Below are 72089 nucleotides of genomic sequence, written 5' to 3' on the forward strand. Positions count from 1 at the left end.
CAATTTGATTTGTAAATTTTACACCTACTTGGACTGCTTCAGTCATAGTGGTGGCTTTGAACATTGCATCAATCATTAGATTCAATTGTTCAGTTAGAAAATTAAAATCAGAGGCAGACATGTCATGTGATTTCCCATTGGAATTTCCGGTAGACGAAGAAGCGGAGTTACCTGTGGCGGTAGGGTTTTTTCCATTTGATTTGAAACAAGTAGAATGGGTACCCATGGATTGAACAGGGGAGGAGTTCGAATTTCCTGCTACGATATCGGCAAAGGATTTACCGTGGGTAGATACATTCGAAATAGAAAGATTCGAACGGCTACCCGACGGATTAAAATTAGTTTGTGAATGAGCATGATTATGATCTTCCTGATGGGTATGATTCATGATCAAGCGATCGTTAACTGAAAAATGAGCATTGTTCGATACTCTACCAGGCAAATTCCGGAAACGACCGTTATCGTAACGGATATTATCTTTCATCTGCCTGGCACGAGCCTCAATGACCTTTTTGCGTGAAGGACAATTCCAAAAATTGGACTTATGGTTAGCCCCGCAATTACAGCATATGAATTTGGTGGTATCTTCCTTCACTGGACAGACGTCTTTGGCGTGAGAAGAACCTCCGCAAATCATGCATTTAGCATCCATGCGACAATTTTTTGTACCATGACCCCACTTTTGGCACCGACGGCACTGAGTGGGGTTCTGGTAATTTCCTCCAGGTTTCTGGAAATGTTCCCATGTCACACGGACATCAAACAAAAGTTTTGCTTTTTCTTAAGCTTTAATATTATTTAATTATTTTTTGTTAAAGTGAACTAAATAAAATTCTTGAGAAATCCCTTTCCGAACAATGCCAGATTGGGTTCTCTTTTTCATAATGATTACTTGGACTGGGGAAAATCCAAGTAAATCATTTATTCCATTTTTGATCTCTTCAGGTGATTTATAGTCACTTGAGAGACCTTTCAAGACAACTTTGAACAAACGTTCAGTTTTGTCGTCATAAGTAAAAAATTTGTGCTTCTTCTCTTCAAGATGTTTGAGAAGAAGCTCACGATCTTTAAGAGTTTCCGGCAAAACGCGACAGTCTCCTTTCTTTGCGATTTGGAAGGAAACCTTGATTCCCCTAATGGAGTTCAAGATCTCCTGCCTAAATCCCCCAAATTCGGAACAACTGACCACGATAGGCGGCACTCTTTGCTTCCTCACTTGAATCAAAGAGCCTGGGCTAGAGGCTGCTTCGATTTGGTGTTCGGAAAATTTGTCTAGAGCATCGAACTGATTGCTCATTTCGATACAATTATTCATTTCACCCTTGGAAGAAAGTTCGCATTCCGGGGAAGCGTCCTTTCTTCCATTCTTGCCACGTGTAGTGACAGTTTTAAAACCCACTTTTTTGGAAGGAAGTAGTGAATTCAGAGATTCACCCTTCCTTTTGTTTGTTGTTGATACCATGTTTAGTTAATAAACGAAAGAAGACGTGACCTTCGAAAGGTTTTTTCCCAAGACGGTGTCCAAGAAGGATTACCACCGCTAGCTTTCGCCAGGATCGTAAAGGGATCAATAGTAGAAAAAATAGTACTGAAAAGTACTGTTTAAGTAGCACTGAAAAGTACTGTTTTATTGCTTTAGGTAGTTTTTAAGAAAACTTCCAAGAGCAGAGAGAATTCGTGTACGCACAGCACGAAGGTACGATGCGCACTGCTGTAATTCATTATAGTTAGTGTCAGTTATAGTCTTATATAGTCCATGTCTACTTACAATTATAAGTCCTTCCACTTGTTTATTTGTCCGGGACAAACTGGGCTTGTAATTGTTGTCCAATCTAAGTCAATGTTGATTTTCCATTATTTATTAAGTCTTGTCTTGTGTAATTGTCCAAAAAATAGATCAACCTAATATTTTCTAACTTCTGACTAACAGCATGGTACTAATTCGTTTTAATAATCAACTTATTCTTGTCTTGTGTGTAGATTACATATGTGTGTGTCTTGTCTATCATTGTGACGTTTCAAAATCAAGTCGAGTTCGGACTGTCAACTGATGTCAGTGTTGCCGGGTGATCAGTTTCTCCAACACTTAGAGTTAAGTCAAGAGGATTTTTTGTAGAATTTCATGGAATTTCTGTTAGATGAAATAATTCCGGGAGATATCCTTAAGGAACTCTCTTCATTGTAGGAATGGTAGAAGTGTTTCTAAGAATAATTTCATCAGTAATTATAAAATTTATTTTTGTGAGTATTATCTAAAAATTTGTATTACAAATTCTCAGATTATTAATGAAATCTATAGAGACACATTTACTGTATAAAGTATAATTCTGTTTTTCAGATGAAATGGAAAAACCTTCGTATGAATCATTTTAAGAAACACAGAATTTAATGAATCATTTTAAGAAACGACAGAACTTCAAAGAAAATGTCTTGCGTAATCTTTATGGGAATTTTTTGCTGCATATTTTGGAAGAATGCTCCGAGGACTTTTGACATGAATTCATTGACGCATCTGTCGAAGAAATCTATGATCAGTTTCTATTTTTGTTTCTATTTTGGATAGTTGGATTTTCATATTCATCATTCAAAACTGACTTAAAAATAAAATTTTCAATAATATTTGGATACCGGAAGCGTTTTTAAATATTATTTGAAAATTTTGTAATTTTCTAAAGCCGGAAAACATGGCATTGAGGAACTGCAAACAAAATTGAAAAGTTCATCCGTGTTCGCTTAGACAACCTGATTTTATTCCTCGCACCATGGCTTCCTTTACAATGGAACGATGCACGAGTTCACTAATTTGACGTTTGAGCGACTCCAAGTTCACTTGTTCCCATGGACACGTAAATAACACGAAACCGCTCAATCATCAACGGGTGAACTCGTGCACTGGGCCAAGGATTGATGCACGAGTTCATCAATTTAACGTTTGAGCGGTGCCAAGTTCACTCGTTACCATGACCGCATCAATAACGCTCAACCTCTTAAACGTCAAATAGTGAACTCGTGCTATCGTGAATTGCGCACGATAAACCAAAACCACGCGAATTTTCGGAAAAATTATCACGTATGGCCAAATAGGGAACCACTATGGCCATAACTGGTACACTTTCCCTGGTGGTAGGTCATTTGTCATAAAGCCGTTTAGCATAAAGTCGTTTGGCATAATAGTCGTTTGGCATAATTGTCATTTGGCATAATGAGTCTGAAACCAAGAATTCCTCAATTTTTCATTTTAACGTTTCTTTTGAATCTTTTTGATGACATCAGGCTTGTTTTGGAGTCAATAGATACAAAATAACACTTTATTCAACAATCATTCGCTCTAGAATAAATTTAAGCATATTAGGAAGGTTTTTGCCAATAGTAGTTTAATATTTATCCAGAAATAACCCTTCTTTCTAATATTAATTCTTCTTATGAGTTTCGCTATTGTAACAAATTTTTGAATTGAAGATTTTTATATATTTAGCACAAAATCACCCAATTTTTTTTCTAGATATGATGTCACCATAATTATAGGTATGAAAACTGTTGATTTAAAATTTCAATAATTACTTCTTCTTCTATGCATAGGCTGTTCTTTGAAGCTATATTTTTAAAATATTTTTTTGCTTCCAACTGACAAAAGGGCAGCAATCGATAACATTGATTTGCTCAAATTATCAGCGAAAAGAGAAATCGGTTACTGCATTTGCTTCGATGGGTTGTGCTACTTTTCCCCGAATGTCGGTTCCTTGAATGTCGTTTCCCCGAACGCCAGTTCCCCGAATGCCAGTTCCCCGAATATCTCTTTTCCCCGACTAGCCCACTTTCCCGAAAAGTTTCTAGCACTCATAATGGTCGTAACTTTATACATTTCAGGGTGGCGAATGAACTGACCATCTAACATGCACCCTTCTTTATTTTACTGACGGTTCTTTCGAGTTTCACCATCCTCAGCATTTTTGCCAACATGTGTATAGCCGAGAAAGACAGAATACTTCCTTCTTTTGACTGTTTCTTTTGACCAGTCATACGGGGAAAAGTAGCTCAATTACTTCGATGATTCTGAATGCACTTTTTTATGTCTCTTCGTTTAATTATGCTGCAATAATTTTTGGCGTCCATTCTTCTATTGGTTTAATTATAAATTTTGCCTTCTTTTAATAATAGGTTGTTCTTTATATTTATACTGTTTCAAATGTAATCATTTAGGTAAAGCTAAATATTAACCATTTTTATATTTTGCTGTTTTATCAATTCTTGCCAAATGTGTTGTTAGAATGATAATTACTTTATAACCTGCCAATATTCAACATATACTTTTTTTGGGGGCAAACGCGTGATCTCCTACTGAGATATGCTGAAAAAATATTATTTCAACCACAAATTTTCCCCTCTCTCGATAATAGACGGTGTTTTTGATGTTCACTTGCAAAATTAGAATTTAGATTGAACCGTTGAAAAGTTTTGCCACAATTTAATTCTTTTTAAGAATGTGTTGTTCATTTGAGCTATGCTGTGAAAAGATTTTTCGCGTTAGAGCCTTTAACATTTTAAACGAAAATTAATCTGCTCTCGTATAGAGGCTATTTTATGCATTAAGTCACATTGATAGATCTTTGGATTAGAGCTTTTGAAATTTTGCAAAAAATAGTACTTTTATCAAATAATTTTCATCGAGGGTTACGTCCAAACTGAGACAGAGCTTGATCTGCAGCGAAATATTCTATGAGCGTTTCCTTGATGAATAACTGCGAACTTTCTTTGCCAATTTACTGTTTTCAAATATGTACATCGCAACAAGCTCCAAGATACTCTATGTTCTGAGATGTAGAGACCCGTCTTCTTCTTCTTTCTGGCATTACGTCCCCACTGGGACAGAGCCTGCTACTCAGCTTGGTGTTCTTATGAACACTTCCACAGTTATTAACTGAGAGCTTACTGTGCCAATGACCATTTTTGCATGTGTATATCGTGTGGCAGGTACGAAGATACTCTATGCGCTGGGAAGTCGAGAAAATTTCCAACCCGAAAAGATCCTCGACCGGTGGGATTCGAACCCACGACCCTCAGCTTGGTCTTGCTGAATAGCTGCGCGTTTACCGCTACGGCTATTTGGGCCCTCGTAGAGACCCGTCACAAGTTTTATTTAGTAATGCTCTCTAACGTCACAACAATTTTTGAAATCCTCAGCTTGGAAAATCTCTGAACCAACACCACGCTTGTTTGGAACCTACCAAAATGTTTTGCTAAGGGCTTGGTGGTGTTGATCTCGGTAAAAGCTTAAAATATGCCGATATTTATTTTATGTCAATCATTATGCCAAACGACTTTATGCTAAACGGGGTGCAATCCTTTCCCTACACTTTCTTTTTTAACAGACTACGTGTATTAAAACAAGGAACTTTAGAGACCCCTTGCCTTAATAAAATTTGGTAGAATCTCTATGAGAACCAAAAAGAAATCAAAAAGGGTCAATAGAAAACCCAAATAACAACAAAAAACCTTAACAGGAATCAAGAAATAAAATTGTTATTCCTCAGAGAATCTTGGAAGACATTTTCCAGGATTTTCTTTGGGAATTACTTAAGAAATTACAACAAATATTGCTGCTCGTTACTTTCCTGTAGGAATAGATTCAGCAATGTTTTCAAAACATACGTTTTAGGAAATCTACTAATGATAGCTACAGAAGTTACCTCAGAGGATTCATCAGGAATTCATCCAAACATTCTATCCGATTTTCCAAGCAAGTCTTAAGCCATCCAAGAATTTATCAAATGGTTTGACCAACCTTTTCTCTAGAACTTCCTGCAATATTCTCGTTTAGAATATTTGCTAGAATTCATCCAGAATTTTCTCCAGGCATATTCAAGGATTTCCACAAAATTTTCATTTAAAATTTCAAATTTCATAGGGATTTTCAAGAAATTTTCTTAATCTTTTTTTCCGGTATTTTTTTTTTTCAGAGAAATCTGCAGGGATATTACATGATTTTTTTTCAGAAATTTTTAAAGATTGTTTTATATATTTCTAAAAGATGTATTCAACATAAATTTCTTGTTTAAGTTCTAGAGTAACCCACAAAGTTCTGTGTTAGAACTTCTAGACTCTCGAGGAAGTATTGATGGATTTCCTAAACAAATTGCTTATTTGTTTAGAAATTTGATTTTTATCTTACAGAAGGCTTACCAGGGGCTCGATAATCTCTTCTCTACCGGCTGCACCATTGTAGTATTTTTAAATTGCCTCTGTGCGAGCCAAGGTTAGATCAATAACTGACATTTGCTTCTTGGTTTCCATCACGGCATAAAAATTAACAAGGCAGGCTCTTTACTGATGTAAATAACAAGTATGATTATAAACATATGACGTCACTCCTATCGTACCATATACCTTCCGGATCACTAGATCATTTTTTTCTGCAAATTTGTTCGAGGTGGATAGGAATGACGTCGCCAAGTAGCCAATTTATTCTCATGAATAAATTTATTGCTTAAACTCTTTGCTGCGTTCTTCCAATAAAAATTTTTATATTCCCAAATATTTTACTATAATTAAATTTCTCATGGAATATCGAAGAGTGGATTCATAGCTTTTGCTACAAATCTGTTGGAAATAAGTCAAATAATAATGTGCGATTAGTTCATACTTTCAACATGAATTCCTCCTGGAGGATAACCATACCTCCTATGTCTACTTTTTATCCACAAATTGATTCCAGAATTTGTTCCCGGATATGACTAAAAAAATTGTGGTCTTAATAGATCAAACTTTTCCTTAGAAATTCCTCCAAAAATTAATTGATTCTGTCGGTTTAATCCATATGGTTTCACAAAACCACATATTGAAAATTATATCGCGAAGTTTATCAAAAGTCCTTCATAAATTTTTAAAATACACCACAAATTGCGTCACAAATTGTACTATGTTTCTTTCCTGTAAATTCTACTTCAAGTAACCGGATTATAAAGGAATTATAAACGAAAAGTATTTTTGGAATGTCTTTTGCCTTCGAATCTTCAGAGGAAATTTGTTGGAAAACCCCAGGCATACTTTTGCTTCCAAAATTAGCATAGCGGTAAAGGAATCTGCTGACCAACATTTAGCAAAATATATGGAACCGTTCAAGCTAAACACTTGATCGATTGGTCATATGTTGGTGATGACCAATCGATCAAGTTTGCATCTCAAAGCATCGTCTAGTTCTCTAGATTTCTGCTCTTGAAAACTTGAGCTATGGTTTCGTTATACCTTCACCTCAAGAAATTTATAAAGAAATTTGTAAAGATCTTCCCTAAAACATGTCTTTACAAAAAGTTTTATCAATTGTGCCAATCATAAATTTTCTGGAATTGAATTCATGTGCATTTTTTATACGGAATTCCAAGAGGCTGGGGAATCTAGAAATCGAAGAAAAAATCCTGCTAGATTTCAAGGACAATTTTTCAAAAAGATTCTGATGAAGCTTTTTTTTTAACTCATTAGATAGGTTTTATCTATCTTGTATGTATCCATTTCTAGAAGGAAGAATATAAATAATCACTTATCTTTAATTGTGCCGTTATCCATCTGCTGTTTCTATCTGCTTCGAAATTTTGTCGTCACTCTTCCCTCCACATGACGCTTTTTTGAAATACTTCGACCAACAATTTTTTTATACTCTAAAAACTTTTTAAAGAATCTAAAGAAAAAATCAAGAAATTGTAAAAAATTGCAGAATTTTTATACGTATGGTTACCGATTTCTGAAAGTCCATCAGGAATTCCTCAACAAATTTTCAAAGTACATAATACAAAAAATTCCTCCAAAATATATATTTGGTAATATCTTACATTACGAATTTTACCATAAGACATCTTTGACAGTATACTGACGTTAAACTTCTGCAAATGTACCAGAATAGTTAGTTCCTCCAAAAAAGTTTGTTCGGAATTTCTGCAAGTAGGAAGAAACGGTTTGTACATCAATGTGTTAGCCATAATATCATGAAATAGGTACAAATACTTTCAGTAAAAATTCCATCCTTTTTAACGTTAAGTGGTTTGGACTGGTAAATATAAACAAAAAATGTAGAAAATCTCATAAAAATCAATTAAGCTTTTCTGTGAAGTACACCGTTAATGATTTCGTTAGAAAGATTCAGAAATTCTACGTTGAACCATGAATTTTCCGACAGTAATTTAGTGTTTTTTCCAGATTAAATTTAAGCTGAAATTATCAATCAAAAAAATGGCTTTCCAAATCGAATATTGAAAGTGGTTCATAGAGTAATTTGTGAAGAAATCCCTATAGAAATTATGTATTGTTGGAGTAGTTTTTGAACTTAATATGGGGAATCGATAGATTCCTTGATATTATTCCTGGAAGAATCCCTGGAAGAAAATATGGAGTGATTTGTTAAACCTGAAAAAATACTTGGTGGAATAACTAAAAATATTTTTCGAGAAGTTCGAGAATAAATTTGCAAAATTTTTTAGTAAATGTGTTGAAAACTGTCTTCTAAAAATCCCCAGAGGATTCGTTAATGCAGTTTAAAGTAGCAAAATCTCTAGAAAATACTTGGATGGATCTCTGGTGATTTTTTGGGAGAATCGTAGGACGACATTCCACAGAAACAATAATATAATTTTCCTACATAATCTCTATACAAATCACACGTTTTTTTTATTAATTTTTCGCGGAAGAATTTATGATAGAATACGTACATTTCACTAGAAACTTTATATGGATGTTTTAATATTGAAAATTTTTCTTAGTTATTTTTGAAGAAATTTTCGAAAGAAAATTTTGAAGGAATGCGAGAAGTTTGAATTGATTTTTCAATTAATTTAATGAAACTCTTTGAAAATTATCCGTGTAAAAAAGCAGATAGTTTTGTGGATAACTTCTCTAAGGTATCTCAAAAAATATTTTCCCAGTTGAATATTATTTTATTGTTTTAGAAATTCTTGTAAAATATTAGGAGGAATTCTTAGAGTAACCTAGATAAATCAATCCTGGATATTTTTGCTATGATTTTTTCAAGCAATCCTTGAAGCTTTTTTAGCAATCCAAGAGATTTGCTGGAAGATTTGTTTAAGGAATATGAAGAGAGACTTAAGGAAGAATCTCAAAGGCATAGTTGGAAAAACTGTTGGTGGAGAATTCGTGGGAAGAATCCTTACTTGATGATCTTGAATACGGTTTTGATGATTATTTAATCATTAATGAACAACTGAATGATGTTTCAAACTAACAATTAGAATTTATGTGCAATAAGTACGTAGAGGACCTTCATGAAAAAAAGATTTATATTCTGAATTCTACAAGAGAATCTTTTAAGCAATTTGATACAGATGCTTTGAGAAATTTTGTGGTAATGTCAGAGAGCATAAATAAACTTCAGGAAAAAAATCTGTCCAATAATAACTATTAATCCCAGAAATGATTTCCAGTGGGAATCCCAGGAATAACTCAGTGAAAACAGGTAATGGAATTCTTGGAAAATGAATTGGAAAAGTACGGAAACCATTCATGGAGAAATCTTCGATACCTGGAAAAATTATGGAAAAATAACAAATGGATATTCCCCATGTATTCTTTAGAAGAATTTTTGAAGGATTTTTTCTACTGGATTAAACAAGAAATGAATATTTTTCGTAGTGAAAATTGAATCATTGTGCAGCGAGATGAGACAAAATGACAAACAAATATAATCAATACAAATCTAAGCAAATCACGAAGTTTGTGAAAATCGTGATTATTGCGACCGACATTACTTCTGTAAACCAAGAGTTTGTTAGGCCCCCCTAGGCCCCCTCCAGAAAAAATCCTAGCTACGCCAATGTATATCACCTTCTTAATTTAGTACACCGTGGGTTTCCGTATTGAATTTCTCTAAGCCTGCTTATCGATTAAATTTCACGTCACTACTTCTTCGAACTGTCCTGCAGAAATTCCTTGAAAATTATCGGCCGGATTTCCTGAAGAAATTTGTGTACGGAGATTGAAGGTGTCGGGGATTCAACGTACCTTGTATAGATGTGGACTGTATGTGGGTTTTCGTCCCCAACATCGTTGATGTGCAATCGATAGGTATAATGGCGGCCTAGTGATACTCGCACACATTTTTTAAATGACAATCAAACACATATCCAATATGGATATAATGTCAAACATATGGAGATAAACCAGCCACGGGCTGAAACTCTCCCTAATAAATATACTAATATTTACAATTCGTCCACCATTATCCTTGTGGAAATTACTGGAGCGTCGGAGGGTTCCAATATTTCCTGTAGCAAATTCTAAAGTTATTCTTCTGAGCATTCCTTGAAATACCGCTGGTACATTTCCTTGGAGAATTGGTAAAGGCATCTGAAGAGGAATTTCTGGAGGGATCTCTGAAGGAGCCCCTGAAAGTATGCAAGAGGGAATCTTTAAAGAATTCTACCAGCAGAATTCCTGACGCTCTTTCTCGGGGAATCTGAGAAGAAATTTATGAAGAACCTGTGAAATATATGCGTAACAGTCTTTGAAGTTTTCTCTAGATTTTTTTAATGTGGCAGCAAGGTTCACTGCATGCAAAATAAGGAATGAAGTGACTTTAGAAACCTTTCGTCAAAATAGAGAATTTTTTAGAGACTTGGATTATAAAATCTACCAAGTTTCTTAAAACAGCCCTGCTGTGGGCTCTGTTAAGAAACTTCGCGAATCTTTATTTCAAAATTCTGTGAAGAATCCAAAGAAAAAAATAGATTCGCAGAATTTCAATGAAGAATCTATAGAACAATATTACTGGCTGATGAGTTTCGCAGTTTGTTCTATTTTTTTTTGTCAAATCTATAAATGTTGATGAAATAATAAATAACTAATGAAGTTGATCCAACCAATAATTTTGAAGCTTTCTAAGTGTTGTGTTGATGATCAACATAAAAATAGTCATTTTTGATTTGTGTCAAGGATTTCTTAAATTTGAAAAATTCTGGACTCCCTTAGACATATTTTTTTCCAAAGTTTGTCCTACCCATGGTTTTGAATTTAGACGCGCCTCTGGTTATCACACAACGTCCGCACTCGAAACTATGAAATCGAATTGAAACAGAGCCAGATTTACCTCAATGATTTGGGTAAAAGTTGATTGAAAAGAAAGTTGAGGACATTTTTATCTGACTTGACCCAGTAACTTACTAAAATAACTCTAAACCGATGGACGTTTCTAAAAATTACAATGATGATCCAAAAGCAGACATTCGGGTGATTACATTTGAACTACAGTCGCCTCTCCACATCTCGATTTCGAAGGGACCATCGAGATAGGGAGAGATCGAGACAGAGAACAAATCTTTAATGAATACTAGATTGAAAAACACTCCGTTGCCAAGAAAGTAATACACAAACAAACGTCATTTTGCGCTCCGAATTTGTTCTGAATCCCAAAACTTTGGTCTAGTAACCTTTGATATTGATCATATCGACATACGGAGAGAAAATTGAGAACAAATGGTCGGGGTTCTGCTAAACCGCACCAAGTGCCATTTTTTCCCAAATTGAGTTTTTCACACCAAAGGACTTAAATAATCATAACCTCTCTACCATAAAAATATCGAGTGGTTTGAACAATCCCTTGTAATCTTAGATCATAAATTTTGTTTGGAAGGACACGTAAAACTGTAATTTTGTTCAGCCAGAGTGAACCATAAACCAACGCACGTCATCAGAGGGAATTCATTTTCCAGATATAAAGCTATGTTTTTCCAATTTCCTTCTATATTCTTACAATTTATCCATTCCAAGCAACTCATAGAAACAGAGGTCAGTGAAATTGGGCAGCAATTGATTTATTAAAATTGAATATTGTTTCAGTGGCGTTGATCTATTTTCTTTGAAATTTTATCCAGCCACACCGCACTAAGTACTGTTTATTTGAAAATCACATTAAGACATGAAGTAAAGGCATTTACATACCATAAATACTTGCATTTGCTTGTTATGTAACACGTTTATCAATCCACACAGAAGCCGTAATTAAATAATAACGAAATAATTTTATCAGTTACTGTGTGAACAACTCAGATGGACGTGGTGCGCTTTAGTTGTTAGGAAAATGGCATTTTCGCCATAAAACCCCGTCAGACAAAGTGCACATTACTTGATTCAAGTTTATCATCATTCCTTCAAGAAGTGAAGATGACCTAGTGGTAGCACACTAGATTACCACTCAGAAGGCACGAGTTCGAATCCCGATGCAAATTTTTTTCTGATGTTCTATCTGGTGGTGATGGAAATCAAACAACTTTTAGATTCTGTGGTTATTTTTATATTGCACCAGCAGGTCAATGTACATCTGAAATGATGGTCATTCCTGGTGAACACTTCACGTATTGAACTGTGAAGTTGATCAGCAAAAGTGCACCAAATGGGAGCAGCTTGGTGCGCTTTACCAGAGCGAATTCAGCGAAATGGTTTCCTTCGATCATTAGAATTTATGTATGAACACGTGAGAACCTTGATTCAATACATACGATTCCTTCCCATAAACACTTGAGACATGAATTCCAACATGCACGGTGATGATAAGCATCATTTGTCTCCAATTTTACTTGTGTTGTTGAAAACTGTGAAACACATCCAACCATACCGAACCAAGAACCATATTTTTCAATTTTTGTTCAGCCAGAGTGAACTGAGTGCTTCATATTGTTCAATGAAATTCAATTACATCGTTAATTTTGGATGATTTACTAGTATATATGATTTCGGTGTACTTATTGAATACTGTTAAGCGCATGTTAGCGATAAAAAAATTAAAATTATCGTCCGCGATAAACTAATACAGGAAAATACTTTAAAGTAAAATATCTCGGAATAAAGATTTTGGCACTTGGTGCGGTTTGGCAGAACCCCGACCAAATAATCAACAGAAATACATCGAGATATGGAGATATCAAGATAAGTAGGATATCGATATATGGGGAGTGAAAATGTATGCAGACTGAAGGGGCTTATGAAATCATCGATATAGGGAGAGATATCGAGATGTAGAACATCGAGATGTGGAGAGTCGACTGTAAAACGAAGGCCATCCGTCAAAAATTTCTGAAATGATAGCGATTTTCACTTATTCCTATTCGCTGGGCAGATACGGGTTAAAGCTCGATATCAAAATATGTGAAGGAAATTGAAGAAATGGTTGAGCGGGAGATAATTAAATTTAGCAACGTTATAAACTCCATTTTGCCCACTGTGCACTACGAGGCTGAACGCTTGGAAGGATTTATATACTTTTCACCGGAATAAGGTCATTGCTTTTCGCTCACCGACCGTTGACCGGCCGGCTAGCCATCAGAGAGCCAGGCAAAGGATCGAATGGTCAGTTTCAGCTTTCCGGCTCCCGCCGCCCGGTTGAATTGATCAAAGAGATTTGGGTAGGTAACTTAAAAGGCGGGTGGGTTCGGGTTAAAGCATCACGTGTGAGTGTGTATGTCAGTGCGGTGCGGAATGAATCAAATTTCAGATAGACGCGAATCCTACGGCGCTCGGTCCCATCTACAAAAAGCGGAGCGGTGCTTTATTAGAATTTGGATTGTATTCGAGTGGAGCGCACTGTGGGGGATAACTGGGGCCATACCAGGGACGGATTTACAAAAGTGTGGGGCACCCACAGCAAAAGTCTTGTGAGGATGTTTCCCCAGAAAACTTTATTTTGATACTATTTTGTGGAATTGGAGACAATTTTCTGATAAACTTTTACATTTAATGATCTGAATAAGGTTCTTATCACCAGAAGTCAGTTTTAAACAGCTTTTAAAGCAAAATAATTCGTTTAACAATTTTTTTAAATCATTTTTTTTGGCATGGCCCCCACGTCCCCTCGTAAATTTGGCATACATAGGATTGGATGGGCGCACGTGGGTTGAATAGAGTGGCACTTGGAGCGTCCAAAGCTGTTGAGTACGGATTTACAGTGATACGGGTCTGTTTGAGTTATACTGATAGCGCAGAGTGCCATTATAAAATAAGGATTAAATGAGTATTCGCTGGCAGTTAGTGAGTGTGTGTGCGCTCGAAAGCTTTTGAAAAGCAGAAAGTGAGCAGATGCTAATTACGATTTATGAGTTTTAGCTGAACCAGATATTATACCATTAAGTAGGACAAAAGCTGGAAGGGATCTTGCAAAGTTATCTATTTGGTTGATTTTATATAATAACACTTCCGCATGGAAATATTCATTTAGTTATGGAAAACCAAGGTTGAAGAATCCTTTTGGAATCAGACATGATTACGAGTATAAATGTACTCAGATGTATTTAAGGAAACTTAGCTTTCTTTTCCAATCTATTTGGTAGTTCGAATGGTTACAAATGTTTTTAATTAGTTCTCATAGATTCCTTAAAGAGCCTTCAAAGATTGCCAGATGTTCCCAAAGCTATCTTAACAATTCCAAACGGAACCCTTTAGGAAGCTCTGCCTATTCTGAAAGTCATAGGAAACCTCTGAAAAAAAAAATTGAGAACTCATGGAAGATCATATCCTTAAGAACTTGTGAACATTGTATGGGTACTAATACGATGAGGCCATTCTTACATTGCTAGAAATGAACTGACAGAATAGTTGGCTTATAAAGACCCATCACATGTTTTCCTTAGTAATGAAGAAGCTTTTCTTGTTACTGCATTCAGTGGATAAATTCTTGGGTAGCAACTCAATCCATATGTCACTGCAGGAGTAATGATTTATTGCCAAGAGTCAGCTTCATACTCATCGACTCACATAAGTCCCACTAACAAATTCGAGAAACTTTAATAAATGTTTCTCAGTAGCACCAGAAACGCCTCTTGAAGCCAAAACCCCAGCAGTCGTCCAAACACGTGTCCCAGTCAAGCACATCGCTCCGTCTTTGCTTTCCTCCTCCAACTTTCTCGGAAGCTCACGAAACTAATTATCACTGCCAGACAAGTCCCGTCCCATTGGCAACTAATTGATAATGTTCTGCTTCCCAGAAAGCTTAGACCCCTTTCCAAAATCACTTAGACCAATCTTATGGAAATCCGAATTTGGTTAATCGTGCCATCAGCAACAAGGACACTGTCTGTTTTCCAAATATCACTCATTTCGATCCCCGTCACATTGACAGGGCAAACCGAACCTTCGTGGTAATAAAATGTGGAAGTGAGTTGAAAAGGTTCCGTAGTGAATGGGGCGAATGACGTTCTGTCTCTGAAATCTTCCACGAAGGATGAAAAGTTACTTTTGGAGGGATATTCTTGTGCTGCCAATGCCATGTAGGAAGGATAATAACTATGGCTGAGTATGGATCAGATTGGGCCTGAAGCATCATACCCCCTCGAAAATATTGTCATGATTTTAGGAGTCAGTGTAGAAATTTATAGAGGAACAGGTTGAATTAATTGTTGTTTGTTCTTAAGACATAGTTTTGATTTTGTGTTGATAAATGGATATAGACATTCTATATATTTTACGCCTTCAGTGTGACTTTTTAAGGTTATATTTTTATCTTGCATGGGCCCTGGATACTTAACTTCATCTGACCAATTCATTGGAACTCCTCTAATCGGGACAACGTGAGTATCCAGTTGGCTACATATGTGACTACACTAGACGATTAAGACCAAATCAATTGTAGATGCCCAGTCAACATTTCGGTTGGTATATTTTTTGCTTTACATCATTATATATGAATCAAATCACTCGTATAAAATGCATGAAAACGCTATATACACACCAAAGTGGAGGCCATATACGCACTTCGCACGACTTTTTCAGACTTTCCATAGTCAGCAATACGATGCCACAAAATTCCGATATAAATAAAAAAAAAGTTTCCAGTGAGACTCGAACACCGGACCTTTGGATCCCTGAACCGGTACCATACCACTACACCACAGACCGCTACATGAATATGGTGTGATTATTTGCCAACATCAAAGGGAGTTTGATATACAGCGCACACGCTTTGTTGTTCTTTGAAACCCACCGCCAGAAGATACCGACTTCGGGTGGCAAATTTTGCTAAGTTATTGCGATTTCATTTGATGCTAATCTGCATTGATATATGATCTGTCAGTTTATACAACATGATGCGATTCTAGATTATACTATTTTACGGCATGGCTTGTTGTCAACAAAGTTTGTCGACAATGAATCGTAGTGGAGAATTATATACAATTTGTGTTAACATTTATTCGTTTTGATTTGACATATTGTGCGATTCTGATTTTTGACGTATGAATATGAGATTTTTGGCGCACATCCTTATACGATACGATACGTGGTTCACTGGGTGGGTTTCTAGAAGAGGAAAAACATGTAGGGCCATCAGGATATTAAAATGAGAAATATCAAATAAAATTCTGCTGATGGAATTACTTTGAGAATTATTCCATGACCGATGCTTGGCATTGAAGTCACCAATGACAAAAAAATGGACTTATTGCGAGTCAATTTTCGTAAGTCAGTTTAGAGCAAATTAACTTGCTGTCCAGAGTATTGAAAAGGCAAATAAGCTATGAAAGTATATTTACCAAATTGTGTTTCAACTGAAACATCTAAAGTTTCAAAAACTTTAGTTTCAAATGACGAAATCAGTTGATGTTTTATACGCCTATGAATGATGATTGCAACTCCTCCACATGGTCTATCAAGTCGATCATTACATTAACAAAAAAATTAGGATCTCTTTTGAGTTTAGATCCAGGTTTTAAATACGTTTCGGTAATAACTGCTATATGCATGTTATTAACCGTAAGAAAATTAAACAGCTTGTCCTCTTTACCATTCAGAGAACGAGCATTCCAATTTAAAATATTTAAATTATTATTTAGATCCATTAGAAAAACGTAATCCAATAACAATTTGATTTGTAAATTTTACACCAACTTGGACTGCTTCAGTCATAGTGGTGACTTTGAACATTGCATCAATCATTAGATTCAATTGCTCAGTTAGAAAATTAAAATCAGATGCAGACATATCACTTGAAGTGAGTACATTACACAGCGTAACAAAAAATGACACTTTCGCGTGTCTCAAGGATCAAATTATGTGTCGCTGAATCTGATACCGTTCTCAGAAATGTTCTAGCACGTCACAATTTTTAGCTACAGGTCGCCAAAGTTGTATAAAACACTGGTTTTATTGATATTTACATGAAATTTAAAGTATGATTTATCAAACTTTTTTGTGATATAATCTACCAAACATGCTAAATAGGACTTAAACTTTCAATTAAGATACAAATCAGTTGAAATTTTACGATAAAATTTAGGTTAAATCGATTTTTTTCAACATGTTTGCAGTCTTCATATAAAATTTTTCGTTTCTCTTATATGGCATAATACAATACTTTTCTGAACCACCAAATAATAACATTTGGTCGCCGTTAAGTCAGAGGGGACCAAGTACAAAACTTGAGAAAATTGGATTATTCTCTAATTAGATGCAAAATTACTTTACCTCCATTACACTTTGATCAGATTTGAAGAATGCTGTAAACTGCGAGAGATATGTAATAAATTTACTTTGGATGATCAACAAAAATCGATAAAAGTGTGCAGTCAGAATGGACCAAGTGCTTATTACCATAACACCGAAAAAAGATCAGCACGCTTAAGAATGCGAGGAAAGGAAAGACATTTCAGGCGATTTGTCAGATTTTTCGACATCGAATCATTCTTCTACTTATCCATCAATAGAAATTTATAAATATTACATGATTCGATGCATTTGATTTTGATTTTTGATCATTTACCATATTCGGATGGGTGGTCAGAAATTGCAACAAATTCTGTGCAGACAGAGCGGACCAAGTGTTGAAAAGCAATAAAATGATTGATTACTGCATTTTTTGAGTCAATTTCAGAGTCCGATAGAAGTTTACGGTAGTTCTATGGTGTATGTATGGCATGTCCTACGATCCGCTTATTGGACCAGCATATTTTGGTCGGTACTCAAGATTTTCACTTGGTCCACTCTGACTGAACGCATATTTGAATATTTCAGGTCTTCAACGCCCTGACCCTGCGAAACCTTAATTTTCAAGCTATCGTAATGCCACTGATTTTGGTATTTACTATATGGGTTATTTAAGATTTTACGATACTGGTGTGAAAGGGTCTTGATAATCTATTTATCTTAGAGATATGCACCCAATTTGACCATGCAAGCATTAAATGATTGTTATTTTTCAAGAAATTGTTCAGTCAGAGTGAACCAGCTCACTGAACGGTGGTCTTTGGTTCAGTCAGAGTGGACCAAGTACACATAGTCCATCAAAAAATCGTTCTATCAGAGGTTTGACTTATGATTTTTCATGTTTATCACTTCACATTATATTGTTTGAAAGTAACATAAAGACGTGTAAAAATATTGAACCGAAATTTAAACGAGTTCAAAAATTACAGAGCGTTAGACTTTAAACCCATTTTACTCAAAATATCAAAAATGTCACTTGGTCCACTCTGACTTAACGCCGACCATTTTATCATCGAAAATATTATGAACTTTGTTGATAATTATTGTTCTATACATAAAGTTTGAATTCTGTGACAAATATTATTGAGCAAACAAATTACCGTACAAGTTGGAAAACTTGCATGCAAGTTGGCATTTTCAACAGTCAATATCTCAAAAACTAGACGTGCCATGATATTTCTGAAAACGGCAATGGACTCAGCAACCTTTAGTAAATAGCGGTATTTTGGTTCTTGAGACAAAACCGTGTTCCGCAGTGTTATCTGATGATTTCCCATTAGAATTTTCGGTAGACGAAGAAGTGGAGTAGGGGTTTCCTGTGGCGGTAGGGTCTTTACATTTGATTTGAAATAAGTAGAATGGGTACTCATCGTACGAATAGGGGAGGAGTTCCAATTTCCTGCTACGATATCGGCAAAGGATTTTCCGTGGGTAGATACATTCGAAATTGAAAGATTCGAACGGCTACCCGACGGATTAGAATTGGTTTGTGAATGAGCATGATTATGATCTTCCTGATAGGTATGATTCCTAATCAAGCGATCGTTAACTGAAAAATGAGCATTGTTCGATACTCTACCAGGCAAATTCCGAAAACGACCGTTATCGTAACGGATATTATCTTTCATCTGCCTGGCACGAGCCTCAACGACTCTTTTGCGTGAAAGGCAATTCCAAAAATTTGACTTATGATTAGCCCCGCAATTAGAGCATATGAACTTGGTGGTATCTCCCTTCACTGGACAGTCGTCCTTGGCGTGAGAAGAACCTCCGCAAATCATGCATTTAGCATCAATGCGACAATTTTTTCGTACCATGACCCCACTTTTGGCACCGACGGCGCTGAGTCGTCGCGACAGTCTCCTTTCTTTGCGATTTGGAAGGATACCTTGATTCCCCTAATGGAGTTCAAGATCTCCTGCCTAAATCCCCCAAATTCGGAACAACTGACCACGATAGGCGGCACTCTTTGCTTCCTCACTTGAATCAAAGAGCCTGGGCTAGAGGCTGCTTCGATTTGGTGTTCGGAAAATTTGTCTAGAGCATCAAACTGATTGCTCATTTCGATACAATTATTCTCTTCACCCTTGGAAGAAAGTTCGCATTCCGGTCCTTTCTTCCATTCTTGCCACGTTTAGTGACAATTTTAAATCCCACTTTTTTGGAAGGAAGTAGTGAATTCAGAGATTCACCCTTCCTTTTGTTTGTTGTTGATACCATGTTTAGTTAATAAACGAAAGAAGACGTGACCTTCGAGAGGTTTTTTCCCAAGACGGTGTCCAAGAAGGATTACCACCAGTGTTGGGAAACTCGTACTCACGAGTTAAAAAATACTCACTCTCGTACTCGTTTGCGAGTAATACTCACACCGTGAGTTACCCATTCCTTACTCTTACTCACGCGAGAGTATGACGTCATAACTCACTGCGAGTATTACTCACGTAAAGAGTAATACTCGCGGTGAGTATGACGTCATTACTCTCGGTGAGTGAGCAAGTTACTCTTTGTGAGTATGGTGAGTAACCAAATTCCAAACCAAAATAAGATTGTACATTTGTATGTTTTATACTAGGTGAAAGACTGATTCATAGTATTAACAGTTGTTGTCAACTTGTGTATTGTGATATGCATTTTTTTAGCATGGATGTTTAAATATTACTGAATTTATAGTCAGTTTTCAAACATGAATTAACAAGTTATAATGACAAAAGTTTATTTGTGTTCAAATATATTCCAGACCAATTTCATTCTTTAAGTAACAAAAAATAATACAGATAATTTTTCTAAATACGCTTATGTTATTGATATTCAAATTTGAATAGCAATATTGGTAACATTGGTAAACATACATTTTATTTGCGATTGACATCTTGCCCATTTGATATGTTGTGATGAATTCAAGGCTGCTCTATAGGTGTTCGATTAGCTGTTAATTTTTGACGGTTCTTTTTGCATTTCTCCTATTATATATATATATATATATATATATATATATATATATATATATATATATATATATATATATATATATATATATATATATATATATATATATATATATATATATATATATATATATATATATATATTTTTTATTTTGAGGTAATTTCGCCAAACCATAAATATTTTCAGCAAAATAAATGTAATCTGCAAGTTTGTTATAGAAAACTAAAAAAAAAAGTAAAAGGGTTTTGGGGTCGTTACGTAAGGTATCCAGTGTTAAGTTATATACCGTTTGAGTAGCTAAATTACTGACAATGGTGCTGAATTCTTTAAAAAATCGCTAGAGGAATTTCTATACGAATTCCTGGGAGAACTGGTGATCCATAAATGGAAAGTCCTTGAAAGTATTTTAGAAGAAATCTATGAAAAAATCACTCGAGCAATTCCCGAACCTTTCTTCGAGGAACCTGAGAAGACATGTCGAGAAAAAAAACCTGTGGACTAATCACGTTGAAGTGGCTGTAGTTACTATAGGGATCACTTTGGTTAAAAAAGAGCCTTCAGAGCATCTATTAAAAATATAGACTTGTATTGAAATTGTGACCAAATCTCTTAAAAGAGATCTAGAATAGTGAGAAAAGACGATATCAACAAAAGGATTTCACAATATCACATCCCACCTCATAACAAATAGGATAACATGTAACGAATTTTATAAACGATTTTTGTACAAACACCCATGTGCAAATTATCACACAATCCTATTATTCGGTAAAATTAATCTGACAAATTTTGTGCGCCACACATTTTGGTCTAAAACACCAGTAAAGTCGAAATAAAATTCTCAAACACGGCTTGCGAAAGATTAGCCTGTTTCTTCACGTCTTTGGTCTAAAGATCTCGTGGTGCCCACTAAACAAAAAAGTTGTAAAACTCAACGGGACACCCCCTAGATATGAGCCTTAGGGTAAGAAAAACGTTCTCTTAAAATTTCAACTCAATTGGTTGCTCCACCAGCTGGCGCATTCGATTTGAAGTTTGTATGGGATATTCGTCTCAAATATATTGAAAATTGATCCTATGTCACTGTTTCGTTCCGTATACTAATTGTTCGCGTTCAAATAAGCCCAGAATGACAAATACACTAGTTGATACCCTAATGAACATAATTGCAGAAGGTTGTATCTGGATTTAATATCGTTTTCATTACTCTTTCAGTTGTTGAAAGTTAGGCACTGCCCACCTGCCGCTGCCAACACCAGCGGTGTGACCATATCGATTGCCTGGCGATTAACTAGCCGCTCCGCAGCTAAAATCCAATATTTGAACATTTTGTACCAGGATGGCCACTCAAAACTGTAAAATGAAGTATTTTTTCAGCACATTTATTTAACGAGGCTTGATGAGTTGGATAAATACGACGAGTACTGAAAAAATCTTGTTTTGCAACGAGTTGCACACGTTTTTTAGCGATTCCGAGAATTGTTTTTATAGTTGGATTATTTCTAGTAGCATCGCTGCCTTTTTCACTCAGAATTTCTCACCTAAGTCTAATTCGTGTCATCCGATGTATTTAGAATTATAAGAAGGCTTCAATTCGATGGAGGAATTTGGATAAAGGACTGAAAAGTTCTACATCGTTATGGAACAGTGCTAAAAAGTAGCACTGAGAAGAAATTCCTGAAAAAATTGTGGAATAGTTGTGTAACAGTGTCTGAAGATTTCTCAGGAACCTCTAGAATTTGCTAGCAGTGACTCTAGAGACCATTTTGTTCAAAATTGACTTTCTCAAGACCAGCTTTTGAATAGACCTGCTACCAGCCCTGCAACATTAGCATCAAATTCCCAGACTTTTCCCGGTTATCTCGAAATTCCCGACTGTGTGGCCACCCTTTTAAAACAGAAAATCACCTTACTTGCTCAGGATTTGAGCCGAGGACAGCTGATCATAGTAGTAGGCTCAATGCAAGGGCGTGTACTGGTTGGAGTCCGGCTAGTCAACGGATTTCTCCGCTCCGACCAGTTCCTCGGTAATTTCCCCTTGGCCGCTTTTCTCATGATAGTTCAGACATATTTCGCTGGGAATGTTGGCCTCGGTGTTCCCGCGCTGCAAATTGGTGAGAACTGTATTCGTGGGTTTGTACGGGAGGAATGCACTCTTTCGGTTGCCGCTTGTAAGCGGATTGAAATCCACTTTTCTGAAACGGTGAATTAGTCAACATTCAATAACATATGTATAAAGAACTATGTAACAGATTTTACCTGTCTTCATCGGAGTACGGGAATGATCTCATTTCAACGAAAAAGATACTGTTTTAAGTACTAATTACTTATAAACAGTCAATTATTTCACAATGTTGGACAAAAAGGCAACAAATATTTGGAAGTAAACAAAGTGTTTGTTGATATTTTTTCTTTGACAACAGTGTCTTCCAAAAACATTTGAACAGAGTGAACGTGATTACAGTAATCCCAGTTAATTTCAAAAATGTATAAACTTGGGTTAACAGATCATTCAAATTTCCTATATCAAGCGTGTGATAGAATAAGGGCGTAAGTCGCGATTTCCCTTCATCGATCCTCTCTTCTGTAAATAAAGGTGACAAGATGCGATTTTGTTAGCATGTTTTCATCTCAGAACGCAAGAATGCATCGTTGCCTAGGAGTTTGAATTGAAAAAATGCTGACAAACTTGCAGCTTGTCACCTTTATTTACAGAAGAGAGGATCGATGAAGAGAAATCGATCATGTGACTTACACCCTTTTTTCTAGCACACGCTTGATATATTTGTTTTATTATAACAGACCATTACGCGTATATAGAATTTGACCATTTTAGGCAAAATTTAAATGGAAATGGCATATCTGTGTAGTGAATGTTTATAAAATGAAGCAGAAATCAAGGTGCGTTGAAATCACACATATGGTATGCATCAATTAAAAAAGTAAACTACTCCTGACTAGTATGTTTTTTAGAACACCGGTTCATTGACACAGATAGACAACGATATATAGATCGTTGCACGCCTGACATAACCTTGAAACTCCATATAAAAAAATGTCAACAATTCCAGCAGTGAATGTGAAGTCCATATAAAAAAATCCAAACAATTTTAGCAGTGAGTGTCAAAGAGCAAGACAGTCAATTGAGCGTGATAAAAGAGGGACAGAGAAGGAGAATTTTTCATGACGTCAGCATGCACTCTTCTATGTTTGATTCGAGCAGTGTGTAATGTACTGTAAAGGCGTTTACGACACAACATACGGAGCGCAATGCCCAAAATAAATTACAGCTTGTGGTAAGAATTCATATTAAAACAAGGTTTTGGGTCCATCAAATAGTTCCTAGAATGAAAATTTCATCTTACCATTTGATTAAGAACGCCCTAAGGATAGCCTTACATATTACTTATGATTTATTTGGGCCATTTGCAAGCTTTTTGAATATTTACAATACTTCAAGTGAGTAAAATTACTCACAAGTGAGTAAGTGTTAGTCTAAAACTCACTCACGAGTATGAGTTGTACAGCTGAAACTCACGCCTGAGTATACTCACGCGAGAGTTCAAGCTGTACAACTCATACTCGCGAGTGAGTTTTCAGTTTTCAGTGAGTACTCACGAGTTTCCCAACACTGATTACCACCGCTAGCTTTCGCCAACGGGTCCATCGAAAAATCGAAGGCACGGGTCCAAACAAGGATCGTAAAGGGATCAATAGTAGAAAATAGTACTGAAAAGTACTGTTTTAGTAGCACTGTTTTTAATGTTAGCACTGAAAAGCATGCTTTAGGTAGTTTTTAAGAAAACTTCCAAGAGCAGAGAGAATAAGTGTACGAAGGTGAGTACCTCTTTTTGTGTCCATCACAAAACCACGATGAAGCAGCCAAAATCAATAAATTCACGCCCCAAATCGTGATGAAAGCCGATGAAAAGTCAAACGGTTTTTATCAATGATTGATCGGAAGCGCCTTTTGCGTGCATCAAATTCGAGTCGTCATCAGCACTTGACACTTGGCTGACATTGAACTTGCCATTGAAGTCCTTGTTGTAGGGGGACCTGGAGTAAAATGCGCCAATTAAGAAATTAAGAACTTCAAGTCTGAAACACTTCCTGTACGAGCTGGTGTTCCTCAAAGCATCATTTTGGGGCCATTATTATACTATATTTTCAAATCTGACTTATCTGAGATATCCTAGGGATGTCAAAAATCTTTGTTTGCTGATGACACAGGCTTCTCCGCCAAAGGACAAAGCTTGCGTGTCATCTGTATTAGATTGCAAAAATGTTTGGATGTAAATAGGGACCCGGATCCTATTCTTGGCACTTATGATTCACTTCGGCAGTGAGGGTTTTTGAAAACTACAGAGCTCATATTTGGCCACAATATGCGTCGTATAGATGCGCTGCTTATTGCAAAGTTTTAGACAATTCGGTCGAGAAAAACCCCCCATGCCGAAGTGAATCATGGAAGTGCCCAAGTGATTCTCCACCCTACCTCATACCTGCAAAAATGGAAGATTTCTGCTAATGCTTCCAAAACTTAGCTAATAATATTCTCACATAAACAAAATGCTCTTCATTCGAAACCAGCAAGTAGACATATTGTCACGATGAGAGGGGTTCCAATAAATTCGATGAATTTAAGTATCTAGGGCTCATGCTAGATAAAAAATAAACTTTCAAAAATCACATTGAGGGTATTCCAGCCAAATGTATCAAATATGTAAACAATTTAACACGTTCCATGAATCTGCGTAGCATTTTTCACTGGAAAGTTGCTTATCTCAAATAAATTGACAAGGTGTTCAGCCCCGACAGTGCATATTTCCCCAAGCACCCCTACCTATCATCCCTCGGAACAAATTCACCTTTACCGATAGAACTTACCTTTGAGGCGTGTCGCTCGCTGCCGTTTGTGGAGCACGCAATCTAGTTGCTAGTTTCTCCACTGCTCGACGGTCTCCTGCCATGGAGGGCGTTCTTCGAATAACGAACACTATTTTCCCCACTTATCTCCACAGGAGGGCCGAATACGAAAGAACACATGTAAGTACTACACTATCCAGCCTTTTACTCGTTACCACTTCCGTTTGAGCCGCCCAACACGCATTCAACGAAATCCGTATCAATTCTGTACCACTTCCGAATTGTTGACCTTCTTCAACCGGAATGTAACACTCCCCAGACGGAAAGCAACGGAACACCTGTTTTTAACTTGTTACACTGAGATCACCTCCATCGCCATCGTCCAATGTCGTCCCCTTTGAGACACGTGGCGTCTTCTCACAAACAACTTTTCCTTGTGATTCTATTTATTTTGCCGACGGTGGCGGCGCTTCTCGATTGTCGGTTTGTCTACTTTTGGAGAGAAAAAAAATTCGATTATCGCACCTCGTGCAACGGTCCCACTGAGGGGTATTTGGCGTGTCTAGCTGGTCAAAAGTCATTTTTCTACAATTTGTTAAGATTTTGAAATTATCTTCTGCATATGACACTTGAACAGTTCTGGTTGAATATTGCACTTAATTAAATATACAAGCAATTAAGCACCAAATTATAAACCTTAATATTTCAAACTTATTCACACGATTTCATAAGTCATAGGTTTTATATTTTCCAATAAAAATAAATATTTAAGTTGCATGTCTTCTCACACTTCTAAACTAATAAACAAGGTGCCTATGTGCTTCCTATTTAGTTTATAATATATATTATTAGCTCACTGTTAATGAGTTTTTTTTTTATATTCATGTGGTTGAACTTTATCTACAACTTGTTAGTATTTATTCACCTCCTAACAAGAATAAGTTCAAGTTTCTCTGAACTAGAAGAATTTTTAAATAGATATAGAGTTATGGACATAAATTTACCTCTCCCTTGACATCGACTAGTGGAGATATCGAGTTATGGAAATAACGACTTATGTAGAGCACGGTGTATGGAAATTTGAAGGGACCGAAAAATCCATCGAGTTATAAAATATATCGAGTTATAGAATTCGAGTTGGGGATAGTGGACTGTAGTTTAATGCAGCAAATGCCAATTAATGTGACTACAGTTCTTCTTTGCTTATTTCTTGTTCAGATATACATTATTTCTCTGAAAATTATAGAGGGGACTTCCAGTGAATTCCTATGGAAGTGGAAATGTTAGCTGGCGAAGTAGCTCTGGAAAGCAATGATTCATTTACAGCTTTAATGGATTTAATATTCTACATTAACATTTAGAAAAAAAAAATGTGTTTTTGAGTCGGGATTGGTTTCGAAACTCCTGGTAAAAAGAAATGCCTAAGAAATCAGAAAATTTGCCCACAGTTTGGTTCAGATAAATTATAAAATGAATAGCAAAGATTTCGTCAGGAATTGTGATTTGCACGAACTTAATAAGAATGCCGTTTAAGATATCTGTAGCCTTTGATGAACTCACACGAAGTTTTATGAAAGACCTCCTGAGCTTTTAAGGAAGTATTGAAGGATTTAGTACATAAATTGCTGATATGATTGGAGTTAATAGAATATTTACTGTAGTATTAGCTGGTGTGGAACCTCAGATGAACTTATGATAAAGCCATGATGATTTGACTTGAAAAATACACGAGAAATTGATTGGAAGTATTGCATGAGTAATTTCGCATGAATTGTTGGAGAAATTTTTAGATAAATTTCTGAAGAAGCTTTATGAAAAATCCCAGGTCAAATTTTAGGTGGGATACCTGGAAGAGTATTGAATGTATTTCCTCGTATAATCCCTGCAGGACTTTAAGTAGCGATTCCCAGGGTGAATGTGGATGAATCCTTGATGGAATCCAAATAAACATTTCTGAGAGTATAACTGGAGAAACTGGCGTAGGAAATCTGTTGGATCTTCGTGAAAAAAACCCCAAATGAGTTTTGAGCAAATTATGAAGAAATTTCTATAGTCATTCCTTGATACAACGCTGAAGATTTTTAGGGAGACATGGTTGTGGATCAATAGATAAATTTCTCAAGAAGATCCCAGAAGTATATCTGTAGAGATCTTTTTAGAAATCACTAGAAGTATTCCTAAAGCTTTTCTTCGAGGAGTAGAATAAAATCCCTGAATAACCTAGAAGAAAATTATTTGAAAGTCTCTCTGGAACCACTTGAAGCAGGATTCACTGCAAGCAGAACAAATAAATAAGTGACTTTAGAGACCATTTTGCTCAAAATAGAAACATTCAAGACCTTCCGTTAAAAATAGAGACTAAGCATCTAAAATGAGATCGGCCTTGAATGTTTACAAACCATGTCCCGAAGATGATAAATGATTTTTTTTTTAATTATAATTAAAATGCAATTTGGTTTGTTTAAGAATATTGTCTGTAAAATAGGTACCTCAAAAACAGTTTCAGATATGGTTATGGGCCCAAACATTTAGGTAGATTCGTCTGAATTTCAACATTTGATCGAGTTATCGAGAATGAATTTTTAATACGTATAAAGGTTACTCTAATCACTAATACCATTCATCATGGGGCCCCTACACATTGCCGATCAACTGATTTTTTATCCTCTTGTGAGTTAACGTGTTAAGAATAATAATAAATTCATAATATTCAATTAATGGTATTAATTGAAATTCTTACCATGATTTGGGGGCCCCTTATGCACTCGGGGCCCGGTGCGGACTGCACTTACCGCACCCCCCCCCCCCTAGCTATGAGTCTGCAAATCGTGTGCAAGTTTCTTAGAGGACAAACTGTGTGACGAGCGTAAGTATGCCAGTGCTCATGGGTTCAAATGTCACTAAGCTCAATATGTCTTCAATGTTATCGGGATGGCTAGATCAGTATGTATGTATAGGTAAAGTGATTGTAAATCAACTCAACTGAGAAGCTCATTTCATTGTGAATTCAAAAAATGAGCAGTGATGAAGAAGTTGGTGAATTTGATGAATTTAGCGATGAAGACAGTGACAACTTATCGGATGGAGTCATTTCTGATCTGGACAGTTGCTTAGACGAAACTGACGACGAATCGGAACGGTTTGTCAACTATTTTCGTATTTTGGACAAAAATATTATTCATATATTTCTATGTTTAGTGAATCAATGGATGATTACGTTGAGAAAAATGAAATGTTTTGGTCAATTGAGACACTCGTGAATCAAACGGTAAGTTTGACGATTCTGCGGTAGGACCAGCCAATCATTGTCTTACCATAAGATCCGTGAAAGCAGTGTTTCAGATATTTTTATCTAATGAAACATTGGATGAAGTAGTAAGATGTACTAATTTGGAAGGAGAATGTTATGCAAATGCCAAAAACTTTGGTTGGAAACTAGTGACAAAAACTGAAATGTGGAGCTTAAGAGAGCTAAAGGTTAAAAATATGTGGACATCGCTACTAGGTTGAATAGTCGCTGTTATAAGGTTTTAACATTTTGTAGTTTACATGTACACGACGAAACACGTGTCAAATGTACAAATTGAAATTGAAACTGCGAAAAGAAACCACGTGCTCCAGTGGGGATCGAACCCACGACTCCCTATTCGCTAGATGGGCGCTTCAACCTACAAGCTGCGGAACCCCTTGAGATACCCCGACGCTCTAAGGCGAACTGAACTCGATAACCCCCGAGTCGTAGGCTCGATACCCACCGGAGCACGTGGTTTCCTTTCGCAGTTTCAATTTTAATTGGTACATTTGACACATGTTTCGTCGTGTACGTGTAAACTTCAAAACTTTAAATCCTTATAACAGCAAGATTTCTTAGGTGGGAATTGCCTATACAGGGATTGAATCCTGAGAAAATCTAGAGAATCTCTCACGTTTCGCTCTCTGTAACTATCGTAATCTTCTTTCTTCTTTTCTGGCGTTACGTCCCCACTGGGACAGAGCCTGCTTCTCAGCTTAGTGTTCTTATGAGCACTTACACATTTATTAACTGAGAGCTTACTATGCCAATGACCATTTTTGCATGTGTATATCGTGTGGCAGGTACGAAGATACTCTATGCCCTGGGAAGTCGAGAAAATTTCCAACCCGAAAAGATCCTCGACCGGTGGGATTCAAACCCACGACCCTCAGCTTGGTCTTGCTGAATAGCTGCGCGTTTACCGCTACGGCTATATGCAGCACATTATGAGAGACTGTGTATCGTGTACTGCTATAACTATGAACAGATCGGGGGATAACAGGGAAAGATAAAACCTACTAAACAAGCTCCAAACCTGGGTGACACTATAGCTATCGTGAGTTCGAGGATTGTTTATCGTGCCAAGAAAGTAAAACACCTACTCCCAATGGTAAACAAGCGTGAAAAATGGACTCTATGATTGCTCTCTCTTTGGGGCTCTCGTTAGCTGCTTCTGTTTATCAGACTTGTTACAACTTGCGATACATTGTCGATCATGGACCGCAACAGATGGAATGTTTTTCTTCGCTTGCTTGATCGTACTTCAAAATCATATGAGAGCGAATCCTACAATGCCTGGCCTATAACATGATCATTAATCAACTGTGCAATTGAAAAGTCGATTTTTACAGCTTTGCGATGGCAAAAAATACAAAAAAAATCGCTTTAAAGATACGTTCAAACATTTACGTTTCGATGACGAGGAAACACGATCTGAAAGGATTCAACATACCAACGAAAAACTCAAACGCATACAATTCATTTTCCATTTCTGTTGAAAATTGGCGGAAAAGTTTTAATCCCCTATGTGTGCTAACAATTGACGAAAGGCTATGTTTATTCAGAGGTTAGATGAAAGCACTTTTTATAAATAAAAAATAAATCTGATGAAAATATGTCAAACAAATCTCGCTGCCATTCCATTTAATAATGGAGTATATAATATATGGACATTCATATCAGTGATTTTTATAATAGTTCAGAACACATTAACTTCTGCCACGTATCAGATAAGGGCAATTTAAATTCGAAGTTAATTTCTAGTTTTTTTTTTTTTCAATTTTTTCTGTGAATTCATAAACAATCTTGACTGTTGATTGTTTCGTTACATACCACCAATTTTTTGGTAGTTTTTTTTTCTTTTTTTGTGGGGGGTACCGTACCGTAACGGATGGTATTGAAATGGTGGATTGACGTGCAACTTCCATTTCGTCCTCTCCATTTAGAGTCGACTCTCCACAACTCGATACTCTATAACTCGATGGATTTTACAATCCCTTCAAATTATTACACATCGCGCTCTTCATAAGCCGATATTTCTGTAACTGGATGTCTCCACATGTCACAATGCCATTGTCACATATGAGGCAAATTTCTCTTCATAGTTCGATCTATCTAAACATCCTTTTATTAAGGGAAGTATGGACTATCCCTTGTTTTAAAGCATTACGTGATTAACCAGGGCATCCAAGTTGCACAGAGCTTAAATGAATGGAACTTGGGATTAGCTTCCCGCATAGAGGATCACAGTTCGCCTCACATTCAAAACAATTAATCACCTTTATCTGTTAAGGTTAATGTACTTCGAACAGTTGATTTTATGTTGAACAGTATTCAGTCTGAGGCTTAAGATTTTTTTAAATGGTTTTTTAAATCTATGCCAAACAGTAACACATATTTAACTTTTCTCTTCAAATAGTGCCTACAATTACTGCATAAGTTATAAGAAATACTATGACCTCGAATCACCGATTAAAGAAAAAGAGATATATAGACAATCTAGGTAGATCACTTTTAAAAACAACTAGGTATTACAATACCTTATCTAATTATCAGCTTGGTATTTGTAGGATATGCAGAAGGTATTATTTGAGGTATTTTACCTCTTATGCAGGGCTCATTCATACCTCATTCAGGTTGTAAGTATTGGAAATTATCTAGTATGGAATACCTTAATTTGGTATTCAGTAGTTATTCTCTTCTGCTCGGGTGGTTTGCAGACCGACGATGACAATTTTTGCCGATTTCCAGGAGAATCAATAAAAAATCAGGTCACCTGATTCAGGTGGACTCATAAATTTACCAAACATTACTTCCGTCAATATATTAGTAATTGAAATAGTTGAAAATTCAAAACCGTTCTTCTCTAGAGCGAAATCTGTTAGATGACCATCATTTGGAAGGACCAAGCATTGGCCACTCTGGTCCATACATGTACCAAAACAATAAACAGTAGTTCCTAATTAGGATTGAGGTAGATAATTTTAAATTGTGACACTGGTTGACGCCAGTGAGCATGGGAGATTTGCTTTACAAATAACTAAGGACTGTTCATTTTATAAAGTGGACACTTTGTTTATGCTATATCTTTTTTATTTATTGATAAAATCGTAATCGGTTTTCTGTGTATCGTTGACCTATTATTCTAAAATGCTATGAAAATATAAAATCTTTGAAAATGCTTTTGGTTGAAGAGCTAAATAGTTTTTCCAAAAACTCTTAAAAAAAGCTGTCCGTCAAAGTTTAACATTATTTTTCGCAAAACAAAAATCCTTATTTTTATGAACAAATTGTATGTTTGTATCCTTTACTATTCTACTAAAAGTAAAGCTTTAAAAATATCAATTATATTCCACCATTCTATGACATTAGGTAACTTTAAGTGATTTACCCATTTATGGCCAAATTTGCTGATACACCATCCTTTCACTCCCAGCAAAAGAGAAAAGTAAAAAGCGTGTTCAAAACTAGTTTGGATTACTAAAGAAGCTATATTAGTATAAACGAAAGCTAAATCGTGAGATTAAACTACAGTCTTAAGTATAAATTTTACTGTTTATGATCGTTTTACTAAAAAGTCTCATACTTTTAAAATCATTTTTTATCGATCTGCAGCAAATTGTGAACAGTTTTCTCCGAATTTTTCAATTGTTAATCTCAGAATAACATATTATGAAAATAATATGTGGAAAATATTATTACAGCAGTGTTGCCAATTTTGATGATTGTCAATGTACTTTGATAGGTCTTCTAAGAATAAAACAATTGTGTTTCTGTTGTGCTTTGAATGTGACGTGAGGACTTACTAAGTAACTCTATGAAGGCGTAAGTTATTTTTCATATTATCACTATATTAGGACTTCCGTCAGGACGTACTTTTACACAAAAAAATCTACTCATATCAATTCCCATTAAATTTAAAAAAAATTTCTTTAAAAATATACGGGAAAATTGATTTTATTATATCTGTAAAATTGTTGCTCCAAAAATAACTTGATTTTTTCCATCAGGCTTCTGATTGATGATGCTTTCAAAGAACAAGCCTTTTTTGAAAATAGAAAATATAAATTATCGAATTTTCCAGCCAATTTCTTACAATCATTGATTTTGATAACCTCAAAAAATCGACCGATCTAATCGTTGTTCCATATTCGTGTAAAATTTAATTATTTTGGAGAATTTTTATTATCACAACATTGTACAATACTAAACGAACGATGTGCAAAAAACCGATTGAAATTTCATTGATTAATAAGAAAGATACAGCATGCACAAGGTGTCCACTTTATAAAATGAACAGTCCTTATATAACAATAACTTTGCAAAATTGCAGAAAGATGGCATCTTCGGCAGAGTTGTTCAGTAGCCCAAATGCCATCCATCTTATTTAAGTCTTAAAATTCTAGATTGGATAAAATAATGATAGCATTTGAGCTACTGAAGAACTATGCCGAAGACACCATCTTTCTAAAATGACAGGCTCCTGAGATAACTGCAAAACAAAAGTAAAAGTTTCATGCCCACTACTTAGTGCAATTATTTTTTTACCCACCGCTTATCCCCACACCAAAAAGGCTCATCTACACTTAAAAACAAAAAAAAAAACTGACAATAAAACAAAAAGAAAAAAGTATTTCGGTGTGTGTAAGGGAAATAGTTCACTTTAATAAACACTTAACTAGGGATACCCAGTGGAATTAATTTCCTTTAAATTTAAAGGGATCCCCAATTCACTAGAAAATTAATTGAACTGGAATAGTATAATATATTTAACTATATTTATACTAATTACAGCATTTTATAGAGTGTACTTCTAAAGGATTGACTTCTACGTACATGGGTTGATTTTACCACATTATAAAGGGCCAAACAAAAACTGTTGAATATGTTTTAAGAAGATTCTTGTTGAATATATTTTGGTTTGGTGTCGATAGATATCTTTATTGAAACATGGTGGCATATAAATCACAACTGTATGAAATACAACAGCGTGGCAGCCTGAAGATAACACTAGAAAACGGACAAGAATGAGCCAGTGGAAGAACATTTCTAACGAAAAGTTTCAAAGACTGAATCGAACCCACACCCCATGGAATGATGCGTTTAAATATCTGACGCACGGTCACGAAGTCCACGTTTCCTTCATGGATACTTGCAGGGATTTCCTCAGGTAGTCATCTCGAGATTGCTTTTGGAATGATTCCTGAGAATTCTTCAGGGATCGCTCCAAGGATTCTACAAGAAATGACTTCACGAATTCTTATAGGAATTCCCAAAGAGTTTTCTTCAGAATTTCCCCCAGCGATACCACCAGACGCATCACTACAGGATTTTTCCCAGGTAATTTTACAGGGATTCGCCTTATAATTTCTGCAGAGATTCGTTCCAAAAAGTCCACCAGGAATTCCTACAAGAATGTTTCTAAAAATTTATGCATAGATTCCCTCATGAATTCCTTAAGGGATTTCATCAGAAAATACCCTAAGTAATCCATCGGGGTTTCCTTTTAAATACCTCTAGACATTAATTCTGGGCCTTTAAAAATTCCTCTAGAATTTCCTTCAGGGATTTTATCATGAACTTCACTAAGATTTGTTCAGAGTTTTCTTTTCAAATTTTTCTTTAAATTCCTCCAGGAACTCCTTTACTGATTTTTTTATGAAACCTGTGGATAATTTCCTGGAGGAATTCCTAGAGCAATCCCTGAAGGAACCTCTAGAAAAAGAACCTAAAGTAATCCCTTGAGGTATCTCCGGTTAAATCTCTGGAGAAATTCTTTCAGGAGAAGTAATCTCTGGATGAATTTCTGAATAAATCCTTGGAGCAATTTTCAAAGGAAATCATTTAAATATTTTTCTAAAATAATTCTTTGAGAAATTCATGAAGAAATTTATGGGGAAATCTCTACAGAACTTCCTACAAACATTTTCCTAGAGTAATCCCTAGAGGAGTCTCTGGAGAAAGACCTGTAGGAATCCCTGGGTAAAATGCTAAAGAAAACAGTTATGCAGAATTACCTGAGTTAATTACTGAAGTACTGGAGAAGTGTTACGCATGTAACATCAAAATACCGTTTAAAACGTGCTCAGCTACAAACTGCACATGAAGAATGTGAAAAATGTCTCGAAACACTTCTGACCAGCTAGATCGCCCAAATACCCCTTGGTGCGTCCTTTCTCGTTTCGAACGGTTCTCCCTCCTCGCCATCCTCTTCTAATTTACGCCCATCCAAGAGGTGCTTTAATATTTAATAATAACACTAACCACCGTCCGTTATTTTTGCCGCCTGAAGATATCGCACCGCGCCGTTTTGAGTGGTACGCATCCAATGGATCGATTTTTTTTGCCTTTATTGAGAGGTTTGTGTTTTATTTACGCGTTTATTTCATTTTTGCCCGCTGGGAAAGCACGTGTTTGATCATTTTCCTCATTTTGTTTCCTTTGAGTGTTTGGGGGAGGGGTGGCAGCTATCAGGAAAAACAAGAACAGCAGCCCCGACGATGATATTTTCTTTTGATTATAACGTTTTTTTTTTTGCTTTATACACGACCCGGTTCTTGGAGTTCTGGCTCTGGTGGAAACGATGTAATTAACTTCTGCTTTGGTTCAATTTCCGACGCGAACTTTTTCTTATTTTGCTGCTGGCGCACTTAACCACCGTAGGTTCGTTTTCATTAACTCAAATCTGGCCTCCAATTCGGGCCAATTAGTGGCGGTTGGTCACGATAAGTCTCGGTTTTTGTTGAACGTCTTTCCCAGAAGGGTTACGATAAGTTATTCACACTCGGAGTTCTAGGATTTTTACGGCCGAAAATCTGGAAGGAAAGAGAAATAAATCATTAATTACATTATTTCGCATCAGGCAAAACTGGTAAGCTTATCAATGAGTTTAATGTATGCAATGGTGCTTCAAGCTATGTTTGCCAACCAAAATCTCAATACAAACATTTAAAACCAAACTTATGGTTTTATTGCAGTAAATGTACGAAATGTATAATACAAAGATTGAATTCAGGAACAAATGTGTTGCTTAAAGTGCTCATTATACCCCTAATCATCGTATATGCGAGGTCGAAGAAGTTAATCAATCGAAACTGATATAACAACGCTGTGCATTACCACAAGCTAATGAAAATTGATCCCCGCTCAGATCAAACACGCGCATTTTCCAAGATAGACTTGTTACCTTCCCGTCTAATCGACGTAACCACATCTCGCTTCAATGAGCACCAATTAGCGGTCAACCAACAATGTCGCACTGAATCGCACTGAGTATCGTATCGGAAGATAAATGGCAGCCAAATTATCAAGCATTTAAAGAAGAGTTACAGAGTGTTGTATCAAAATGTACCCAATAAAATAATTGGACATAAGCAACCGATGAATCGATGAAAAAAAAAACAATTAATAATTAAAAACTAGCAATAAAAATATTGAATAATCAAAAAAAATTCCAATGAATAATTGACTTTAATGGAATTAGCGATTAATTGAATTGTATGAATTAGAGATAGTAATTTTTCTTCTAGAACATGATAATATTTCTCCCCGAAGATAAACACCTCTAGCCCGTCTGTGCGGTTTCCGTCACATCGTCGATTTGGTATGGGGACAAGGTAGACAACCGCACCTTAGCTCAGGGAGGTGGTGTCTGCTTTCAAATAACACACATTGATCGCGTGACACCTCGGACACGTGTGCTAAAAATAACTTCATCATCGACCGGAGGGGCAAAGCAAACATGATTACGGAATTTTCTGGACGCGATCTGATCTCGTGCCAATTTCGGATGGGAGCCAATTAGACAGTTAATTTGTGTTGAGTCCATGGGTGTAGCCAGAGAAAGTGGCCGGTGGATCCGTCAAGAAATCTCACAAGTGGCTTCTTAAGGAATTCCACCAAAATATTTCCTAAGTTTTTTCCAGGAATAACTCAAGCAAATATTCCTGACTAATTTCAGGAAATGTTTATAAATTCTTTAAGGTGAAACAGTTTTGAATCAACTTCTAAGATTGCACTAAAACTTTAAAGGCACAAATCTCGCGAATTAAGCATCCAACAACTGTGCACTTTTTATTTTGGCTTTGTGCACTAGCAGAAAGCTTAAAATAAGAAGATCAGAAACGTTCTCCAACTATTTCTCTAGTTTAGTGCCTTTGAAAACGTGAGTAGGGGCACAAGTCGGCCATTGTGCCAGCCATCTTTGGATTCTGAGATGTTTAACTTTAAAGAGTCTGCAGTGATCCCATTTGGTTTTTCACAGGAAAAGAAAACTTTCCATTTTACGGTTCAATGAAAAGCAACCGCAGCTGTCACATACCGTTTTGTCTAAAATTCCAAACAGACTCATATTTCGAACACTCGGATTTTGTATGGCGATTCGGTTGAAATCTTTCACTGAAATATGTCATCAAATTATTTGCAAATGACACTCGATTGCAATTCAATTTTATGTCTTCCAATTTATTTTATACCTCGGAAGTAGCGTTTCTCTAGTTCGAGGATAGTAAAACTAGCTCAGATAAATTTGTTTGCGGAATCATTCATTGGAATACGATTTATTCGTGCTGTTCAGAATTTGAATCAAGGTGTTCGTAATATGAGACACAATGAACACAGTGTTCGGTATTTGAATCAAAATGTTGTCCCCTTCCCAATATGGAACAAGTTTAAATAAACATTTTTCCTGGCACATCTAACAGATAATAGTTAGAGTTTGCGAAGAATTTAAAATTTTCACAAATATCAGATAATTTATGACTATTAGATGTATTTGAAGTCACTGCTGGCCTTAAGTATTCGAAATATGAGTCAAAACAACGGTAACTGATTTGCACTGGTAAGGAAACTGGAAACCGTTTGATGATTGATGTTTGTTGCTATTTTGCTAGTGTGCTGTAATAGTGGCGAGGAGATGGTTCTGGAGTGTTGTAATAGAGGTGAGGAGATACACAACAGTTCTCGCATAACTTCTGATCTCGTCCTAAAAGCCATTGGTAACCATGTGTGTAGCTCGTTGTTACTGAGCATCTGAATGGATTTTCATGTTATTTAATAACGCTGTGGGGAAGAAAGGATCAATATCTACCTGCCCGTGATGTTGGTTAGGATGCTTATTCCTTCATTTGCTCAGAAACAACGAGCTACGCTCGTGGTTACCAATGGCTTTTAGGGCGTTATCTCAGAGTATGCGAGAGTTTTTAAGTATTAGTGCACCGATTGTTATTTTACACAGCAACCCATTGCACTATGACTATGTGTGACGTCATACAGTTCGTTATCGAAAGTTTCTGGGGCTGCGTTGCTAGTCATGAGGCGAATGACCGCTTTTGCGGTTAAGGTGAAACATCTCGGAGTTTAAAGATGACCGGCACAATGGCCGACTTGTGACCCTACTCGCGTTTTCAAAGGCACAAAACTGGAGAAATAGTACGCAAACGTTCTGATTTTATTATGTTAAGCTTATGTTAGTGCACAAAGCCAAAATAAAAAGTACACTGTTGTTGGATGCTTCCTTCGCGAGATTAGTGACTTTAAGGTTTCAGTCTTAGAAGTTGGATTCCAAACTGTTTCGCCTTCAAGCCTCATTAAACCAAAGAACGAACGAACGTTTCTAGTCACCCTTGCGTTACCAAGGTTGTTTTGTGTGTTGTTACTCAAACAATAACACGGGAAGATGACACTCGAGGCAATCTATGTTATTTAGTTTTAACTTTGGTTTTATTTTAGGATAGAATTTTACAATGCATGAGATGAAGCTATAAATGAAACTGTAAAGTACTGAAACGTAGACTGAGACGCAAAAATCTTGCAGATAATGAATGTGCATTCACTAACACTTTGCGTTAGATGATGCATTCGTGATTGTAGTGCTGCTTGCGGTCTGACCTTAGCTTGTTCCATGATTTGAAACGTTTTGTACTCACTCTTAGCATTCCATTGAAACCGTATGACGTCACCCATATTCCCCTCAATGTTTGTTTTGATTTTCACTGCACTAATGCAGTCACGTACAGACTTTCTGCTCACCTCTTCCATATCCCATTGATTTTGCATAACGCATACTATGATTGAACTAGCTTACCCTAAAGAGTCTAAATTACAAAGAGACGAAATCTGATCATATATATCAGCTAACAACTAGGGTAACGGTCTTATTTTGGACCCCCTAAGGAAGTAATTTTAGTTTTTTGTCCCAATTAATTAATTTCACAGCGTAACCAAGTCAAAGAACATGTCAAAGTGTAGAGAAAAACTTGTTCCACGAGATAAAAATGCCCATTCAATCATATAGGATCCAAAAAACGTCGAAAATAATTGAATTTTGAAGCACTGTTTTTCATAATTTTGGACACACCAATACATTTTGGACCCTCAAAGTATATATTTTGGACCCCCGGCATTTTTTATCGTTTGGCGACAAAGTCCACGACACTGGTTGTATAATATGCTTGCCCATAGTCTAATCAATCGATTGACCATGGAAAATCAAAGAAATTCTACGCCTTTAGTTCAGAAATTTGAAAAAAGTTTTTGTTTACATTTGAAAAAAATCTGACGGCTTCAATTTCTGTGTGTAACGTGTTGTAACGGTTGCATGAATGAACCGATTAAATTAAATTAATTTCAGATTAAATCAACACTTTTTCTATGTACGGTTGATGCAAGTGCGGAATAGTCCTATCTTTCCAAATGGCATGCAAATTGAGTTGGTCTTTCGGTTTAAACTGGGAAATTTGCAGGAAAATGCCCCTGGGGGTCCAAAATATATAGGGGTCCAAAATATATTGGTTACCCTATGCTAAATCTATTAGGCAGCACTGCCAATGTTGAATCCCACGCTTAAAGTGAGTCACAGGTTTCATGTGTTGAATTTCACAGGTTTGGGTAACGAACAAAAAATTGACTGAATGTGTGGAAAACCAATGTAATGAGTAGAACATTATTTATTCAAAGCATGAAAATTGCAACCGACTCTAGTGTATGCAGAAAATATGCTACTTCAGGAGAAGCAAAATTTTCGTGGGCGGTAACATTTGTGTGTGAGCCGTTTTCAGCTTGTGTGAAAGGGTGTTTGACAAGTCTCCTGCTCGATTGGGATGATATTGACAGTAAATTTGGAATTCCAATTGGAACACTTCGCTTCTTTGCTTATAGTTTCTTTAGCTTACCCGACGTGACTAGCCACGTTTCAACGAAATTTTAAAGCGAACGGCTATGTATTATATGTTCTGACTATACTCCATTGAGCACGTGGCTCCAATACTGTTGTAATGTTCTAATATGGAATAATTACAGCCTTGCTGTTGTAGTGTTTCTTCTGTTGTGAAATATTTCGTAAGTTCCAGAAGATTCTATGAATTAAGGAGTAAAATTCTAGGATAATATTCCTGAACAGCTGTGGCATCGTCATTTTTCAAAATCACAGTTGTGATGAAAAGACAATCTACTCATGAAAATGTCGAGCCATGTAACAGAAATGTTTTGAAAAACTGTCTGTTTTGTCGAACTCGTTATTGAACCTGAGTTGGAACTGGAGAAACCTGTTTCACATTTTCAACTCCAACCCGATTCAAGTTCGACCGAATTACAATTTGCTTGAAGTTGATTTGCTCACGTTTTAGTCATCAACCAAATTCCTAAGCAGACGACAATGATGAAGGGTTCAATGATGATGATGAAAAGTTCCAGAGAACCCCAGATTATTCTGTCAAAGAGCTATTGTAGTGTTCCACAATTTACAATTGTAATGTTCTTATATTAAAATTGACCTTTGTAGTGCTCTTAATTTGCTGTTGTGGTGTTCAACGAAACTTTTCGATGAAACATTTCAAAGCGTTACTGACAGACAGACAACTCTGGGATTTTATATATATGATGATTGCTTGCTTCAATGGTAGAATGATTCGTAGCCTGCGGTAGAATTTTGACTCTGCGGCTACCGTAAACTATTTTTTTTTTAATAACCGTAGTATATTTCACTAATTGAAACATTTCTTTCAGTAATGGTTTGGATCAGAGGCGCGTCCACGTTCGAAACCATGGGTAGGATAAACGTTGGCAAATATTTTGTGCACAGTGAAGTTATAGCTTATTCTATAAGACAAATTTTAACCTTGGACTGGATATAGAAAGTTACTAAATTTGAGGGGCTCAATGGTAGAGGGTAGTTAGTAACATATTGATCAGTTTTGAATTGAGTTGAGGATATTCTACTGTTTCCAAGCGTTCGAACGCTGATTTTACCGCACAACAGAAAAAAATACACTATTTTTAGTAGACTGGCTTGTTTTTTATTTTTTGACTCCCAAATAATCAAATATCGAGGAGACACCGGAGCATGTTACATTCGACTGCCCTCGATTCAGGGATATACGAAGCGAGATGATGCCAGAAACCGCAAGCGTCCTAAATCCGTACAACATCGTGCAGAACATGTGCCAGCATGAATGCACTTGGAATGCGGTGAACGGGGGAATAACGGCGATCATGTCATTGCTGCAAAGGAGATGGCGTAAAGACCAGAGTACTCCGGGTTGCAATCGGAGTAGGCTAGATCCTCCGTCGGGGACTAGACCGAGTAGAGCGGGCGTATCGTAGTATCGGTTAAAAGTCGTCGGAGCGCCAGTGAACCGGAAGCCATCCTCCAACCGGAATCGCTGGACCGACCTCGGCATCCAACTGGTCAACCAGGAGAGCTCGAATAGCAGCAGCGGAGAACAAGCCGTCGTAGAGCAACGAGGTGCACATGAGCGTCCAGAAGAAGTTCAACAGGGCTCTGGCGCGAGGCCAGCCCAAGGGAAGTATGCGTCGTCGCATAGAAAGCTGTCCAAAGCCCTGGCGAGATCTTCAACCGCCAATTGGGAAAAACGAGTAGTCGCAGAGACACCGTAGAAATGTCGTAGTGAGCAGCGTTTTTGACGACATTAAGCTCCAACAGCGAACTAGCAGAACAGCTAGAAGCTGAGATTGACGAAGTGCATGAACAATCATGAACTATTGATTCTAAAAACATATGTAAGGTACCGTAGGGTAAGTGGATACAGAAAAATTAATAGTTGACTATTATTCGTTGTTATGCTGATAATAAATGAGGGACTAATTTACTTCAAATCGTCATTTATTTCGATTTCTACGTACAAAAGTGGAGGCGATATACGTACCTATATTATGAGATGAACAATAGCATACAATGCGAGTGTATAAATTTTCTACCGAACTCACCTGTGATCTTATGCAACTTAACTTATGATAACAAATGTTGATTTGACAGCTGCTACGGATTGATTTGACTTACTTTGTACGAGTTTACGGGACGAAACAAAATGTATGAATGAACTCAGAAAAAGCGTTTTATGTGAGGAAACTCATCAATCTGACGATTTTATCCACAGTATTTTCTGGGTTTGATGTAATTCGTATGAATTAACGAGTTATTAGAGGGTGTCCACGATGAAATTCCCACACTATGAAATTGTCGTTGGGTATAATTTAATGAAAATTTGGGTGGATTTAGTTCATAGTGCATTATTTACATCCTGCAAGTTTTAAAGTCCTGTGATCAAAACTCGCGGAAATGAAGTCGAAAGAACAGCTCGTGCGTGATAAAATCATATGCGTTCATCACGAGAACAAGGATCTCTCGCATCGTTCCATCGCTAAAACGTTGAGAATCGCGAATTCCACCGTGTCGCGAGTGATTGAGCGGCTCCTAATCGCGACGAGAAGCAGAACAAGTCCGCCAAAACCCGTGCCAGGAAGTTGTACCTTAACATGCTGACGAAAGTTGAATGCTGCATCATGGACGACGAAACATATGTGAAGGCCGACTTCAAACAGATCCCCGGCAACCTGTTTTTCACGGCCAAGCATAAGTTCAGCGTTTCCGGAGCATGTCCGCACTCAGAAGATGTCCAAATTTGCGAAGAAATTCCTGGTTTGGCAAGCCATCTGCACGTGCGGGAAGCGGAGCGCACCATTTGTGGCCCAGGACACGATGAACGGACAGGTGTACATGAAAAAGTGCCTCCAGAAGCGGCTGCTTCCTCTCCTGAAGGCCCACTACGTCAGAAAACAACCTTCTGGCCGGATTTGGCCTCATGCCACTACTCCAAGGACGTGCTGAAGTGGTTCAACACTACGGAGCTTCGCCCCATGGAGAAGTACTGGGCGATTATGAAGCAGCACCTTCTTAAACGACCTAAGGTAGTGAAGACAGTTGATGAACTGAAGAAAGAATGGGTTTACATGCAAAAAACGGTTGATTCACAGGTTGTGCAGAATCTTATGGCCTGGGTTAAGGCCAAGGTGCGGGCATTTGCGTATGGACTGTAAATAAAATACGAGTAAAATGGTAAAATGAAGTTTAATAGTTATTTTTTAATCCCTGAAAATTTGATGGCAATCGGATGAAAACTCGAATTTTGCGAATCAATTTTGTGTGTGGCAATTTCATCGTGGGCACCCTTTACGTGAACTTTGATGCGAGTTCTGGTTGTCTGGGTTACCATCTTGATGGGATAAGTGGATCACCAATAATTTTTTTTTTTCAAAGAATGTTGTGTAATAATGTATAGTGAGAATGATATTACTCTCGTTCTTGTTATTAGTGCTAGTAATATAACATTTTAATACTTTAAAATCAAAAAAGTATCTTTATTTAATCAAAATATAATGAAAAATATGTTTACATTAGTTCACACTAATTCGATCAAAAAACAAACATTGTAACTAGCGTAATTTGGATGAAATTGCATCCATTCGAACACATAAGTTATACAGAAGTATTGTAGGATTAGTTCTAACGATGTTTTCGAAAAACACTCGTAGTTTAAAATATAAGTTACACTTACTTTTGAATAACAAACTGAAATCCTTCTATTCTATATATGAATACACTTGCAGCATCTGTCTAGAACAGTTTACATGGTCAAATATTTTGCTTTTTTGCAACTCAACTTTTATAAACCACGAAAAGTTTCGTGTGAATTTTGAAATCATTATTCTTTTATATTTTTTCTATATCAGAAAAGTTAAAAAAACATTTAGGTGGATGACTTCAAATTTTCTATTGTCAATTTGACAAATTTAAGCTGGGAATGGAAAAAATTACAGGAAAACAACATTTGCCGATTTAAAAACTTATTAAAATTTTCGTAAGCAGTCTGACATTAAATGATTAAAATGCTTTATCCACTAGGGCTGTTCAAAATTTTAAAAAGTTTGAAAATCCAATCTACCATATCTTCCTTACAATCCTTAGCATAAAATAGTGTTCTGTGAAAATTTCAGCTTTCTAGGTGGTGATTCAAAGGTGACCCAAAGACGGTGTAGGTTTATATGAAAATTGCTAAGGGAGAAATTATGAAAAATTTCCAAAGACACGTTAGTACTGGAATGTAAGTACAAATCTATCATCCCATAGTAAAAACTCATTCTTCAAACCATAATAAAGAAATTCGCTGAAGAGAACGATTCAGTCCGAGGATAGGTGAAAAGTTATTCATGAGTTTGTTAGCTATTATTTAGCTTCATATGGGATTATCGCCCTGCAAACAGGGCTGGCATCAACTCGCACAATGTGCGCTAAGATTTTATTATAGATAAAGATACAATGGACTTTTGATTGATGGAAAACAATTTTCAAATTAATTAATTCTTGCAGATAACAAGTTTGCTTGTGAACGTGTAGTATTGGTTTTGCAATAATATTAGTGTGGGCGTATTAATATAACCTAAAACGAAGCAATGGTGTGAAAACATTCAACATATTGAAGTATGTTTGCTTAATATTGAAGAATGATCCACTTACCCCACTAATACACTTCCCCCACTGCACTGTACCTTACTTATTTTGAGGGAAATAACCTACATTGAGACGTATTCCCGGGGAGAGGAGAATTGCAGATGAATAACAAAATTTAGCCATAAATATCTTGTTTTGACATTGTTAGAACAAATGGCAAAAATATTGACAAAATGAAATAACTAAATAAGTTTTATTGATAACAAATTAATAACGAAATTAGTTGTGCGTTGTTAAGGGTAAATTAAGTTGTTGTAATTCTTATTCTGAAATTCATTGTTGATATTACTTTATTATTACAATGGCGCAATAAAAAAATCTTAACTTTCTAAATTGCACTGAGTATTTTTTTGTCATTTATTTCAAATAAATGTATGACAAAGATTCCATCCCATTACACCGTATGTCATAAACTCGAATTCCGAATCCCCGAACGGTCAATAACCCTGAATAACAAAACAAATATTTGTATCTCCAGGTTTGCGTTCTTTAAAACTATGATCCGATGCTTAAAGTGTTTCTTCTTGATATTTTTTTTTCTGGATTCACACCCGAAATTTTACTTTAATAATACTGTTAATTTTTCTAGTTGAATATACTTTGAACGCTTACTTGTTTTGATTTGCTTCTTAAATAATGCCCAATTTCTCTGAAAATCTAACATGCATCACTCCACGAATATCAACATGGGGTTATTCTTGTCAGAATCTCATAGAAGTTGGGCACTACTAAAGTAATAACATTAAACAAAATATTTTTCCAAAATCTTCAAATGTAAAAATCTTAGAGGAAATAGGTATCACTTAGGTGAAAAGCAAGATATTTTTCCAAAAAAACTTCAATTGAAAGTATTTTTAAACGGGGTGCCGTAATTTCGGGTGAATTGATCATTTTTCCAGTTTTTCAGTTGTGGTTTCTATAATCTTGTCATTATTTTCTTACTAATATGATTTCAGTGATAAAAATAATGTTTAAAATAAAAAATCAAGAAATCCTGTTTCGGGGTGAAATTGATCACTTGTCAATGTCACTAATGTTTGTTTTGAAAACAACTCTACATAACTAATTCCTGAATCCGGTTCCTGAATCCGAATTTGCTTGCCAAATTCCCAATAATACAATATTTACTGATATAATGTTTGTTTAATGACATAATTAATAATTCAATTTAAAGAATACCTTGGAAAACGCCTGAATGTAGGCAATTTGCGAAGGAATTTTCTGATATGTAACAGAAATTTAATTATTTCTATAAAATGAGCATACTGGTACGCATTTTAATGATGCAATCTGTATTGGGGATATATTATAAGCATTCTCATAAAGTTTCAGGCTGATATCATGTTCAAATCCTTGTTTAGAACTAAAATTTATAGATGTCTGGCAGTACCACGCCGTACATAGTTCTGATTTTTTTATCATTTTCATAGAAATGATCATTCTGTAACACAAAAAACTTCACATCACACAATTTGACAAAAATTGAGACATTCATTCAACAACATTCATTTGCTACAGGTTGTTATGATAATGGTGCTCCATGAATCAGAAACCAATCGTGTGACACGGTGATCAATTTCACTCAAATTTACGGTACCACTGATCAGCGGAGTAATAATGATCAGTAAGACCCTTCTCGTTGAAAATTAGAATCTATTTTTTTTTTTCTTTAAAACTTTTTAAATTAATGGATTGATGTTTTTATGAAAATTAAACATTGTTCATGCGAGAATTTTTCAACTTTCCAAAACAATTACACAGCGTAACAAAAATGACATGTTTGCGTATCTCAAGGATCAAAATATGTTTGAATTTTGGGTTGCTGTATCTGATGCCGTTCTCAAAAATGTTCCAGCACCCAGCACGTTACTTTTTTTTAGCTACAGGTCGCAAAAGTTGTGTAAAACACTGGATTCATTGATGTTTACATGAAATTTAAAGTATGATTTGTGAAACTTTTTTATGATCAAATGTAATATATGACTTTTACTTTCATTTCAGATATAATTTGTTAGAAATTGCTCGATCGAATTTAGATTAAAACGATTTTTCTAACATGCTTGCAGTCTCCAAACAAATTCTTCGTTTCACTTTTTTCCAAACCACCAAAAAATAACTTTTGAGCATCGAAAGTTTTAAATTAATTAACTCATTACGCGTGGTAAAGATGGACAAATTATGGGTGAAATTATGAAAAAAATCCACGTGCTCGGCTGGGATTTGAACCCAGGACTCATGTATGCTAGACGAGCGCTTTACCAACTAAGGGGTCGTCCATTAATTAGGTAAGGGTTTATGGGGGGAGGGGGGGGGGGGTTGAGATTTCTTACGCGCCACACAAATTATTTTTAATTTTCATACAAAGAATCTTACTATAGAGGGAGGGGGGTCTAAAAACCGCCAAAATTGTCTTACGTAATTAATGGATCGCCCCTAAGCTACCGAGCCACTAGGTGACCCAATAACTGAGTTGGTTACAAGTTTAGAATTCAAATCCCTACAGACCACGCGGACCCCTTTCATAACCCATATCCATCCATCTCATGCGAGAAGAGCGAGTGTGATTTATTTAGTGTTGAAACTGTTTGCCTATCGTACCTACATCGCTTCCACAACAACTGTATTGTGGAAGAGTAAAGATGTGGGAAGGCTATCAACTTGTCGTTCTCACTCAAGTGACGACTTGACTACTACAGAGAGGCAGTAACACTCTAAAATAAAGTTTTAAGATTTTTGTTGATTCATTGGCAAATTAAGCGAATAAATTGTCATACAAGCTGGCAAACTTCCATGCAAGTTGGCTCAAATAGTCGTATTTTGCATTCAACCGTCAATATCTCAAAAACTAAATGTCCTATGATATTTTTAAAAACGGAAATGAATTCAGCAACCCTTAGATTAGCAAAAAGCAAAATTTTGGTACCTGAGACAGAAACGTGTTCCGTAGTGTTATTTGCATGACAACAAATGACACTACCGAAGATTATCTAAAAATAAAAAAAAATGCTGTTATTACTAAAAATGACAACGCCGAAAACGATTCGGTTGTAAACATTTTCTTATGTATGCAAAAAAGCAAAAATTATGAATTCCCAGTATTCCTTACCAAATTGCCTACCTTCAAGCGTATTCCGTTGCTCAAGGTGTGCTGAATTAAACATAACTCAAATACTAGATAACTTGTGAAAATTTGGCTTTCATATTCGGCTTCAAGGGCCATTTTCAATACATGTTTAAAACTATAAGAAAACAAAAAACAGTATAAAGTCATGAGCGATGGGTACCAGCTCTGGTTTTAAAATTATAAAACTTTTACAAATGAAATTGTGAAGGAACATAAAAAAATGAATTTTTGCCTATATTACGGGTTTACTGTGGAAATCCAGTTAAATTTCGGCTGGGGATCCAGAACGAATTCAAGAGGACACACTTAAAACAAATTTTCATAGAATAATGGAGAAGTATAGAAAGATGCATTCTATTGCAGACGTACAATTCTTGATAAACTCCTGAAGAAGTCCTTGAAGTTTTATAAAGGTGGAATTAGTAAAATTCATGTAAAACCATTAGCTTTGATGGAATATCTGTTCTGCCTTAGAAGTGTCTCAAGCTTCTGAAATTCCCTAGAAAACTAATGGAGAAATCTCTACAAGATTTTTTTTGGAGAAAACCTGTGTCAACTAAAAGTAGAAGAAAACCAAATTTAGTACGATTTTATTCACAGGGTAATTTCTATTGAGTCAGTAAAGTCAATGATCATAGACAAAAAACAGATGCATTTCTGAATTGTAATTGCCAGTGGGCATCTACAAAATTTTTCTTGACGAAGTATAAATTGATTTTATCTTCATTTACCACAATGTATAGTCATATGCGTTGTTCCGAATGTGTTACGACTGGCACGAACGTTTTAAAAAAAAAAATGCATTGTTCAACAAAGAGACGATTATTTTTCCCAGATTGTAAAAACATCTTACCACAATTTTTAAGACTAACTAGGGAATAGCCAGACATTAATAATGAAAATTTTTAATGAATTAATTCAAGCGTTTCAGTGATCATTTATTTTACTGACAGGAAGTAGTAATCACACTGTAATTCCTGCTAGAGTTTGTATCCTTTGACATATACGCATAGGTAAAGCCACTGTTAGGCCGTCTTCAGGGCTGTGTGCTAGACTGCCCATAAAAGCATAACTGTCCCATATTGATTTTCGAACCAATTCCTTTTTTCATCGCAACATTCATGTTTTAACACACACTTCATTACACATATGAAAACTTTTACACCTTGTTTGAAAATGTTGTGGAAAAATATGAAGTAAGTGCAGTCCCATATTAAAAAATAAAGGCATAACAGTCTCTTTATGAACTTTGAACCCCAATAGCAACTGCAAAAAGGAATTATGTTCGACTTTATATTTTTTACTGATTAATATTAGCAAAATGGGGACGGACCTGGTGTAGTGGTTAGAACACTCGCCTCTCACGCCGAGGACCTGGGATCGAATCCCATCCCCAACATAGTCACTTATGACGTAAAAAGTATAACTATAAGTGACGACTTCCTTCGGAAGGGAAGTAAAGCCGTTGGTCCCGAGATGAACTAGCCCAGGGCTAAAAATCTCGTTAATAAAGTCAAATCAATCAATTATTAGCAAAATGAGTATTCTATGGGGTTGAGCTAAATGAATATGGCATTAAAAAATTTACTAGACAATGTTAAACATTTGTATGATAATGCAAACTTCAAATTTCGAGCGAAATTTTCTCAATGCCTACTTATTTTATATGGGACAGTTATGCCTTTATGGGCTGTAGACTTGACTTCTAGTTATTATTGGATGCAACGCTGAAGGAATTTCCTCTGGAGATTTCTTAAGGATGGTATCGTGTCTCTTATGACTACGATTGAACTTTCGTAACACTTCCAAAATGTCAGGATATTTCTCAATTCAATACCCTGATAGCCTTACATATTTTTCCTTTTCTAGAAATCCATCTTCGATTAATTTGGTCTTAACCGATTCACTCTAATCAGCTTTGTAGCCAATTAGTTTCTCATGCTGATTTCGATTCTGATCGTATCCTGTTAATAATTCAAATATCCCATGAAGCCCAATCCTATCAGATTCACATTCAATTATTTTTGAGCCGACTGAAGTACATATCGAAAGTAATTTTGATGTTAACATTGCTTTGCAATCAAAATTTGATATTTACAATACTCTCTAAACTTTAACAAATTTCGTTGTTAAAGTAAGGGATATTGAAAAATGTGAAATAATATGAAGTACCGTCGATGGGGGTGACAATGGGTCTGGGGGGTGAGATTGGGTCAAAACGGAAAAATATGATTTATGAAATATTTCAGCTAATAACGGTGATATTACTAAAATTAATAATTCATATGTTAGGGAGCATATTATTACACATAATTCATCACAATATACATTTTTAGAAATAGTAGTTTTTGTTTACTATATCAATAAACTTGTATGTTGAAATTAGATAAAATTTACAACATTAAATTTCTCCTGTGCAAAGTATCACGCATGTACTTTAACCTCTACCGTTATATTAGTAGAAGGTTTAAAGTCTTTTCATTACACTTCACACGTATTTTCCGGAATCTATTTGATTTTTCAACAAAAATTTTATTTTTTTCGGTATGGTGTCTAAAACATCAAAAATGGGGGTGAGATTGGGTCAAGCAAGAACGACAGTAAATGAAATTGCAAGTCCTCTTTTTTGACATTTTACGGTGCCGGTAGTTCTCTTTTTCATTAAGATGTGTTTATTCTTTCTAAATAGAGCATCTCTGAAACATCAAACTAGTCTACTTGAGGATTCCGTACATTGAATAACAATGCAACACATTTTGACAACTTCTCAATCCAGCAACTGTGTTTCGTGCGCAGCAACATCGTAACATTTTATCAAATGGATTGTTTTTTTTTTAATTTAATTATTTATCAGTTTTTTCATATTATAGAAACATCTCCTGGAAGTACAAATGAGTTGGAACACTGAAATATCTTGATTATGACGTCAACATCTGCCTGAAATGTATTGATCGTGGAATGTCGCTCCGAAATTTAACTATTTGCGAAGAATTAAAATAATCACTGTTTCAGTACACCTTTCGGGAAACTGAAAAGGCTTCATGGCAATGGGGATGAGACTTTGAAGACAATTTGAGGGTAAAAAATAGAAAATTTATGTAAACTTGACGATGAATGTTGTGTTTACATATTTTTTCTAATAGCTCTTCTATTTTTTGGTATAATCGTTCTTTTAAGTGGGTTTATCATACTTGTGAAACATCTTAGATATCTTTCCATCTTGTTTGCATCGTATTTCATCAATATTCTCCAGCTGTGAATGGTTTTGCAACCATATTATCAAAAACAAGTTATTTCAATTACAGTGACCCAATGTCACCCCCTCTATGGGGTGAGATTGGGTCATTTTTCATTCACTTGTGGTGCCGCTGTGAATAAATATTTTTCTTTAATGTTGTACCATCAAAGTGCATACACACCAAATTTGAAGTTTATTGGAGTTAAATTGCGATAGTTATTCAATAAATAATTCATACACATTCCTTTTTGACCCATTGTCACCCCCAACGACGGTAATATTTGAATTCGTGATTATAGACGATGATCTTAAACTCTTGATCCGTCTTACTTTAAAATGTGAGTAGAAGGAAAGTTCAACGCACTTGCGATCCAGCTTTAAAAATTTTATGGTTGGATCTGAAAAAATAAATATTTTTTTGTTTCAAATAAAGAAACAAACATTTTGAAAATTAATTTTCTCAATTGGACCCTGGCTCAAAACAGCCTTTTTGGAAATTATCAAAAAAAATGTTAAAATCTCATAAGCCATTCCTGCCTTGAAAGAGGAAAACCAATAATTCATAACTATTTAATTGCGAAAAAGCTCAGAAACTTGCTATGCATTTTGAAAGCGAACATACTTTTGATTTATGACTCACTAGCCCAATTGAAAATCAGGGCTTTTAAAAGTATTCTCAATCAAAAGAACGTTTTAGAAAATTCCTGGGATACTGATTTGGAAGAAATGAGAACTATGATCAAAAAATTAAACAATATGAAAGTCTCTGGCATTTATGAAATTTTTCACATCTTCATCAAGAAACTTCCAGGGAGTAGTTTATCATTCTTGGTTGATATATTTAACAAATGTTTTCATTTGGCATTTTTTCCAGACAAATGGAAAGATGTCAATGTTGTATCAGTTTTAAATCCAGACAAAAATTCTGTAGAAGTTTCTAGCTATCGTCCAATCAGTTTACTTTCCTTCCATCAGTCAACTTTATGGGAAGGTCTACATACAAAAAAAAACAATTTCTGCCAATGAACAGCTCGGATTCCGACATGGACATTCGACCACTCATCAACATTAACATGTAACAAGTTTGATTCGTACCAACAAATCGAAAGGCTATTCTACTGGTCCTGCCCATCTAGACATAGAAAAAAGCATTCGACAGTAAAAAGGCTTGATTGTAAAATTTAAAAAAAAACTTCAATTTTCCAACATACATTGTTAGAATAATCCAAAGTTATCTGTCAAATCGTAAAATTCAGATTTATTATCAGAACCCCAGTTCTGAACGACTTCCTGTTAGAGCTGATGTTCCTCAAGACAGCATTTTGGGTCTAACACAGAACATCTTAATATAGGAAATGAATGTAATGTTTAAAACAATAGTAATAAAGGAATTAAAAAATAAATTCTTTTTGTACTGCCATTGTATAAAAGAATAGAAAGGTTCTTTAAAATATTACTTTTAATTCAAAAGTTTAGAACAACTCCATAAAAAGGATGTGAAAGGTGTTCAAAATTGTCATTTCGTAAGCAAATAGTAAATAAAGTAATTGAGGTCGCTCCCCCTTCTGGTAAAGAAAAACCCTGACTTTACCCATGATTAAATCCAATTTTTCCTACTGCCAAAATGCCATATTTCATCCGATGCCGGCGCTTTAAGATACGTACCTTCAACGATAATTTTCCTCTGCGATGTGTCACCCGCTTTTCTGACGCCGTTGAGTATATGTGATTTATTCTTCACCGGTGAACGCCGACACGGGGACTTTTCTCGATCGGAATCAGAGTTTCGATTTTTTTTCCTCTGTCTACCGTCCAACTTGCACTCCTGGGTGGAGTCTTTTTAATTGCTAATTAAAAACTTTTCCTTTGGTTTCCTCGGATTTTTTCCCATCACTTGAAACTAGTTGATTGTGCTGATTACTTCCTCCCCAACGGCTACCTCTAATTTATTAACAGTTTTCTTTCATTGGTGAGATTGGAATCGTACTTCCATCTGTCCCAACTCGAAGCCTTAGGGCCTTGGAATCAATTCACGAAATTATCAGCACTTTGGCACTTTTTCTTCATATTCTTCTAGCTTAATGGTTCGACGAAATCCCACCGCCGTCCATTGCAGACCACAAGATACATAATTAAACACCCCCAAATGAGAGAGAAGAAACACACTTTGCTGACACCCAACCGCCCTTCAAATACGAATACGAATCGGAAATCATCAGCAGCAACAACTGGGCGCCACTCCTCGAAGCACGCACTCACGTAAGGGGCGTTCAATCCCCCAACTAGAACAGGATTCCGGTGGCGAAGTTCAAACACCACTCCACTACTGCTCCTCGCCGAGTTCTTTCCTGGGCAAGGACTTCCCGAACAAACCGAAACTTACGCACGGAGAGGACGAAGCCACGCGTGTACGACCTTCACGACGTTCAGCTGCCGATTGATTCCGGTACGGTCGGCGAGTTCGTGTTTAAGGATAACGCAAAAGTTTTCCTCCCGTCCATCCTTGCGCCCTTGCCACCCTCAACCTCAACCTCGCCAAAAGGCGTCTTCCGGAGCTCCGATGAGCTCTCGCACTTCCGGGAATATATCCTCACACTTGCCACAGAATACACTCCGACCACTTTGCCCTAGACAAATGAGGTTGGCTCGACTGGGTAACTCGACGTCGCCCTCAATCACTTCACCATATCCCTCAAAAACCCAAAAAAGGCCAAACCCATCATCTGACCAACATAAATTTAGTTAGGAAAAATCTGGCCAAACCACTAAACGCACGCAATGACCACTTCCGACTTCTCAACGCGTCCGTAACGCTTCAGAGGGCTGCGAAGACTGGCCGTGGACTTGCGAAGAGTCCAGCGAGAACGCGATTCCGTTGATCTGAAATCACCGCCACCGCCGCCGTCGTGAGCAGATTACATCCCAGGGAGCAAACACACATCGCTCTGGGTAGCTATCTCTTCTGCTAAGCGGAAAGGTGAGCAGCCAACTCGCGAAGCCAGCTGATAGCAACTTGTTGGAAGCTGTGTGTGCACCACCCAGTGACGTCTTTGCACACGTGCGATGCAAAGCCTCATCTTAATAGGAGAGCGAGAGAGTTGTCTGGAGATTTGGGAAACGATAACAGAGCGTGATAACGTCCACAGCGGGCTAGCGGAGCGATTTTTCCGGGAGCGAGTGAGCGTACATTTCCCGGGAAAACGGGTGCGCATGACACGGAAAGCGGGCGCGCTGTTTCGGAGAGGTGCTCCGGGCGATGGGTTGGCTCTCTTGAATGGGAGCCAAATGTGGAAAACGATAAAAACAGAACAGGTGAAACGATAAGTTTGTGAAACCGTCTACCGCAGGGGTGCAACAAATGGCGAATGCGAACCGTTGGCTTTTCCACGGCATCGTGGAGACGCATGGTAGATTGTACAGTAGACTGAAGCAAATTTTGAAATTTTTGCTCCCCTATGCTTGAACGGTGTCAATTATGATGAAAATCATTCTCCCAAATTTGAAGTGATTTGGAAGAGATTTGGTTGTGCATAGGCCATTTGAAGTTTCTATGAAAATCACTATGGAAAGACAAACCTTTTGTGTTCAGTACTCTAACTGCTCGTACTAATAATTTATGGAAAAGTGAACAAACTCTACTCATGTGAAATCTTCCCAGCAACAACTTTGCCGAATACCACATTTTGATGAGACTTAAGGATAATTTATGATTAGTGATAAAAAAGTCTAAATAATGCTGAGATGATCATTCAATTACTTACAGAGCAACACTGCTGTTTTGCTGTAGATCATAGTAGCCTGGATTACTCTGATCTATTCTACCAGCCAGGAGCACCACTGTTGTCTGCCGAACAGGTTGTTAAGCATTGGCGTAGCTAGGATTTTTTCCGGAAGGGGGTCTAGGGGGGGCCTAGAAAATTCTTGATTTACCAAAGTAATAATCATGATTTTCGTAAATTTCGTAGTTTGCAAAAATTTTCGTTGATTTTATCTGTTTGTGTTTTTGTCTCATATCAGCTATTATCTCTGAATATCAGTAATGCTTATAAATTACAATTTTCATTACGGAAAATTCGACACGAATGCCACACGTATGGTAAAGTGTCCTAAATAAATATTAATAATAATAATAATAATAATAATAATTTCGGAAAATATCAATTCTTTGTCTAATCCAGTAAAAAAATCCTTCAAGAGTTTTTCCAAAGAACTCACGAAGAATATTCCTTTGAAGTTCTTGCACAAACTTTTCAAGTATAGGGGATCTCTTCATGAACTATTTCCGTACTTTTCCAGTGCAAGAACGCCTTTACCAGTTTTCACTCAGTTTTTGCTGAGACTCCCACGGAATAAGTAGTTATTATTAAACAGATCTTTCCCGGAGTTTCTTTAGGCTTTATAATCTAGAATTTTTCGAAGAAACTGTATCAACTTGCTCAAAAGAAGACATCAGAATTTTAAACATTTCTCCATGAAGCTAAACTACGTACTTATCACACATAAATTTTAATTGTTGAAAATGACATTAAGTTGTTCATTAATAATGTATTAAGGATTTTCTGGAAATACTTAGGAGTTCTCCAAGAAATATTACAATAAATACTACCAAAATTGTGCTCAAAAATCTCTCTGAAATACTTAAAGTCAGGGTGTCGACTACCTGGAAAAACCTGGAAAGTCAGGGAATGTCAGGGAATCCAATTTTTGACCTGGAAAGTCAGGGAATTTCACTACAGGTCAGGGAAAATTATCTATCAATACAATATTACAACATCAAACGAGTTTATTATCTGCAAATTATTGAATACGATAAATTTGTTGGACGAAATGGGTAATCAACCTAAGCTATTAACCATTGATAAAGCGCTGTTATGTCTGGTAAAGTAAACTATATTTTACTTTCTATAAAAAAAATCCTCAGAATTTTGAATTTTGAAAATGTGATGAATAAGGTTCCAAGCGCTACTTTAGGATTTTCATTAGGAGCTTTCCTATAATGATGTTTAGGATCGCAGAATGAACACAAAAAAATCCCCAGATATTCTGGAGATTCTTCTGAAATTCTCCTTAAGTGTTCAATCTGCGATTCTTTGCAATTTGTTATGTCTGGATCATCCCCGCTATCATAAATTTAATTTTATTGACAATTTCATCGGCCTTTTTCGGTGAAATTGAAATTGTAACATTTACCGAACGTTTACCAAATTCTTGTGAGTCGAAATTTTAGTGCTTTTTCTCTGCCCCAAGATTTTTAAGAATCCAGAAATTCTCTAAATATAATTTCTGCTATGATAGATTGAAATTTTGTGAGATTTCCTGAAGATACTCTTAGAAGAATCGATTACTGAATTCTTGGAGCAGTTCCTCACAGCATTGCTGGAGGCACGACAAGTTTTTATTAGAACAATAATAAATCCCTGAATGTTTTTTTAAAGCAAATTTAGATGAATTCTTCGGGTAAGAAAACCAAGGCATAATGCATATGGAAAGTCCAGAATTTTTATTAAAATAAATAAATTGTAACAAATCTTTGCGAAGAATTATTCGAAGTACCTATTAGAAAAAAAAATGAATTCATTTTGAGTGAAAAAAATTGAGACTCTTGAAAATAATAGTTTATGAAATAGCATCTTCTTATAATGAACAAATACATGTAGAGAAAAACATTGAGAATTTGAAACCTTGAAGATTTTAACTGAGTATGATTAGCAAGTAGATAACTCAGGGTTTTCTGGGTATCTAATCAGGTTTCACTATTTTTTGTTCCATACGAATCTTTAAGCTTTGAAAGAAAACACTCAAGTGATCAGTTTAATCATAATAGCTTTGAAACACGCTCTAGAAAATTATCTAACATTTGTATTCGAGTAAAGGGAAGGCCTTTGCAAAACTGAGCGAAAGCTTTTTCTTTATACGACCTATTACGGTCCAAATAAAGACCTTAATTTTCCTTGTAGTTGCTCAAAATTTGACGGCACTTGAAGTAATACATCAAAATCTATTATGTCGTAGAAAGTGTACTGCGATATGCCAAACTTGGTAAACAAAATGTAGCGCTGAGCCCGACAACTATATTTTTATTTCGTCTATAAACCAAATTCAGTACTCTGAAATGTTTCTGAAAAATTACTGGAAGGTTGGGGAAAGTCAAGGAATTTCATTTTCCAAATTGAGTCGACACCCTGTAGAGAATTGCTTGAAAAATTCACAGCAAAAATTATTGATTCTCTCTTGATTTCTCCTAATATTCCACAAGGTTTTCATAAATAATGTAATAAGATTTAACTGGGAAAATGTTCTTAGTGATTTCTCAGAGAAGTTTTCAACAAATCTAGCTGCATTTTTTCAAAGAAAATTGTCTAAGTGTTTCTTTAGATTTATCTAAAAATCAATTTGATATTAATCCCCGAATTACTTACCCATATTTTTTCAATTCAATTATTTCAAAGTTTTTAGTGGAATGGGTTCAGGTATTCTTTCATAAACTCTTCCGTGCAAATATTCAAAAAAAAATTCGAGAAATTTGTTCAGAGATTTCTCTTTTTTTAATATTAAAGTTCAAATTGAATTTGGAAATATATTGAACTCTTATCGGGAAACTCAAGAATTAATCGTAGAATTTTTGGAACTTTCTGACGTCCTGATGATGTTACTCACAGAAAAAGCTTTGGCGTTTTTTGTAGGATTAACTACAAAAAATCTTGGTAATTTTTATCGTCTTTATAATAGACAATGCACATTGGTCACAAAGCCATATCTAGGAAGACAAAAATGATTGCGCCTAAACCGTCAATTTTAGATATATGGTGTCTTCGGCAAAGTTTCTCCATATTTTTCAGAGATGTGAAATTAGGGTGGCCCACATGGTTTACGAGATCAGCACATAAACTTTTTTGCTGACGCATTTAGGACTACACAATGTTCTACAATGTTTTAGAACATCCGATTTGGAGCAACTTTGCCGAAGAACCCAAATTTCTATCTCTTATGGTTCGCGAGTTATGATTTTTTTTAACAAAAAAGTTAGGGTGGTACTGAAAAATCAGTTTTTTCTTGATAACTTTTTATACGATAATTTCTCGCAAAACACTTTTAGAACTTTTGATTGCGCAACTTTTTGCCGAAGAAACTACTGTTCTATCTCTTATGGTTACAGAGTTATCAGAAATTTTCTTCGAAAAAATGGTTGTTTTCAAATGCCGATATCTCCGAAAGGCGCAAACGGATTTTCAATCTTTTGTCGGCATAAGAAAGATTATTTCTTTCTCTGTTTATGTTGAAAAAAAACGAGGACGTTTTTTGTTTGAAAAGATTTACAAAATTTTGAAAATAATATGTTTTTCAACAGAAAATTGTCTATAACTTGAAAAATATTCGAGATAGCTCTTTGGTGCCTTCAGCAAAAATGTGCAAAATTGAAAGTTCTGATAGTGCTTCATACAAGGTATTCATAAAAAATCAACGCTTACACATATATTCACCATAAACCGAATTTTGTGTGGTAAAGAAAGCGAAAAAAAGAGATATTTGCACAATCGAACAATCGAAATAACTGTATGTATGCCATTTAAAATTGAATACACATGTATTGATATCGATCAAAGTAAGCGGAATCTAAGGAGTTGAAAAAAGGAAAATTATTTGCTGAAGCAGTTTTCAAGTGACCAAGGCCCACCTTCTGGTTCATTAACTTAGACAGATATTTGGGATTTATATCTGGCTCTTGTTCAAGATTCATGCATTCTTCAACAGGTGAATGCTGCCCTGACTAATTCGTTGTAGCAGATTTATTGGATTTGATTGAATTGAATGGAATAAGTTGGATGCACAGATAGAATAATTGCAGATACTTCTATATTTCTACGGGAGGATATCACGGGAAGTAACGTTTTGGTAATTTGAAGAAATTCTTCAAAGTATACGTTTTGTTATCGTTTGGGGTTGATAATATAATAAACGGAACTGGTATTGAACGCATGACCTTCTGCTTCTGCCACGTTTTGATCGATGGACGGCACTTCTCCGACATAACCGACGTCAGAACCTATCGTGGCGCTAACATTGACTCCGACCACTACCTGGTGATCGTGAAACTGCGCCCAAAACTATCCGTCATCAGTGATGTACGGTACCGACGCCCGCCCCGGTACAATCTCGAGCGGCTGAACCAACCGGATGTCGCCAATGCATACGCGCAGCATCTTGAGGCAGCGTTGCCGGATGAGGGCGAGCTCGATAGGGCCCCTCTTGAGGACTGCTGGAGGACAGTCAAAGCAGCCATTAACGACGCTGCCGAAAGCGTTGTCGGATATGTGGAACGGAGCTCAAGAAACGATTGGTTCGACGAGGAGTGCCAGGAGGTTATAGAGGAGAAGAATGCAGCGCGGGCTGCAATGCTGCAGCATGGTACGCGACAAAACGTGGAACGATACAGACTGAAGCGGAAACAGCAAACCCGCCTATTCCGGGACAAAAAGCGCCGCCTGGAAGAGGTGAAATGCCAAGAGATGGAGTTTTTTTTTTTTTTTTTATTTACTAAATAGTTTATTAGGCTCATTGGAAGACCTTAACGGAGCCGATTTTTCATGTTAGTTGTTTACAATCTATTTACACATAGTATTTTTGTTAGTTTTTTTTAAGAGATGGAGTTGCTGTACCGTTCTTATGAAACGCGGAAGTTCTATCAGAAGCTCAACACATCCCGCAAAGGCTTCGTGCCGCGAGCTGAGATGTGCCGGGATAAGGATGGGAGCATCTTGACGGACGGACGCGAGGTGATCGAAAGGTGGAAGCAGCTCTATGATGAACACCTGAATGGCGCAGAGAACACAGGCACAGAAGGTCAGGACAACGAAGGCGATGGCTACGTCAGCACAGCGGACAGCGGAAACCAACCAGCTCCCACGATGGGGGAAGTTAAGGATGCCATTCAACAGCTATTGAACAGGTATTGAGGTCGAACTCAGCAAGATGGGCCCGGACAGATTGTCCACTTGTCTGTATCGGCTGATAGTCAGAATCTGGGAAACGGAACAACTACCGGAGGAGTGGAAGCAAGGCGTTATATGCCCTATCTACAAAAAGGGCGACAAACTGGAGTGTGAAAATTATCGTGCAATTACCATCCTAAACGCCGCCTACAAAGTGCTATCCCAGATTCTCTTCCGTCGTCTATCACCTATAGCAAACGAGTTCGTGGGAAGTTATCAAGCAGGTTTCATCGACGGCCGCTCGACAACGGACCAGATCTTTTCCGTGCGGCAAATCCTCCAGAAGGTGTTATGCGGAGAGCCGGACTTAACAGTCGAGGCACGATTTTCACGAGATCCGGACAATTTGTTTGCTTCGCGGACGACATGGATATTATTGGGAGAAAATTTGAAACGGTGGCAGATTTGTTCACCCGCCTAAAACGCGAATCAACAAGAGTCGGGCTTATGGTGAATGCGTCGAAAACAAAGTACATGCTGGTTGGCGGAACTGAGCGCGACAGGACCCGCCTAGGAAGCAGTGTTACGATAGACTGAGATACCTTCGAGGTGGTGGACGAGTTCGTCTACCTCGGATCCTTGTTGACGGCTGACAACAATGTTAGTCGGGAAGTACGAAGGCGCATCATCAGCGGCAGTCGTGCCTACTATGGGCTCCAGAAGAAACTGCGGTCAAGAAAGATTCACCCCCGCACCAAATGTACGATGTACAAAACACTTATAAGACCGGTAGTCCTCTATGGGCATGAGGCGTGGACTATGCTCGCGGAGGACTTGCAAGCTCTTGGGGTTTTCGAACGCCGAGTGCTAAGGACGATCTTCGCCGACGTACAGGAGAACGGCGTGTGGCGGTGAAGGATGAACCACGAGCTCGCTCAACTCTACGGTGAACCAAGTATCGTGAAGGTAGCTAAAGCTGGAAGGATACGCTGGGCAGTTGTTTGTTATCAAGATGATTGATGTAAAGCCAAATAAGTAAGTAAGAATGCTATCAGAATATTTCGTCCAAATGCTAAAGAGCATATGGTCGGGATTCTGCTAAACCGCACCAAGTGCCAAAACTTTATTCCGAGATATTTTACTTTTAAGTCTTATCGCGTAATTTTCTATCGCGATTAACTATGTCCAATAAGTAAACCGATATTAAATATGGAAGTAAATCATTATAAACTATCGATGTAATTGGATTTTATAAAAAAAAATAAAATTAAGCACTCAGTTCACTCTGGCTGAATAAAAATTGAAAAATATGGTTCTTGGTTCGGTATGGTTGGATGTGTTTCAAAGTTATCAACAACACAAGCAAAATTGGAGACACCATCACCATGCATGTTGGAATCCATGTGACAAGTGTTTATGCACTATGATTGGATAAGATTCGTATGTATTGAATCAAGGTCCTCACGTTCATACATAGATCCTTAAGATCGAAGAAAACCATGAATTTGCTCTGCAAAAGCAGTAGAAGCATTAGCCTTGGAATGCTAATGTCGCGACTATTCGTGTGACTAACATCTAGTTTGCCACGCTCTGACAGCCTGAGTACCGTTTTGATTCATATTACAGACACTTAAGGCCTCTTTGAAGTGTGAGTCATCTAAAAGCATATAAATTAAATCAATGTTTATGATTCCTCAGCGTTATCATGCTATCAGGACACTAACCTTTCGAATGGAAGGTGAAGATTTGAATTCCACAACTTCAATAAATTCAATTACCCAATATTTTTATGGTAGAAAGGTTATGATTATTTGAGTCCTCTGGTGTAAAAAACTCAATTTGGGAAAAAAATGGCACTTGGTGTGGTTTAGCAGAACCCCGACCATATAATATACATAGAAAATGGTTCAAGTAAGCGTAGAAGGACAGTTTTATGCCTACTTGATCAGGGTTCTATGGAAAGCATATGCATCGTGAGACAGATATGCGTTTAACGTCAGTGTGACAGTTTTCGCTACCTTAATTCCTCATTATCGCGTGTTTCTTGCCGCCAATAATCGCAATAAGTGCGTGAAGAGTGAGTTTAATCGATCTTTGTTGAGACGTCGATACGGTAATTTCACGTGAACGCTTGCTATCCACTAAATTTGGGGACTTAAGTTACTGTTGTTCGGTACCGAAAACTGAAGATGTCTTCAAATGCACCTACATCGACATGCAAAAAGTGCTCAGAAGCTATCGCCCATGGTGCTGATTGTATTGGTTTTGAAGGTTTCTGCAACAATGTATTCCACGCAGCTAGTGTGAAATTGAGTCGCGAAGATCTCATACAGTACCGTCAAGTTTCAAATTTCTGGTGGATGCGTGAACTGTGTATCAGTACGATAAGCAAAATAAGAAATGATCGCAATGATCTCAACAGTGTGACTGTAAAATCTACTACACCGAAACCAGCCGAGATTGCACGCATCGATGGTGAAATTGCCGAATTGAAGGAGCAAATAGTAGCCTTTCATCAATCACTATTGTATGGTACTGCAACCCGTGCCGAATCCACTGATGTGGATTGCAGAGTCATCCCTATTGTCTCTACCTGAAACTCAACCAAGTACAAACCCCGTAGACTGTCTGGGCAATATAGAGGAAGAGAGGTCGCCAAATGATCGATTCTGGTTATTCATAACTAGAGTGAAAAACTGCGTTACTGAGCAACAAATCATGAAGCTAGTCAACGATTCGCTAGGCACAGAGGATGCCGTGATCAAGAAACTTGTACCCGCTTGGAAAGATTCGACATCGTTGCCTTACATCTCGTTTAAAGTCGGAGTCAACGTTCGCCGCCTTGAATCGACCGCACTTCTGTCGAGTACTTGTCCGGTTGGATTAAGTTTTAGAGAATTCCGTAATTATGTTTGGGAACCACTGTGATTGATTGAATTATTTTCCGTTGTATTTAATATTAGAATTAAGTTTCATCGCTTAATTAGACCATAGAAGTCCCTTGATTCAGTAAATAAAGTAAATAAATAAACAGTAGGTAAAAACGGTTGGTAATCTGAATTTCAGTCTTAAGAAAAGTAGTCGTAAAAAAGAATGGTCGTAAAATAGGTTGGAGTGTACTAACATACTGCATCTTCTTATCTGCTGACCAATATGCAGTCCAACATTAGATTCAAGCAAATATTTATGAATGTTCAGGACTGTTCATTTTATAAAGTGGACACCTTGTGCATGCTGTATCTTTCTTATTTATCAATGAAATTTCAATCGGTTTTTTGCACATCGTTCGACTAGTATTGTACAATGTTGTGATAGTAAAAATTCTCCAAAATAATTAAATTTCACACGAATATGGAACAACGATTAGATCGGTCGATTTTTTGAGGTTATCAAAATCAATGATTGTAAGAAATTGGCTGGAAAATTCGATAATTTATATTTTCTATTTTCAAAAAGGCTTGTTCTTCGAAAGTATCATCAATCAGAAGCCTGATAGAAAAAATCAAGTTATTTTTGGAGCAACAATTTTACAGATATAATAAAATCAATTTTCCCGTATATTTTTAAAGATTTTTTTTTTAAATTTGATAGGAATTGATATGAGTAGAATTTTTTGTGTAAAAGAACGTTCTGACGGAAGTCCTAGTATAGTATTAATATGAAAAATAACTTACGCCTTCATAGAGTTACTTAGTAAGTCCCCACGTCACATTCAAAGCACAACAGAAACACAATTGTTTTGTTCTTAGAAGACCTATCAAAGTACATTGACAATCATCAAAATTGGCAACACAGCTGTAATAAAATCGATTTTATTTTCCACATATTATTTTCATAATATGTTATTCTGAGATTACCAATTGAAAAAATCGGAGAAAACTGTTTACAATTTGCTGTAGATCGATATATATGCGTACATGATTTTAAAAGTATGAGACTTTTTAGTAAAACTACCATAAACAGTAAAATTTATACTTAAGACTGTGGTTTAATCTCACGATTAAGCTTTCGTTTATACTAATATAGTTTCTTTAGTAATCCAAACTAGTTTTGAACATGCTTTTTACTGTTCTCTTTTGCTGGGAGTGAAATGATGGTGTATCAGCAAATTTGGCCATAAATAGGTAAATCAAATGTCATAGAATGGTGGAATATAATTGATATTTTTAAAGCTTTACCTTTAGTAGAACAGTAAAGGATACAAACATACAATTTGTTCATACAAATAAGGATTTTTGTTTTGCGAAAAATATTGTTAAACTTTGACGGACAGCTTTTTTAAGAGTTTTTGGAAAAACTATTAAGCTCTTCAACCAAAAGCATTTTCAAAAATTTTATATTTTTATAGCATTTTAGAATAATAGGTCAACGATACACAGAAAACCGATTACGATTTTATCAATAAATAAAAAAGATATAGCATAAACAAAGTATATTTATAAAATGAACAGTCCTTATACTTCTCAAATTAACCCGAACATCTAACTAACGAAAAACTGATGACCCTTTTCGGCAACTGGAACCAGCAACAGTGCCATAAATTCCTCAAAAGCATAGAACGTCATCCGTCAAGAAACAATGCGAACCATCGTAAATCATCTCGTGCTCCATACAGCATCGAGTAGAACACATGTTACACGGGGAAAAATTGCAATTCACTCTAACCGGCAATCGAGGGACATCCATCTACAAACTCTCCAAAGGTCATATGGAAAACATCAATTTGCCACAATTTTCCCCATTCCCCAGTCGCTAACCGCGTGAAATGTTTCAATTCCATTTCATCAACAGTAGTCATTGGACGATGGGAATATCGTCCCAGTTTTGCTGCGCTTTGTCGGTGCAGACGTAAACTTTTAGGAAGAAGGGGTAAAATGAGCCAACGAAATATCTTTAAAATAGAATATATTTCAGTCAAATTTTAGCATTTCATACGATATCGCTATTAATATATACGCGTCTCACGAAAAACATCTACCAATTTATACATAAATAAATAAAAATAAAAACAATTATGGCAACCATGGGAGTAATCGTTGACTATGATCTGATTTCTATTAAAATAAATTTCTTATATATATTTTCCTCAATTGAAAGGCTATTTTTCTGTAACTTTCCACGAAAATCACATTTTGAATTGTGTTTTCCATGAGAGAGCACATATTACCCCGTCTTCCCCTACAGTCAGAGGCAATTGTTCTCGTTTTATATATGGCCAAGTTCGTGTATCATTCGCCAGGTTTTACGATCCCTCGGATTGACAGCAAAAGTAACCACAGAACCGCAAATTGAATTGTGCCAGTAACAGAAGCAGCAGCAGCAGAACCATCGTCGTCTCCATCCTTCATCGACGTCAGATGAAAAGTGTGGTTTTGTAGCAAATTTGATATTTTGCAGTCCTTTCAAGGAAAAATAAAATGCCTCCGTCTGGCTTCGTCGTGGAATCACGACTAGCGATACATAGTGGTCGGAATCGGCAAACTTGGCTGTTGCTCTCATCATGGTGTAAAAATATTCTCACATAAACCAAAAGTACTTTTTTTGAAACCTTCATGTTGTCACGATGAAGGGGGTTCCAATAAATTAGTCAGATGATGTTAGGTATCTAGGTCTCATGCTAGATACAAATTTAACTTTAAAAAATCACATTGAGGGCATTCAAGTAAAATAAACAAATATATAATACGTCTTTTTCCACTTATTGCCAGAAAATCAAAACTTTGCCTTAAGAACAAGCTTTTGATCTTCAAACAAATATTCAGGCCAGCCACATTGTAGGCTGTACCAATATGGACTCGCTGTTGTAATACCAGGAAGAAAGCTCTGCAGAGGACTCATTCCTAGTATAGTAATAATGAGTTACATAGAATATCCATTGTTGAAACATTAAAAAAAAAAGTTGAATAAAAGCAAGAATAATTTTAGGCAAAAATCGTTGCAATCTCCTAGGTTAAGTTAGGTTTAGTTATTTGGAAGCGTTTTATTTTTCTCTTAAAAAAAGATTTGAGTATGAGTTTACCAACACTGATTATGTATCAGATTTTGCCCACTGTGCAACGAGGCGGCTGGGCAACTGAGCAACTAGCCTTCGACCTTTCCGACGTATAAAGTCTTTGATGGACATCGTGTAAAACAAGGAACATTAGATTAAATCAAGTGAAATGAGGGATGCGATTTATCATCAAGCACAACAGTGGTAAATTTGTCTGAACAAGATTCAGTTACCAAGAATACGTATCAAACATGATGCTTTTATCCGACAGATTTGATCAAATATGACATTGATTCGCAGAGCTCTTCAACTGTGAAGGCATCCCACTTTATCACTTTATTTAGCTTTCATCGAGCAAACTTTTCGACGGGTTAATAAAACACGTAACAAAGCTTCTCCTTAAAAAAAACACACACATTTCGGTTTACTCTGGAACAAAACATCTGCGCTCAAACTGTTCAAAATTTTGCTGACTAAGAAAAGGCAGCCTCTCCTCACACCCTCCTATCAGTTATGCAGAGAACGCCAACAGAGATAGCGTACACCACTATACGTAGTTACTTGGGAAAAAGTTTTTTCGTTCCTCCCTGAATTAACACTTTTCACAAACCGTTCGCTTCTTTGTTGGATAGTCCCGTTTTCGGGATTGTTTGGATAGGATACATAAATATACTTTTTGCTATAACTGAAAACAGTTATTCTGGCTATAACTAAATTCTGAGTTTATTTTTCCAGTGATACTCTCATGCCCGACTTTTCAGTGTAAGTATCCAAAGTATCTTCGTGGTCTCTACAAGGATATACAAATGTAAAACTGGTTAAGTGATAAAAAAGTTATCTGCTAATAACTGTGCAGTAGGGACGTAATGCCATGAAAACGGAAGAAGCAAATTCTCTAGTAAGTTGGTCTTTGCTCTTTGAATCTTAGGGTTTAGTTGATTGGTTTCCAATGGCAATAAGTTATTTTTTCACATTTTCATTGGTTAACAATTACGTTCAGTTTTTGCTACTCGGTTTGCTACTCATCGCGAATGATCATTTGAAACACTTTACTTTCAAAAACGAGTTTGCCAATCTCACTCTAGCATAGCCCACTAGGGTGGTTCAAAAAATAGATTTTGCTCCACACCGCTCATTCGATTCTAGACCAAATTCTGAGTGCCCTCTGAAAATTTGAACACATTTGAATGAAAAATGAGACTGCAAAGATCTGTCATTTTTCAAATATTCGACTGACAATGAGCATATCAGCTGCAAAGCAAACAAATTGACTGGTTCTGTTGGAAATCGTTCCTCGACTGTCTGTTTATCGACTTCTCACCCGTTGCGAGTTTATTCATGCCAGGCAAAATTACCCGCTATTCATTTAAGATCTCTCCTGGAATTCGTTCTAAGACTTCTTCCATGGATTTCCTCCGGGGTTTTCCACCAGGAATTCTTCTTTCTCCAAGAATTCCTCAGGCAATTTTCAAAAGCAGGGATTTGATCTTGGGATTTCCTCCAGAAATACCTCCGAATATTTCCCCCAAGAACTCCTCTTAAGGTTTTCATCTGGAAATCCTCCGGGGATTTCCGTCAGGGATACCTCTGGGAATTTCGTTCAGAAATTCTTCCGAGCTTTCCTCCAAGAATTGCTCCGGTGGTTTCTCTTCCGAAGCACCTCCTGGGATTCGTCTAGACATTCCTCCAGAAATTCTTCCGGGGATTTTTTCCATAAATTTCTCCCAGGAACTCCTCTTAAGCTTTTCACAAGGAATTCATCCGAGGATTTCCTGCATAATACCTTCAGAAATTTCTTCAGATTTGCTCCGGGCATTTCTCCATGAATTTCTTCCGAGCTCCTCCAGGATTAGCTTCGGAGTTTTTCCAGCAATTCCTTTAGAGTTCCTGTAAAAATTCTTCCGGAGTTCCTTCAAGATTTTTGTTTTGAATTTTCGCTAGAAATTCTTTCAGAGTTCCACCGGGAATTCCGTCAGAGTTCCTTCGAAAATTGTACCGTGTTAACCCTCCGGATTAACTCCATGGATTCTCCAGGATTTTTTTCAAAGTTCCTCCAGACATGCCTTGGATTTCCTTAAGTAATTCCTTGGAGCTCCTACAGCAACTCTTTTGGAGATCCTCCAGATTTTTTTCCGGAGTTCTTCCGGGATTTCTTCAATAGTTCCTTCAGGAATTTCCCCGTTTTTTTCTACAAATTATTCAGCAGATCCTCCAGCAATTCCTTCTGAGTCCCTGCAGGAGTCCCTTTGGGGGTTCGTCAAGATTTTTTTCAGAGTGCCTCATGAAATTTCTTGGAGTTCTTCGTGGAATTCCTTGAGAATTTACTCTGGGATTTTTTCTTGGAGCTCCACCAAGAATTTTTGCGGTTTTTCTTTATAGGATTTTTTTTTCGGAATTTCTCTAGGAATTCATCAGAGTTCCTGCGAAGTTTCTCCATAGCTTCACCTTGAATTCCTTTAAATTTCCTTCATAGTTCGTTTTGTAATTTTTCCATAGTTTTTTTTCAGGAATTCTTCCAGAGTTCCTCTAGTTTTTTTTTTCATATTTGTCCCATGAATTTCTTTGCAGTTCCTCCAACAATTCTTCCTGAGTTCCTTTAGAAATGTTTCCAGAGTTCCTCCAGGAATTTCTTAAGAGCTCCAGGAATTCCTTTAGAGTTCCTCCTTTACAGCTGCTCCGAGCATTGTGCTCCAAGATTTTTTTCTCCAACAATTCTTCCGGAGTTCCTCCAGTAATGTTCCCAGACGTCCTCCAGAAAATCCATTAGAGCTCCGCCTGTAGGTTACAATGGACATTTTTTCAAGAACCGCTTCAGAATTCCTCCAGGATTTGCTCCGAAGTTTCTTTAGGAGTTCCTTTTGAGTTTCACCAGAATTTTTTTAGGAGTTTCTCCAGGACTTCTTCCTCTCGGCGTTCTTTTGGATTTCTTCAAAAGTTCCTTCAAGAATTCTTCAGGAGTTTTTCCTACAAATTATTCAGCAGTTCCTTCTGAGTCTCTGCAGGAGTCCCTTCGGAAATTCTTCAAGATTTTTTTCAGAATATCTCATGAAGTTTCTTGGAGTTCTTCGTGGAATTTCTTGAGAATTTACTCTGGGAATTTTTCTTGGAGCTCCACCAAGAATTCCTGCGGTTTTTCTTTATAGGGTTTTTTTTTCGGAATTTCTCTAGGAATTCATCAGAGTTCCTGCGTTGAATTTCCTTCATAGTTCGTTTTGTAATTTTTCCATAGTCTTTTTTTTTTTTTCAGGAATTCTTCCAGAGTTACTCTAGTTTTTTTTTCATATTTCTCCCATGAATTTCTTTGCAGTTCAGAGTTCCTCCTTTACAGCTGCTCCGAGCATTGCTCCAAGATTTTTTTCAGAGTTCCTCTTCGGGGTTCCTTCAGTTATGTACCCAGACGTCCTCTAGAAAATCGATTAGAGCTCCGCCGGTAATTCTTCCAGAGTTACACTGGACATTTTTTCAAGAATCGCTTCAGAATTCCTTCAAAAGTTCCTTCAGTAATTTTTTCTACAAACTATTCAGCAGTTCCTCCAGGAGTCCGGAATCTTTGCAGGAATCCCTTCGGAGGTTCTGCAAGATTTTTTTCAGAGTTCCTCATGGAATTTCTTGGAGTTCTTCGTGGAATTTCTACGGAATTCCTCCTGAATTTTTTTCCAATTTACTCTGGGAATTTTTCTTGAAGCTCCACCAGGAATCCTGCGGTTTTCCTTTAAAGTTTATCTGCATTTTTTTCGGAATTTCTCTAGGAACTCTTCAGAGTTCCTGCGAAGTTTCTCCAGGGCTCCACCGGAAATTCCTTTGGATTTTCTTCATAGTTCCTTTTGGAATTTTTCCGTAGTTTTTTCAGAAATTCCTCCAGAAACTATTCTGGGCTTTCCTCCAGGGATTTTCTCCAGAAGCACCTCCGGTGATGGAAACTTCTTCGGGGATTTCACCTAGGCACTCTTTCAGAAATTGATCCGAAAATTTCCTCCAGAAGTTCTTCCGGGGATTTCTCCCAGGAACTTCTCTAGTGCTCTGAAGAGGATTTAACAAGGAATTCCTTCAGATGTTCATTCCGCAGGATGCTTTAGAAATTCCTCCATGAATTTTTTGCATGAATGCCTCCGGGAATTTCATCCATAGTTCCTCCGGAAATTCCGTCAGATTTGCTCCAGGCATTCCTCCATGAATTTCATCAGTGTTTCTCCAGGATTAGCTTCGGAGTTTCTCCAGGTATTCCTTCAGAGTGTCTCTATGAATTCCACCGTATTTTCTTCATGGTATAGTATTTAAAAAATAATTTATCGAAGGTTAAATATTTCATAATATTTATCTAAAGAAAATACAATTTTTGGAATACCGTACATGTACCATTAGGGAGTTCCAATATGAGTTCTAACAAGGTGAACACTCATTCTACTACTTAAAATCAAGGTGGCGTCAAAATCCAAGATGCCCGTCAAACTTTGACACTCAAAATAATACTCCTATTCTTCATCTGACTCGAATAATACACCAACTATTGAAAATTTGTTTCTTTGTTATACAAGAAATGATGTTCGCATTGATTGCACTCGCCATATACGTCAACATCGAAGTACATGATTTAGAAAATCGTTCATTTCATAGGGTAAATACCATTGCTCACCTAGTTTTTGTAGCCTATCTTACGCAATTTTTCCTCAGCTTTCTGATGGTGATCTCAGAATTCGAAACGAGCTAATGCTAAAGCTAAAAAAAACGATTTTTCTAACACAGTACTTCCCAAACTGTGCGCCGCGGCGCCCTGGTGCGCCGTAGAACTTTTCTAGGGGCGCCGCGAGTTGATCCCTACCAAACTTGAAATAAGCTCATAAGCTAATACGTGCTCAATATTTTAGATATCAAAAATTGTTAAAACAATTGTAAAGATAATAAATCAGGTGCAAATGTACCTAGCATTCAAATTATGTGATGACATCGGTACTGACCCCTACATAGTTTTACTCATTGACTCTTATTGAACATTTCGATCATTTTTCTGATAGTATTGTCTTCCTTATTTGCTTTGAAAAAAACCCTTTTATATTTCTAAGCAGTACAAGAAAGAAGGATAGTAGATTTAATTTTGTAATGTTGAATCATCATTTTTTTTCGAATGTCGACGACATATCATTTTTCTTCCTCAAGTTGGTTTCTGGAACAATGCATTTCCGTCAGGTCTGAGGATCACAGACCTAGACCTAGACCAAGACGAAGTTTGCCGGGACCTATAAATGCCTGAGGTGCATTTAACGTGTATTATAAAAAATCGTACCTTTTTTATTTTTCTACGACAAACCTATCACAGAAGAAGAGCTTGATCGTATTAAAATAATTTCAAACCTGTTTTTTCGTTAATTATGGAAATTCTATGTAACGGTCTACAAACATGATTGACGACAATAAATAAAAAATAAAAAAAATTAAAAGTTGTACAAAAAAAAAATGATTTCTTCTTAATAAAATATGAAATGTGGGTATGAAAACGACGTTTAGTTTATTGAAACATAAATTGAAACTAAATTTAATGTTGTTAATAATGTTTAAATCAAAACTATCACAGAAGAAGAGCCGTATTAAAATAATTTCAAACCTTTTTTTTCGTTAATTACACGAAAAATAAAAATGCCAGAAAAAAAATTAATATTTTTAAAAGTACCGTAAAAACTTGAATTTTTATTATTGCTGAAAATCAGTAACTAGAAGACGCTTCAAGAAAAAATTAAAAAGGGTAGTGATGTTCAAAAATAAAAATAATAAAAATCAAAAACCAAAATTAATTGATTTTTGAATAAAAATAAATCATTGCCCAAAACGTGTTTAAAACGATTTTAGGTAAATGAAAATGATATTTAGATCGAAAATAAAAATTTGGGTGTTGAAGGGTTAAATCAAATGTTATTTCACCTTTTCGATTTTCAATAATCCAAATAAAAATTGAACTGCATGTTAAAAAGTTGTACAAAAAATAAATAAAAATGATTTCTTCTTAAAAAAAAATATGAAATGTGGGTATGTAAACGACGTTTAGTTTATTGAAACATAAATTTAAACTTAATTTAATGTTGTTAATAATGTTTAAAGTGAAGATTAATCGAAGCCATACCTCTAATTTCCAGGAGCACAAAACTGGACATCAAGATATCCGTTTAAGCTGAAAACATGTTCGATTGATCACTCGCTGGTGGAACCAATCGATCAAATAATCAAATTCAATTTATGTCTGATTTTCTGGAAAATTTCTAGCTTTACTTCGATGCATCTTCACCTTAAAAGTGGAATATTCCCTTATAAAACACAGAAGCTTTACGTTTATTTTTTTTTTTTTTTGCATTTCATCCTTTATATGTGAGACTAAATTCTAGGCTTAATATCAAGATATTATTCAAAGCTCAATATTAAAATTTTAATTTGTTCTGTGATTTAA

The 72089-nt window shown here is 36.4% G+C and overlaps 1 long non-coding RNA gene across 1 annotated transcript; it reads right to left on the bottom strand.

Annotated features, from left to right (window-relative positions):
- Positions 1–25315: 25315 nt before the first annotated feature.
- LOC110677724 lies at positions 25316–53654 on the bottom strand. Its single transcript, XR_002501154.1, has 3 exons — positions 52400–53654; positions 34832–35382; positions 25316–25767 (listed from the first exon to the last, which is right to left on the bottom strand). It is a non-coding gene; the product is annotated as an uncharacterized LOC110677724 (long non-coding RNA).
- Positions 53655–72089: the final 18435 nt, after the last annotated feature.

Source organism: Aedes aegypti, chromosome 3 (assembly GCF_002204515.2).
Source record: "Aedes aegypti strain LVP_AGWG chromosome 3, AaegL5.0 Primary Assembly, whole genome shotgun sequence".
In the NCBI taxonomy this organism is placed as follows: Eukaryota; Metazoa; Arthropoda; class Insecta; order Diptera; family Culicidae; genus Aedes; species Aedes aegypti.